Below are 72,089 nucleotides of genomic sequence, written 5' to 3'. Positions count from 1 at the left end.
GCCAGTACATGCAGAAACTAGAAAAAAAAGGTTTGCATCATAATAGGACTGCCCGGACATCCGGGAGCTTCTTATACATTGCCTTGTTAGAATCGCGTTAGAATCGCGAAAACGCAGCTTGTGAATATTGTCCAATTGCATGATATACAAATGGACGCGGAACGCGCAAAATTGAAATAACAAAAATGTGTATATATACTCTATAGGGTTGTGCAAATGAATAGATGTTTCATCGGCGGAGTAATCCCACCCACGCTTATTGCGCAAACGTGAGCTGCCATTTACTGAAATCCAAAATGTTATAGGTTTGATACCAATCACGGCAGACCCGGAAACACCCGAGCTATTGCGAACAAATCCGAGTGTCGGCGAAAACGTGCTTGTACATGTATTTGCGTCCTGCCTGGTTGGGTCACGTTTGGTCAGAATATTCAGAATCTGTAGGCCGGAATTTGGACTAATTGGTAACGTGTCTTTTCTTCGTTCACTACGATATGCCTTGAGTACAGTTGTTAGGAAATGGAACACAATGACCAAAGTCAAGTCATATTTATTATTATTATTACATTCCAAGTATTTTCTTCTCCTTTTGTGCTTCCTTTATTTTGGTCTGGCAGCTGTGTCTAATTCCTGTCTTTGTTTATACTGTGGCGCTTCTGCCTCCTGACTAAACCTTTGGTAAGCCTAGACGAGCGGTGATCTAGGTGACCTAGGGAATGCGTCCGTTCGGAAGGTCGTATGCCGCCAACACGTACAAAGTAGTCTCCTTAAGGGTGTTCACTTAAGGGAGGGACATCAACTGACAGATTGAACAAACGATGAAGGAACAGACACTGACACCTTTATTCATCAGACAACGACGACAATCAAGTTCTTTAATTCTCTATTGGGTTCAATTAGAATGTAAGAGTTAATCAACAATAATTACTGAATGAAACGGCACCTGCGTCAAGGGTGGACTATTCGCAGCGCTCCCCCACGCTCTTTTGCGACTTACTATCAGGCAACCCCAAGTTACCGGCGGCAGGACTCCCGAGGCCCCAGTGGATACAGCCCACGAGGTAGCAACACACGGACCAAGATTCAGATCCCCGGCGTGTCTCCGGCTACTAACCTCCTGTCCTCGCCCAGTCGTCAGCACGTCAGTGCAGCAACACGACAACGCACACACACGTTCGTTCTCCACGAGACGCCGCAATTCACGTCCGTTCTCAACGACGCGCTGTGATCAACTCCTCCCGCGCGAACGGACCCAACTACAGAGGGCGCTGCGCAAGCTCGCTGCTGCTCGCGTGCTCGCGCTATAAATAACTCGCTGCAAGCACACCGTTGCGCTACACAGCCTCACCCTCAAGTTCAGGCCGTCCTCGGTCTTAAAAACTGGTATAACTAAAAGCAAAGGATGTGCTTGCTCCTAGCATGAAACAATAATTGTCAAAATAATGTTCTCTTAAGGCAATAAACTTAAGGTGAAGGTGAAACTTAAGGTAAGTTAAGGTAAGGTCTGGTCACTTAAGGTAATAACCCTAAGGCGAGGTGAAACTTTGACATTTAACTCTGGTCACTTGAGGTAATGAACTTGAGGTAAACAGTTGCAGGCATACTTAAGTAAACATCTACTTCGCTGGCAATTTCAGTTCACTTTTTGACTCTAACCAAATGATTTAAATAAAGATCTCTCACCGTACCTCTGTACACTTTACATACACAATGTAAAACTGTTTTACATGCAAAAGGTTCTCATGAAAATAAACACAACTCTGACTTAAGAGTCTTAAAATACAAAAAGGGTTTCAGTAACTTTAAACTTTAAGTAACTTTAAACAACAGTTTAGTCAAGCAACAACTTTAAATAAATCACGGCCTTAAGGTCATGAAAACAAAACTTAAGTTGCAGTTCTTAAGGTTCTTAATCAAGATGAAACTTAAGATGACTTTCCTGGTCACTACCTTGGCTCACTTCACTTATCTCTTGTAGCTGAGTTTCGGGAGAAACTTGATTGTCTTCCTCCTGACTACTACTCCTCCTTTTGGCCCAAGGCTTCAACGGTTTTCCCTCATAGGGCTTGAGGCGGTCACTGTGGACAACCTTCATCTTTCCCCCACTCTTCTGTTGAATCCTATAAGTCACGTCGGATAGTTTGTCCAGTATCAGGTATGGACCTTCCCACCTGCACATCAGCTTTGGAGATACTCCTTTCTTTTTCGCTGGGTTAAACAACCAGCAGAACTTGCCCTCGACGAACTGTTCCTTGCAGACGTTCCTGTCTTAGTGGCGCTTCTGCCTCCTGGCACTCTTCGCAAGGCACTTACGGGCTCTGTCATGAGATCGCTGCATCCTCATCCGCATCTCTTGGGCATAGTCCAAGTCTTGCGTCTCCTCCTCTGCAGATGGTTCCTCAATTGTCAGATCAATTGGAAGGGAAACTTCCCTGCCAAGCATGACCATGTTGGGCGTTTCCCCCGTTGTTTCCTGTGGAGTACTACGGTACGCCGCTGTTGCAAAAGGCAACTCTCTATCCCAGTCCTTCTTGTTTCCCTGGTCCTTCATCATGATTGCTACGATGTTCACTAGTGTCCGATTAAAGCGCTCGACCATGCCGTCTGATTTAGGGTTGTATGGTGTTGTCCGAGTCTTTTCTACGCCAAGGATCTTACAAACTTCGGCAAGTAAGTTCGCCTCAAAGTTCCTTCCCTGGTCGGTGTGCAACGTCCTGGGAACTCCAAACCTGCACACGAACTCCTCGACAAATCGCACCGCAACGGTGACCGCCTTTTCGTCAGGGATGGGATACGCTTCAAACCATTTACTGAAGTAATCACCGATCACAAGGATGTATCGGTTTCCACTGGTTGTTACAGGGAAGGGCCCACAGATATCCATAGCCACTCGCTCGACAGGTACCCCGACTAAATGTTGCTGTAGAGGTGACTTCCGCTTCTTGCTCGGCGACTTTCTCCTTGCACACAAGTTGCACTGCCTAATGAAGGACCTGACATCAGCACTAAGGCCTGACCAATGGAACTTAAGGCGCACCTTAGTCATGGTCCGTTTTGTACCCAGGTGACCGCTTGTCCTTCCTGCATGCATCTCCCGCAGTATCTCCTCCAGATACTCTTGTGGCACTACAGTCTGCCAATGCAACTCCCGTCCATCGTGGGACTCCCACCGACGCTGCAAGATCCCTTGTCGGACTGTCAATTGTTCCCATTGCAGCCAGTAATTCTTTGCAGCCGTGGATTTTGGAGAAACTATCTCCCAGTCAGGGCGTGTGCCTGCCTCTTCCTTAGCCTGAATAAGCCAGTTCATCTGCTCGTCCTCGAGTTGAGCCCTTCTCCAACCTTCCTTTGAGATTTGGGGTTGCACCCCCACCACGCGTAAGTCTGCTCGAACCTCCGCGTCTTGATCCGTAGTGTCCATCACAACACTTCTTTCCACAGATTTCCCTTCATCTGCGTCACAGCTGATTTCGTCTCTTCCGCACCGTGAGCGGGGTGGGCGTGACAGGCTATCAGCATTCTGGTGTGACTCCCCAGCCCGATGTCTGTCAACACACTTGATCCACTCCCCATTTACAGTAAATGTCAAGGCCCTGAAATCCAGCCTCCCATTGGTCGGCAACAAGTAATCCATTCCCAGGATTCCTTCGACTTCCAGTTGTGCAAAAACAACACAAACTACTCTCACTGTCTTCCCAACCTGGACCTCTACACAGGCGCTTCCCATAGTCTTGATTAATGTTCCGTCTGCACCATGCACCCCAACTCCTTCAGTATTCAGCGTAGGTCTTCTTTCTGGTGACATATTGTGGTACGTCGACGCAGAAAGTAAGGTGTTTGTAGCTCCAGTATCGATCAACATGTTCACCCTAAGTCCCCTAACCACAGCAGGTACGAAAAGTCCACTTCCCTGTCGCGGCGTCTCACTTGAGGCTAGCACCTCAAGGGTGGGCAAGCCTCCTTGCCCGCAACTCAAGGGGGATTCCTTAAGGGTTTCCTCTCCTCACAGTTGTCTATCACTCTCAAGCGGTACCTGGAGGGTCTTCACCTCCTGATCTAATGATCCACTTCCACCTTGGTGGTGGCTTCCTTTGCACTTGTCTGACCCTTGACTTCTTCCAGCCGTTTCACGGGTCCCTGAGACGGCTGCATGTCGTTTCCCGACATCCTTGATCTCCTGGCCTTCGGCTTTTTGCAGTCTCGCGCAAAATGCCCTTTGCACCTGCAATTGTGGCACACGTCCTCAGTGTTTGCCTTCCTGCGTCCGAAAGGTCGTATCGTCTCCTTGCTCCCAGTAGGAACATTCTCCCGTAGCCTCCACGGTTGGTTCTGTTTCCACCATTCTTGCATACTTCTTGGTTTTGTCTGCAGCTCTCTGCTCCTCCACCTTGTGGTAGCTCTCAGCAGCCAGAGATGCCTTAATCGAGTCATCCAGGGATGTTGGTTTGGCCCTGAAAATTGCTTCTCTAATTGCCCTATTTCCAACTGAATCCATGAAATGTCCTCTCGCTAATCGATCCCTTCCTTCCTCTGAGAATTCGGGATACGCTAACGCAGAGAGTTCCCTGATACTCTGCCCTAACTCCTGTAATGTCTCTTTTTCTCCCTGACGACGATGTCGCAGCTCCATTAAATGGTACTCCGCCTGTTGACCTGGGCCGAACCTCTGGTCTAACGAGCTGATTAAATCCCTGAAGGAATATTTCTTACCCTCCGGCTGGCAACCCAACACACTTAAGGCTGGTCCCTGGAGGCTTGCAGCAAGAAACACCTTCGCTTGCCCATCGTTCCATCCATTGGCCACACGACAGGCCATGAAGTGTGCCTTGTAGTCCTTCCAAGGCACCTTACCGTTAAATCTATCCGGACAAATGTTCGGTTTCTTCAACTTAATCTCTGTTTCAGCCACGTCCTCCTTGACTGGCTCCGATGTGTTTTTCTCCTAAGGACTGTTCCTGCAGGTCCATCTTTCTTGGTTGTCTCCAAGGTACATTCCTCTCTCACAGAGGTCGCCATCGTATTGGCTGGTGTTGCTGGCACTGTTCCCAAGGGTGACAGTCTTGGTGTAAGCGAAAACAACTCAGGAGTTTTAATTCCTGGTGTCATTTCCAGACCACGCTGCGTAGACTCCAGCAACTCCCCTTTTATTTTCTCCAGTTCGTCCTTCAGACGCTGCCTTTCCTCAATGGCATCCTGAAGAAGTTCCTCTCCTCTCTGGACATCCATCCTAAGGATGGCCACTTCTTCCTCCATCATGTCTTTATTCATCAGTTCCATTCCCTTTATCCTCGATCCTCAAGGTTCCTGATGTACGCTTTTATCCCACTTCTGACACCAATGTGGCGCTTCTTCTCCTGACTAAACCTTTGGTAAGCCTAGACGAGCGGTGATCTAGGTGACCTAGGGAATGCGTCCGTTCGGAAGGCCGTATGCCGCCAACACGTACAAAGTAGTCTCCTTAAGGGTGTTCACTTAAGGGAGGGACATCAACTGACAGACTGAACAAACGATGAAGAAACAGACACTGACACCTTTATTCATCAGACAACGACGACAATCAAGTTCTTTAATTCTCTATTGGGTTCAATTAGAATGTAAGAGTTAATCAACAATAATTACTGAATGAAACGGCACCTGCGTCAAGGGTGGACTATTCGCAGCGCTCCCCCACGCTCTTTTGCGACTTACTATCAGGCAACCCCAAGTTACCGGCGGCAGGACTTCCGAGGCCCCAGTGGATACAGCCCACGAGGTAGCAACACACGGACCAAGATTCAGATCCCCGGCGTGTCTCCGGCTACTAACCTCCTGTCCTCGCCCAGTTGTCAGCACGTCAGTGCAGCAACACGACAACGCACACACACGTTCGTTCTCCACGAGACGCCGCAATTCACGTCCGTTCTCAACGACGCGCTGTGATCAACTCCTCTCGCGCGAACGGACCCAACTACAGAGGGCGCTGCGCAAGCTCGCTGCTGCTCGCGTGCTCGCGCTATAAATAACTCGCTGCAAGCACACCGTTGCGCTACAATACCTTAGGCTAATTGATGCTGTAAATGGAAGCAAATCAATGAGAGAACTTGCCGCAAAACTATTAGAATGGTCGGTTTTCATTTCAGGAGCATAATACTTGTGCAGAACATGCTAGAGTGACATCATGGGAATGGATGTCAGGAATTATAATGGACTATGTAAAAATATTAGCGGGACAATAATACTCAAAATCAAATATGTGTTTAAAAGGTCTCCACTTATTTTAAAGCCGTTCAGATTTTGATAGTGCAGTCGGTTTTTCTTTTTGTATTACAAGTGGCAGACTACCAACCGACTATTCGAGCTACTATGGCAGTTATTTTGTTGGTGTGGATGTCAAGTAAGGATCTTCTTGTTGTATATATTTTCAGGCATTGGCTTAGCTTTTATACAAGTTGCAGCTATTAAACCTACAATGGACTATTTCCCAGAGAGCTTTGCCACTGCCAATGGCGTAGCTCTGAGTGGAGGGACGATCGGCGTGATGGTACTTCCCCCGGTAATGGACCGCCTGGTTGAACTATATGGATGGCGAACCGCCTTTGCACTTTTGGGTGCATTTTCATTCAACTACGTGGTAAGTGGGGCTTTACTGAGACCTCTACATCGAATGCGAGCAAGCTACACTCGGTTGCCGGACAAGATGAATGACACCGATGCTAAAACCGAGAAGTCAGGAAACCAATCTGATCAATACCTGTCGCCGGATAGGAATACGAGTCGCGTGAATATCAAGAAAGTTTTCTCGATCATTCTGGAAGTTCTTCGCGAGCGATTCGACACTCAGGCCCTAGCTGATCCTATATTCATCATTTACCAAGTTGCCTGTGTATTGAATGGCATGGTTTACAGCATGTGGCATTTGTTCCTCATTCCCCAAAGCCTGGAGCTAGGCTTTGGCGACAAGCCTTCGGCGTTCTTGGCCACATACGGCGGCCTGGGTGCTCTAGTAGGACGAGTCGGTCACGGTAGCATTGTCGACAGTGGCCTCATCAAAGCTTCTACTCTCCTCGCCTTGTCGTCTTTGGTCTTTGCGGTGTGCTGCGGTCTCAATCCACTGGCCACATCATCTTACGATGCCATAGCGATCCTTGCCACAATCTCAGGGATCGCTATCGGGGCCATCTTTCCGCTGTGTTTTGTCGTGATGCGGGAAATCACCGGAGACCAGCAAACATCGGCCTTCAGCTGGCTGTTCTTGTCCCACGGTGGAGGGCAGCTACTAGGTGGATTCCTTGCAGGTGAGTATATTGGGTTGCAATATAAAATCCGAGACTTTGTAGTGCATTCTTCTAGTGCAGTCTAGAACGCACGATTTCAGAGCAAATAATCCAATATGAAAAAAAGAGACTGAATCACTGCCCGTGCCACGAAGCAGGTTAAGGCTATCCTTAACAGACAGTGGCACTAACATGTGAAACAAATATAACTGAAAACTAAAAGAGTCATGTTTTAAAACACGCAATTCCAAAACACATTCTAGAAATAGTATTTCAATTGTGTGTAATAAAATGTGAACTCTTCAATTCAATTGAATTAAATTCTGGTTTTATTTTTATACTGGATTAAAAAAAAACACACACACGAAAAAGGCAAAACTTTAATAATATAGTTTATCTAGGAATTACGATAAAAATTACACATTAATACAAATATTTAAACATAAGCATTTCAGAGTTCAAATTAAAGATACATCCGTTAAAAATCTAAAAAGAAAGAAGAACAATTGTTTATTCATCTTCTGATTTCTGAACCTCTTTTTTTGGTACTGATTGAATAGGTTTGATCCACGATGTAACGGGAATGTACGAATTCGCCTTCGTGGGCATGGGAGCTGTTGCTACTGTCTTGGTCGCTATCTTGGTTCTGACTCGATGCCTCATGTTGAAGCGGGCCAGTAAATAGGCTCCTTACTCTCTAAGCCGACAAAATTACGTTTTGTCAATTTCCCTCATATGAGAGTTTTGTGGTTTATCACTGGAGGGTTTGTATAATGCAATAGGCACAGTATAGAGACCGTGTCTATAGTCTGAGTATCACCCGTTAGCCACGGAGCCAAGTCTCCTGGTTAACGTCTGACATGTCTAAGCATGCAGATATATGCAAGCAGTGCGCCAGCCAATCGGAGTCGACTTTACTAAATCTTGACGTCATTTCATTCCCAAATTCGGACAAATGGTTTGAATGTTCAATTCAAATGCAGTGTTTTGTAATACAACATAAGCCGGGTGCATATCGCGTAACATGTTACAGAGCGCGTGACACAGATTTGTTTTATCCATGTGTATGACGCGTAACGGGTCAATGACCAAAGACCGATGTAGAAAGCGCCCGCTGCCGATTGGTCAAAATCTAGAGGTCAAGATGCAGTTGTCTTGCTTTATTAATCAGCGAATCTGGACTGGGACTTGGAGTCTGACTTGGAGTCGAAGTCCGAAGACACACTCATTTTTACCATGCTGTCACTACTTAAGGCCACGTTTGTGTGGAACGCGTGACCTCCGCAAGGCATTACCTTAGCGGTGTATGACGTAATCATTTAAACAGTGTATTGTTGATGTACCCTAACATGGCGCAATTTGATCTTCGCCCCTCGTGCCTTGCTAGAGCACTTTTTCCCCATCAAGTTGATTTGGGACCGAGTTGACTTGGGACCGAGTTGACCTGGGACCGAGTTGACATTTGACTGAGTTGACTCGAACCGACGTGACTTGGGACCGAGATAACTCAAAACCATTTTGGTCTAAGTCAATTCGGTCCCAGGTGCCATGCAAAAATCGATGGAGAAAAACAATGCTGCAATTTGATTCACGCTGCGTGATCTGTCTTTTTGTGTACGTATCTGCCGTGGTTACACTTTTCCATTTTGATGTAAATATTTGGTTTAACTCTTTATACCGGTTGTACCTCTTTATCGAGGGTTGCCCGCTGTACACAGTGCATACAGTCACGCGCGCTAATACCAAGCGATATATTGCCATCGTGACTAGCGTCGTGCGTACCTTAATTATCCGGTTTTTTTTTAAAGAATCATCGACCTGTAACACAGTTTACATTATTTAAGAAAAGGTTTTATCACTTTTGAGGGTCATTTTCGATAGCTTTCGTGACGCAAATTAAAATTATATAGACCTAAATAATACTACAGGTTTTCTATAGCAAGCGTGGTGCAGCGACCCCCACTCAATCCCACAACGCACTGCGGCAAACATTGTACGACGTCATTAGTACGCAGACATAGGAAGACCAAGCTCGTGCCCCGTGGGTACGATCTTGCAGCGCCATGTTGTTTCCCATCATGCCTTGCGCGATCGTAACCCCTTGAATTGTGTAATTTAAATATACCAAAATACGGTATATTATAATTAGGGCTGCAGTTTATCTGTTTTACGTGACGACGCCATCTTTAAAATGTTAAAAGTTGTGATTTTGAAGAATCAATCCTTTCAAACACAACGTTTGGACGTTGTGTTAATTAGCAAAGATTTGTATTAAATGTACGTACCCCTTTCGTGCCTTTACAACCACAGATACAGGTTTTTTTTTTTTGCGAAAAACGTAGCTGACATAATCCATATCGTACGGGCATCGCGACTTTTGAATCATAATTTTTTTTTCGTACGTGACGTTACGTGCAAAGCTAAGCACGCGAGCGCATATTATGGGCGCTCCCGGCGTGCAATCTTCGAAATGCCCGCGCAGTACGCTGTGAATAGCAATTCAGCGTCATTTACGTCATCATCACAGCCAGGGGTTAGTGTAAGGAACGAGCACGCGCCCCTGGAGTCGAGGCTGTAGGAAGACTAGATCGGCAGCACGTGCATACGCCCCCATTCACTGTGCGATAAATGTGCGCCAAGTCATACAACTATCATAGATATAGAATGTCATTTTACAAATATAACATGGTTTGAGGGTGGACAGTCGATATTCGCTCCCTAAGGTATTGGAAGTTGACAAACTAGTTCCCGAGGCGAAGCCGAGGAAACTAGTTTGTCAACTTCCAATACCGAGGGGAGCTAATATCGACTGTCCACCCGAAATAAACCATGTTATATTTGTTTTACTAGACCTCATACATATTCAGTTGCATAATTTTTTTTTATTATTATGCACCTAAAACAAAATTCGGGGAAAGTTGTACAGCTCACCAAAAGAATAATGTTGCTCAACTTCAATTACTAGCTCGGTTCGTTTGCAATATAATACAGTTACTACAGTTGTAAATACGGTTGTTTGCAATGTGTACAACTTTCTTTTGTACAGGAGACATCTTTACACGGTCTAAAAATTTTCCAGTACGGCATCATTGAGCTCTGGAAATTAACATTTACGCGAACCGTGCAACCATGCATCTCTCGATGGCGATGTTCGCGCGTGCGTACTGCACCCGTGCGACAGTTCCTCGATTGCTCTGTAAAGCGCATGCGTAGTAGACTGTCGCACGGGTAACCCATGCGATAGTCTACTACGCATGCGTATTTACAATGTGCATGAATCCTCGCGCGCGCGTTTGGTAAACGGCAAGAATAACATCTGGCACGTGATTGTGAATTGACCAGTGAAAGTTTGGCTCTCGATCATGAATATGTATGAGGTATAGTAATTTATTCTATATCTATGACAGCTATTTGTATGTACGCGCTGCGCACCGATTATGATCACGTTGCGCACATGTGCCGCTTGACACTGCGCACGGGCCTTTACTCAAGAGCAAATGGTTTTCAGTAAAAGCGTTTGCTTTATTTATTCATACAGATAGATGCGGGTAAATGCTAAAAAGAAATGGTAGTAAGTGCAAATGGATTCGTATATTCATAGGACTAAAACTAAGTCTATGGTATTTGTACTTTATGAAATTTGTTAATATTAATTTTCGCGATTAACATTAATATATACAGCAATTTTTGCGCGGAATTAAGTGTTTTTATATTTTCAAGGTAGACATAACCCTGCCTTACAGATGCGAGTAAATGCTTAAAAAATTGGTAGTAAAAGCAAATGCCATGTTTTAGTCATTTCTAGCTGATTATGAGAAATGAGGAATATTGTTATCATACAAAAAAAAAACACCTAAAATGGTCAATAAACTTATTAAAACCCTGTTCAGAGTTATGTATAAGTACTTGTCAGTGGAATGAAGGTCAGCATTAAGCCTGTGGAGATTGTCATTATGGCTTGCACTTGGGGAATACATAACTCCTGCAATTATGTCTCTTGGAACTAAGATTTCAACAAATAAAGACTCAAGTGTATCGTTAAAACAATTAAGGTCCTCCCGAATTTTAAAAGTCAACTCACAATCACAGTGCAACACCTCCTCCAGTTTTCCCATGTCTGTTGTTCGTTATAAATTGATAACACGGAGATTAAACAGAAAACCTATGGTTGACCGAGTCTAAAAATTTGTAAAAGAATTGTAAGCTTATCAAAATGTTTTGAAGACTTCTTATATTAAGGTGAATCAATTAAAAATCCATCTATGTTATGACTACATTTGTATTTAGGAACTTTTCGTTTAGTGAAGTAGTAGTTACGTCTTGTTTCACGCTTGTCCTGTGTGTCTATGGGTCTGTCTTACGTGTTTTGTTTGTCATTATATTCATATCACAGTTTTATGTTTTTCTGAACATAGGTTGGGGTTCAAAAGCATTAAGCTTAACCTTACACCTAAATGGTTTCATTTAGTTAGTACCTACTTTATTAATCAATGTGTATATATATTAAAAATCATATAATTGTATTCCTCATATCATTTAAACATGTTTGTACATATTTGTATAACAAATGGCATCATTGAAATGAATGTTACATAATTAAACTGCTCTTCTGAATAGTAACAAGAATTATTTTACGAACTAAAAGGAATATTAGGATCAACAAAACTTGGTGTAACGTCGGTTTAAATGAAAACACTTGTTTATTCTCTCTCTGGTAAACGACATACAACTACCCTTGAATGCCACAACAGTTGCCTAATGCCATGTCAACTATATTCAAAATACAGAAAAGAAGTAAACAATAAGTGTATAAGAACAGCCAAAATTAGTATAACACAGAGCAAGGAACAAGCTCCCAAAAGCAAGGAAGTATGGAAATCCACCACAAGAGGGCGCTGTTGCCTAAAACGGTTACGTACGTTACGAACTGAGTCCCATGATAATTTAAAACACGAAAATCTATCCAAAATTACTACAAATGTACTACAGATGTTCGGTCGATGAGTTGGAATATTAAGATAAAGTTGAGATAATGATTGTGCAAGGGAGTGAGGCCTGATGTGGGGAGAAATTATGCCACGATTAAGCATTTCACAATGAAATGTGACAAAACGTAGCTTGTTTTACCTCCCAAATTTCCCTTCTAAATCTACAACACTACAAAATGTCCACTATACAGAGCATTTAGAAAAACTAAGGAATCTTCACACCGCTGGTTTGGGATCCAGGGTCCTATTAACCTTGACAAACTAAGTGATTTCTTCTACGAAACTGGTATACGCGTTTTTTTTGCGATCCCTATAATTCCGCGTATCTGTAGCGCCCTCTGCCGAATGTTGCATACTGCGTAATCCATTCCAAAACATCCCGGCTCCCTAATTGCGGGACGAAAGGTCAGGATCAATTACCACAACTAAGACGCGCATACAAAACAAAACTAAGAAAACAAACACTACTTCAAGATGATGTGAGCTAGAGTCTGCTCGAAAGTCGAGCTGGCGACATTAGTCCGCTTCCAGCAAGGGACACAGCTTTGTGGTAGGTCTCCTCAACTCTGATGACCCAGTGCGTACTGTGACACTTCTCACCAAGCCGTCTTCACCTAGACTAGTCTCAGTGACTTGCCCCACCTATAGGCCAACTGTTCCGTACGAGGTTTCTGTCGGCAACACGAACCACGTCTCCAACCTTGAAGTTCCGAGTCTCCTTGTGCGACTTCTGTCGCTCCTGTAGTCCGACTATAGGTATTCGCGGCTCCATTTCCTCCAGAAGACGTTGGTCAGGTACTGAACCTGTCGCCATTTCATCTTCAGGTTCATAGGTCTTCCTTGACAAAGATGCCAGGTGGTAGGCTTTGGTCGGAGTCCGGGCGCAACAGATGGTTGGGTGTAAGTGCTGCTTCATCCTCATAGTCGTTGGAGATTCTGGTGATTGGTCCGCTGTTCGGAATGTCCTCTACCTCTCAGAATAGTGTTTGGAGGACTTCGTCATCGAGTTTGATCGGCTGCTCCCTCATAACACACAGCACCTTCCGCGTTGAATGGATGAGTCTTTCCCGGGCTCCACCATGGTGGGAGGCAAATGGCCAGTTAAACTCCCACTGTATACCCAACTGCTTCAGACTAGAGTCGATCTTGGCTTGGTTCCATTTCTCTATCTCCTCTCACATCTCTTGCTCGGCGCCTATACCGAGTTAGTTCCGTTGTCGGATCTCAGGCACTTGACGGTTCTTCGTGCTGCAAATCTTCGCACTGCATTGATCAGTCCTGAGTCAGCGGAGAGGTCTTGCGCAACTTTCAAATTAACTGCTTGGCTAGCCATGCAGGTAAAGATCAACCCCGTAGCGTTTTAGAACGCTACGACCTCGCTTGATGTCAAATGGCCCGAAGTAGTCAACACCAGACTTCATAAAAGCGTTGGTCTGGTTCCAAATGTTCTTCAGGTTAGTCGGTCATTTTCTGTACCTGGAGGCGTCTGCGATACCTACGACACAGCACACACTTGGCAATAATGCTGCAGTCCAACAGACTGGCCCTTGGAATCCAGTACTTGCTTCTTAATTCCGTGAGGGTGCTGTTGGTTCCCTGGTGTCCGACTTTCTGATATGCACTGATAAGTATCAGCCTTGACACGTTGGAATCTTTTGGGAGGATTATCGGATGCTTGACATCTACTGGCAACTTTGAGTGCCTGAGCCGCCCATAAACTTTGAGCAGTCCCACTTCGTCCATCACAGGGTCGAGTCTTTGCGCAGAATCGGCGTGGGCATACACTGTGAATGGCCTGGATGTGATTTCTCTACAAAAATGGAAATGTGATTTTGGTGGATGTGATATTGGAGCTGGGAATGTGATTTTGGCAGGGATTATCCAAAATCACATCCGAGCCAGAAATCACATCCCGGATTAAGTCGTTAAAGTCCAAGATCACATCCTATGTATGTTAGCATGCCTTTCCAAAATCACATCCACTGTCTGGCAACTCAACCAAAATCACATCCAGCGTATTGGGCCCTTCCCAAAATCACATCGTATTTTCACACCTCTCCAAAATCACATCCAGGATTAAGTCATAAACCCCAATATCACATCCTGGTTCAAGCTCTGGTTGCCCCACTAGTCCAAAATCACATTTGTCAAAGGAGATTGACAGCTCTGTTATTCAATATCACATCCTTGTGGTCAGGCGCACAAACATAAAGCATGATACGCCTAATCACCGACTGACCACAATGCTTACCTAATAATTAGGGGACAATGACCAGGATAATTTGTTTGCTTGTTGATAGATTGCTCTGGCAGTTTTATATCATGTGTGCTGGCTATACATTGCCATGTACATGAACAATACATGTACAGCATTATAGTTTGTTTTACCATGTTCTACCACCACTTCTCTGCATCTGAGCATGGCCAAACAGGCATGCACGACAGTTGACCACAGAGCTTGATAGACATTCAAGACAGGCAAGAGCAGTAGCTAGGAAGATGAAATACGTGTTGAAATAGGTTTCACTCATTGCTGTAAGTTTTTTTTTTTTTTTGGGGGGGGGGTTATAATTGATTTATTTCAATGTCGAAACTTAAAAATACTTGATCAATATCATTACGACAAACAAACTCCATTCATCAGATTCAAAGGCACATGCTTTTTGCCGTAAATTGTTTCCGGTTAGGCTATTTAATACTTTTACAAGAAAATGTTTAAAACGTACAACACAAAGTTAGCAACTGAATCCATGTTAAAATAAACACAATTTGATACATGTACATGTATTCAAGTTCGTTTACAGTAAAAGATTCAAGATGAACTGTAAAAACAATATTTAAATGACCAAATATTTAGCACAATTTAAATCAAATGTAAAGAAGGATTTAAATAGAATGTCATATCCAACTTCATTTACTGTCTATGATGCAAATGAACTGTAAAAACTAATCAATTTAATGACAAGATATTTAGCAGTATTTTAACAAATGTAAAAAATGATGCAAGCAAAAGAAAGGAAGAAAAAATACAACAATTACCTCACAACTTTGCACATCTACAAAGTTTAAATTACTGAGAACTTCACAGAAACACATTAAAATAGCATGAATGTAGACACATAAAATACTCAACTTAATACTATTTTTACACTGATTGAAAAACAAAAACAATGAGTTAAGAAAAAATGAAACGAGCAATAGAGTTACCCGAGATCAAAAGATGAGACGCCCGTTGAAGAGATGTCTGTATTGCATTTATTCAATGCACTAATATAAATGGTTTTGGAAGATATAGGCCTAGCTTTTTTAAAGAAATGTATTTGTTAATATTTCTCTAAATGTTTACTAAAACCTGTTATATTTTAAAATCCATTCTTGACCAGTAGCTGACCGATATTTTATTCGTACGTTGACCTATGCATTGCAGGGTTTCGTTTCCAATAACTGCATTTTGTGTTTACATCACCGGGGATTCTAACACCCCTTCCCAACAAAAGTTGCATTTTAAACAGCGTTTGTTTCAGTTGCAAACACGGAGTGTCTATGGATGTTGACCAAAAAGTCTCATAAATATTGATTAAATTATTAAATCAAAGTGGCAAGTGACCAGTACATTCTTTAGTGGTTAACTTCCAATTTTCATGACATCATGGCTTTCAAAAATGCATATAATATGAGTTTTCAAAATTGATTTAATTCAACAACTAAGTAGGCCTATGTGCATCAATTGAAATAAAATTTAACAATAGAAAACTTGTTAAGCATCCTGTTTTTGGTTTGTTTGTGTTTTTCAAATTGAACCGAGAGAAAGTATAGTTTTCTTTACTTATTTTTTTTTACATCCAGCCAGACAACTTAATCAATATGGCTTCTCCTTATTTTACGAGATGGCTTCCTCCTACAACGGAGTCCACTAAACCAACCACCACCACCAAGACACAATGAATTGACTGAATGGCATTGTTCTCTTCCTTTTGAAGGCAGAGTTGCGCCCTTAAAACATTTTTGTCCTATTCTATTCCATTTAAATGGAAAACAAACATTTTTTTCTACTTTTGGTGTCTGTCCTCCCAATAAGGCTCCTATTCTTTGTTGCTTTCACGCAAAAAGATACTTTCACGCAAAAAGATATGTCCTGCAAATTATCCGACATTTGCATAAGGTTATTCGCCAATTACAAAACGGCATTTTTAATTTTTGTTTTGTTTTGATGTCTCATTCAAAGTAAATAACTTTGGTATTGCTAGGACAATAGCAATTCGATAGACACAGTTATTTCTCGGCGTTGGAAAGAACTCGGACAGTATATGTGAATGGATTGATTTGAGGGGGATAATGAGTGCAGCTCCTTATAAAAAAAGCGGTTTGATCCTACTTTGCCCACGAGTATCAATTCAAACGTAGGCTTATATTTTCACATAACGTTTGATATGTGACATCATTGCTTTGTTTTTAGAATTAATGTAATTTTTCTATTGTCATCATTGCATCAGATATAAAGATTTCAACTTTTTACAGCAATATTGCAACCCTTACACGTAAGGGTTGCAATATTGCTGTTACAGCAATGCTGTAAGATAGAAAAAAATAAGAAAATGCATGTTACATGTTATAATTAATTTGACACAGAACATGCAAAATTAGGGCAGAAACGAATACCGCACAATGTTTTTCTCGGTCGGCGATTTTGACCAATTTTCATCGGAGTCGGTATCGAAATACATGTATATGTTTCCCTAATACAATTTTGATCTTCACGATATGCATTAGATCGCAAGGAGCTGAACTTGCCAAAGTGAAGTGCAATTCATTTTCATGCAACGGTAGATCCGTGCCTTACTTGGAGCCTATCCGGGTATAATCCGTCAGAAATGATGCCAAGTAATCGACGCCCACCTGTGATGAGCAGCAATCAGGTCCACAAGCTGGCTGCGGTCGGCGCTTGTTTACATAAGACGGGAGGTCCCATAGGGGTGCAGACCAGTAAATCGGTCCGAAATTGCCTGCGCCGGCCAAATCACGATTTGCATGCCCTCAAAATCTTCGGTATTTGGGCATGCTGTGGGCCATGAACTTGAGGGTTTGTAAAAAATATGGGTGGAAGCCGTGCACAGGACTGGGAGCTTGCAGTTCTGTGTAATTTTGATGTAATTTGGACCCTAAAAGCGCTCTATTTTGCAATGGAGTGTAGGCATCATTTTTCAAAATGGCGATGGGCTTCAGGACTATTTTCAGGGGTGATCATCTTCAGATGGAAATTTCTCCTAAAAGTCATCAGTTGACCCCCCAAAAATTGAAAAGAAAATGAAAGATGATGAAATAAGCTTTAATTTGATGTGCGTCTCGAACCCCTTGGAGAGTTGTGAGTATTTTTCCCGAATTTTTGAAGTGGGAGCATTTACCATTGGGGTCTATGGAAGTTTATTTACTGGTCTGCTACCTACAGTGTAGTTTCAAAATGGCGCCTTCCATCGTTTGTTGACAAATGTTTGCGGAGTGTTTTTTTTTCAGGGGGGCGGAATCTGGGGGGGGGGGGGGGGGGGCAGCGTTTCAAAAGGGGTCACCAATGGCGGTTCCGCAAAAAATGCGCCCCAAATCTGAATAGGGCCGATGGACTGTCGTCCGATCACAGCAATTTCGAGAGAACAAGGGGGGGGGGGGAATTTGGGGTCGGAAGGAGCAAAAACTCAATTAACGCCCGTTGGGGGCGCCCTACAGTAAGGTAGCCGCAAACAGAGGGCTTGTTTTCAGGCCAGAAATCGCATTCAGAGATTTTTTTCTAGCAATTTTTTGATGAAATATGAGTCATCCATCCTTCCTCGTGCCGTACAAGTGGTTTGGGGAAATTTTTCAGAACCTCGCTTCTCTATAGGGTGCAGACCAGTAAATCGGTCCGAAATTGCCTGCGCCGGCCAAATCACGATTTGCATGCCCTCAAAATCTTCGGTATTTGGGCATGCTGTGGGCCATGAACTTGAGGGTTTGTAAAAAATATGGGTGGAAGCCGTGCACAGGACTGGGAGCTTGCAGTTCTGTGTAATTTTGATGTAATTTGGACCCTAAAAGCGCTCTATTTTGCAATGGAGTGTAGGCATCGTTTTTCAAAATGGCGATGGGCTTCAGGACTATTTTCAGGGGTGATCATCTTCAGATGGAAATTTCTCCTAAAAGTCATCAGTTGACCCCCCGAAAATTGAAAAGAAAATGAAAGATGATGAAATAAGCTTTAATTTGATGTGCGTCTCGAACCCCTTGGAGAGTTGTGAGTATTTTTCCCAAATTTTTGAAGTGGGAGCATTTACCATTGGGGTCTATGGAAGTTTATTTACTGGTCTGCTACCATAGAATTTCTACACGGCCGGGGATGGTGATAATTGTTTATTGGGATGTATTATGTAACTTAGGGCATCAGATTTGGGGAAGTTGTAACACTTTTTTCTGTTCCTACAGCTCTATGGTCATGGCTCATTACAAAAAACAAACAAACCCAAAACCCACACACACGCACCCATCACACATTTCTTGCATCATGCCCATTCCCATCAATAAAAGGCCAAATATTAACCAAAATAACATAATACTGCTTATAAATATGTAATTAACTTTCAATATTAATGTTAGACAGCAAAAAAAAAACTCTTCATCACGTGAAATGGCACGTTTCCAACAGCGGAGGCGGAACAAATTAGGTCACCAAAAAGGGGCACTAGCTCAGCACGAAATTAAGGCACCTTTCGTCGGTGCAAGGGGGGGGGGGGGTTGCGGCCCCGCCCCCTCTGCGCTTTTCCAGACGCTCTTACGCCTAATAATTGTCTGACCTAAAATCACTATTAAGTTATATTTTCATGTTCCACAAGTACCTTATAGCCTGCATCTGTAGTGAGACGTCTCTTACGAGGCACCGTACAATTGGCACACAGCCCAGAAAAATGTATACAAACGCGCACTCAGTCTCGTGAACGCGCGGATATCAGCCCTTTTCTGCCTGCACAACAAAGTGTGAGTATCGTCACTATCGTGTACAAAACTTGTGCTTGAAAACCAACATTTTAGTTTCAAATGAGCAAAATTTGTATTATCTTTACATTCTAATGTCATCATGCAAGTTCTCTGCTACCGCTGGGCTAAGTTTTAGATTATTTCATGTAGACAAAAGGAGTAATTTTGGGGTGAATTAGTCTTCACAATCTCAAAGTTTTAAGCACCGTGTGTCACATGTTGATTTATTGCAATACGACTGTTTCATGTCAGGTGCAATATGGAGGCCTAGTTCACAACACAGCCGTACACTTGCCAGGCGTTCGGGGAACTTCGGGGAACCTGATTAAAATATTAGAACCGGTGAAATCTTAGGAACCTCACTTTGAATCGGGGAACTTTAGAAATACAACCTTTGTGATTAAACTTATCAGTATCTTATCTTATCAGTACTTTTGGTAACAGTTGTTTTTGTGAGTTCAAATTGAGATCATGTGTTAATTTAAACTATTGTAATCGATTTGTGTGAACAAGTTCATGAGACCAAGCATAATTTGACTCCTGCTTTGATTTGTTTCCGTTTGTCTTGATTTGTCCTTAGCGTCCTTAAATCTAATCATTTGAGCGGACCTCCTTACTGGCGTACCGCTACACATCAATACAAAGTGGTTTCATTCTCTCCTCTCGCGCCCTTGCGTTGCAACGGTGTGAGCCAAAAGGAAAAAGGGGGTGAGGCCACGCCCCACTCCGCTCCTTTTTGCACCGTTCTTAATAAGTTAATTTGTCTGATCTAAAATCGTTGTTAATTTATGTTTCCCAAAATCTACTAGTTCAAAGCAATCAAATGATACTGGTGTCGTTCATGTTCTCAATATTTTGTTTGAATGCATTTGTATGGCGCCAATTATATAAGAGCAGTCTGATAGAGCATTATAGGGTCTGATCATAGAGCTATCATAGCTCCATGGGCTGATCTAGCAATCTTAAGAATTGCCATTCCGAGATCAGGGTCTATGTAACTTTGCTTCACGACAGTCCTAATCAATCATTAAACCCTAACTCTAACAGCCTAAATTTATAGTCATGTTGCCTATGGCGCTGGCGCACTTCGACCGTCCCGGCATGCTGTTTGTAGTCGGTTGTCAAACTTCTTTGTAAACAACTTTGAAATTAATCCAATAAAATACTGGTACTTTTACCTTATCAATGCTCACTATTTAACTACTACATCATGTAGTTCCGAGAACAATTTCAGTGTCAGTGAAATTTAATCCGAATTTAAAAAACGGTGGCGTCCGGAAATTGGGCACGAAATTTGCCGAGTGTTCCCTAGTGTGGCACACTTGAATAAATCTCGAAAATGTCCACATTAACATTAAAACATTTCTGTAAAGTTGATAAATTCTGATAAACCATCTCTACTTACATGTACATAGTAGAATTTTGTCAGTAAATTATTTTCATAGTTTTGGGGAACATTTCCATAAAGCGTTCACTGTGCGTTTCAAAATAAAATCAGAAAATCGAGCCGAAAAAAAACCACATTTTCTTCTAACTTTGTAAAGCGAAGATAAACTCGTAGTTTGTAAACGGGAGTGTTTGGAACTCGATGAAATTTGACTTTCTGTGAAATCTCAGTTGAGACTTGTTCTAGCTAGCTATCGGATAGGCGCTACAGGTGAAAAATCAAAGTGCACCTCGTTAAGGGCCGCGCGGCCACGTATGGGGTACATCAACAATACTGGCAAGAGTGGTCAGAGATAACTAGCTTTTTAGCGCGATCATAATTGTAAAGGCTATCATGGCACGTTTGAGGGGCAGTTTTGTTTTGAGGGGGCACATTTATAACCGCGAGAGGGGACTTTTGTTGGCCTGGAAAATCTGGGAGTGTGTACCCCCCCCCCCCGCCTCCGCCGCCTATATTTTTCAAGTTCCCGACGGTGCGTCGTCTGCACTGTGGTCGACTGGTCGTAAACCTTAGGCATTAGCAGTTACAAATGTATGTATAGCCAGGCAAAGGAAGGGCGCCCTCCATAAAGGAAGGGCGCCCTCCATAGTTCAGTTACAAACTAATTTGAATCTACAAAAAACAGCTTGAAAAAAAAACCAAGCAAACACCTTTATTTCCACTGTTAAGAACAATCAGATTAAAACATGCTCTTTGAGTAATTATTTGAAGTTGATTAACACTTCAATGGTTTTAATTGCATTTTTTTTACAATACAGTAAACTTGAATTGACCAATATGCTTTGGTTCTGGTGATGGACACAATTAAGAACATGTACTATTATTGCCAATTTTTTGCTTTAAAATTTGAAATTCCCAACCGACCACTTTTTTGGAGACATATGTGGTTTGGGGTCATGTCACGACCTCTTGCGTCAAGTTTCGTGAAATTTGATGCATCTGTCCTCATTTTAGGGCGAAAAAAGCACACAAATTCAATATCGTGCTTGGTGATGGACGCAAGTACCAAAAATTGCCATTTTTTGCCATAAAATCTGAAATTTCAAACCAACAATTTTTTTGTAGACATATGTGGTTTTGGGTCATGTTGCGACCTCTAGTGTCAAGTTTTATGAAATTTGACGCATCGGTTCTCATTTTAGGGTGAAAAAGCAAAATTTTAGTATCGTACGTGCTTGGTGATGGAGGCATATACCCTAAATTGCAATTTTTTGCCATTATATTTGAAATTTCCAACCCACTATATTTTTTGTAGACATATGCGGTTTGGGGTCATGTCGCGACCTCTAGCGTCAAGTTTCGTGAAATTTGACGCATCGGTCCACATTTTAGGGCGAAAAAGAAAAATTTTAATATCATGATTGGTGATGGACGCAAGTACCCAAAATTGTCATTTTTTGCCATAAATTTGAAATTTCCAATGAACTATTTATTTTATGGTAGAGCCAGAGCAATACAGTGCAATTGTTTGGGTTATCAGTCTTGTCATTGAAACTGTAATTTTGATTATTAATCTCATCAAAATTGACAAGACACATGCAGAGCTCATTTACCGTGGCCACAGTAAATGAGCGCTGTCGTGTCAATTAATACAGGTTGTACTGTGCATCTTTGACGCAAAAGCAGGACAGAGTTAGGTTTTCATGAGGCACATCCGAAAATGGATGTCACTATACCAATATTATGAGAGCGTAACTAATGTCCACATTTGCTATCTCCATGTGGGGAGCATTGGTGCATGGTAAATTCCTCGTCTTCCACCTCTGTGGCTCGGGTTCGATACCCACCCAAACCCCATGTGGATTACATTTTCTTGTTTGCTTGATTTGGTAACGTGGGTCCCCTGAAGTAATTATCCTTCTCTGAGAGTTTTTCGTCAAATCTGCCTGCCACGCGGCTTCGAAGTTCAGAATGTAATGTTTGTTTTTGCTAATAAGGCAATCATAGTATGGATTGGGTAATTTTCAAGTGAAAAACAATCCAATCTTGATTTGATTTCCTGCTTCCCTGGCAATGGACCTTTCCACACATTTATGTAACATGGCGGTATATAGAGGAAGTACAGTATTTAAACCACGTTTATGGGGCATGGAGTTGTTGCGCCCCCACTAAACTGAAGATTATATTGAGGAATTTAAGGTGTGGGCGCTTCGAATCGTTGCACAAATCCTTTGTGTCAGTGTTAGCAGGCAGATTCAGTCACACTCCACTGCGCCCTACAGTGCTGTTTCTTGTGCAGTGACTCTCTCCATGGTGTGACACAGTTACTTTCACTTGAAACTGGCCTGCAGGGTTTTTAAGGGTTTTCATGTTGCTCTGAATAGTGACTTCCCACTATAGGAGTGTTAATAAGACCTAACCTTATCTCGTTCCAGATACTCGGACATTGAGAAGGACGAGGAGATCCAATTTTGTTCAACTTGCAATGACCGGGAACAAAACACTTCCTCGTGCGTACAACACACGACTTTAAAAGATGGCGGTAATACCCACAATGCTAAAGGAAGTCTGCAATGTCACTAGAGGGCGCACTTCAATAATGACAGTGCAAGCCCTTTTTTCAGCTTAAGATCCAATTGAGGTTTTTAGTCAATATTACTTATATGTCTTTGCTTGTCAGAAGTAAGGAAAATGTAAACAAAGAACGAGAAATACAGAAATATACTTGCTTTTCTTTTTGTGACAAATTTTTTTAGGAGGGGACCAGTATCGTAGCGCGCCCTCTGTTGACAAAAAACCAACAAATTAAAGTAAACTCATATTTGGAACAAACAACACACTTAGTTTCCAGACAATAACTCAAGAAATAATTCCTTTGTTGACGCAGAATTTCATAAATTGATTTAGTGTGAAATGTACTAACACAATTCTGTTGAAAATTGGGAGAAGTAGTGAAATTACCAAAAATAATACAACCAAAAGAAAATAGTGTTTTAAGCGCGAAAAGCGCACCCCCGAATTGAAGTCAACTTTCATTGAATGAAAACAATGTACTTGGTTTTCGGACGATAACTCGAGAAATACCTGTTGTAACAAATTAAAATTTCACCCAGTTATCGCCCGCCATATATGTAACATAAGTCTGTTGAATATCAAGAGAAAAATTGTCAAATAATTGAAACGGTGTAACCAAAACATTGTAGTATGCACGAAAAATACAATTAGCTCATTAAAAACATTTGTGAGAAAAGTTTCTCAATGGTGTACTACTATGTACTGACACAACGAATCTTTAACGGAATGAAAATCGTCGTGTGCACGGCAAAAGGGCATATGTACATATGCCCTGATGCAATAGCGCGCAAAATGTTCCAAGCAGAAGGTCATATGCCAAAAAACTGCCCCTATTTTAATGAAATTTAAACATTTTTGGAACCTTTCAATGCAATTTTCTTGAAAATTATTTGTTGTGTCAGAACGCTCATAAGCCCTTCTGCCGGGCACACGACGAAATTTAGGAAAGCGAAATATCAACAATTTTTGCAACTTTTGGTGCTGAAACTAGTTGGACTTAGAGTTTCTGCCTGAAAGACATCACACTTTTGCTCATGAATATTGAAATTTGCATTAGCATAACAACCCAAAAGGCACCAAAATACCCTTGTAAAAGGTGTATTTTTTTTACTGATTGCATTAAAAGATTACGTTGCATGAGCCCTTTAAGTCAATGCAACATAACAGAATACAACTGACACAAAATGATCGATCACACTACAATCGTGAGATACAAACATGATATTTGGATTAATGGAACAAGAATGCAATCTACTCCATTCCTGCCAAAAATTGTCCAGTATTTTTAAGTATTAATGTGTGATAAGAGATAAAAGCGGAAAATGCTTTAAAACATAATCTGCTCATGAGAATTGTGTCAAAAGTGTCTTTATCCACATTTTGGTAGTTCAGTGAGAACCTCATCCCCCTTCAACAGTTACTGCTTCAATTGTATAGTACTTAAAAGGGGATCTTCACACAAATCTTAGCACCAACGTTTTTACACAAAATATAATCAGTATATAAAATAAACATGTTTCTTTAAAATATAAAAAAATAAAATCTTATTTACACTATTGACGGTGTTATTACATTATTCTATAGTTGGTGGATGGTTTTCAACGTTTTTACACTAATACAATCATTTTCAGGCCAACCAGTCTTAAAAAATATAATTGTATTCACAAAAATGTACATATAACATCAGTTGTTGGATTAACACCCCCCACCCCACCCCTAAGTAACGCATTGATTGTTATAACATTATACGTAAACACAATTGTTGTCGAGACAACAAGTTTGAACTTGTGAAGGAAACGGACCAAACCACCCATACAGCCTCAGTGTTTGATAAGAAATCTAAGAGTACCATACATCACCTGTGTATCGACTTACTTCCTTGCACACGCGTACAGATTCGAAGCCTAGCATAATTTCGTTTGCAGACAATGTTTGCTTAAAATGTTTGCAGATGCACGATCGGCAAATCATATAAAAAAAAAGTCCCGGATCCGATTCGACCCGAATCCGGGTCCGATTTGACATGATACGCCTCCGGCTCAAAATGACACTTCTATGGGTCACCTTTGCAGTTATGTGACGCAGATAATTGTCATTTTGACACAGACGATGGTAGCTTGATCAGGAAAGTGTTTGACCCAAAAGAGTGTCAGGTCTAATTTGACCCGAATTTTTTTTTGGGGGGGGTCAAATCTGACCCTTGGACTTTTATGAGAGCAACTCTAACTTGGATAACAAACTATAGGGTGAACAGATGAATGAGCTAATACACGCTGCGTGACTTTGCTGACGATCTGAATCGAGAATGTGTTACGGCGTTTATGTTTGAATTTACAAACAGGCATCCTAGAATGACATATTTTTAAAATAATCTGTTTTTTTTGGGATTTTGCACAAGTCCTTGATTTCCTACACAAGTTTAAGATTTTGAAAGTTTTGCCGAATTTCTCAGCCTATAAAACAGGTTGGTGTGTAAATATCAACTTCACTTTTTTTCTGGTGAGTATTACCCAACCGCATATTAGAAGGTATCTTTTACCAAAAAAACTGGGGGAAAGGCGTACACCATTTTGTAACAATATGTCTGCCCATCACGCTGCAGGTGAATATATTAACCTGTTGTCTTCCGAAGACTTCAAACTAGGACCAGACATCCGAAATGGAAATTGGTTCCAGTTTAAAGCAAAACTGACAACATGTTTCAAATACATGCCGAACAATCGAAGGTGGAGCTGAAAAGATTAGACCTAGCGGTTCCATACACTCTAAAAACGCCTGGGTCAGATTATAAACCCAGAATTAGAATCTATAGCTGCCCCGTTCTTTTCCGGGTCAAAAATGACAAATTTCTAGGTCAAAATGACACTTTTCCGGGTCAAAAATGACATTTGTCTACAGTTCATTTTGACCCGGAAAAGTGTCATTTTTGACCCGGAAAAGGACGGGGCAGATATGGATTTAGATTCTGGGTCAATCTGACCCAGGAGTTTTTGAGAAAGTAGATGGATGTACATCTTGGACTGAGTCCTACGTGTAGTGCTTTGTCATGTGCGTGACACCACGCGCGAAATGTGTATACATTTACAAAGAAGTAGGACCAACAACTTCTGCACAAAGAAGCTGGAGGAAGGGCGTTGACCATTTTGTAACAATCTGTTTGCCCAACATGCTGCAGGTGAATATATTAACCTGTGGTGTTCCGAAGACTTAAAACTAGGACCAATCATCCAAAATAGAAATTGATTCCAGTGACGCCACGCGCTCAATGTGTATACATTTACAAAGAAGTAGGACCAACAACTTCTTCACTGAGAAGTTGGAGGAAGGGCGTTGACCATTTTGTTACAATCTGTTTGCCCAACACGCTGCTGGTGAATATATTAACCTGTGGTCTTCCGAAGACTTAAAACTAGGACCAGACATCCAAAATAGAAATTGATTCCAGTTTAAAGCAAAACTGACAACCTGTTTCAAATACATGCCGAAGGTGGAGCTGAAAAGATTAGACCTAGCGGTTCCATACACTCTAAAAACGCCTGGGTCAGATTGACCCCGGATCAGAATCTATAGCTGCCCCGTCCTTTTCTGGGTCAAAAATGACACATTTCTAGGTCAAAATAACACTTTTCCGGGTCAAAAATGACATTTGTCTACAGTTCATATTGACCCGGAAAAGTGTCATTTTTGACCTTGAAAAGGACTGGGCAGATATAGATTCAGATTCTGGGTCAATCTGACATTAAAGTTTGCCCATTTTTCGCTTTTCTGTCGGCAATCAAATTGATGGCCTTTTGATGAGCAGTTCAAAGCCAGAAGACAAGCTTATCTTAATTGGGTAACTACAGTATTTTGTTCTAATGTGGTGCCAATCCTTTTGCCCCAATCCTTATTCACCAATTTAAAACAGTGTCCGGTGCTAAAAAACATAAATTAAACAATAATATGCTATCAGAAATGACCTACTTCAACGAATCATACGCTGCGCAACCTGTATAGGTTTGTGTCCTGATGGGCCTGCATATGTGCCCAACCATGAACCCGTAACCAACTTAGTTGGTGATTACAATCCCATCGTAAATTATCACCCAATCTTTGGCTGACTAGCATCAACAGCTTTGAGCATTTCGTCAGAATTGATTCAATTTACAAGGAATTGACTAAAGATTTCACAAACTATGACCAATTTCCGGGTCATTCCCGTTTTCCAAATGTTTCACTATTTACGTTGCACTGATCGGATTACATGCCCTTAAATTAACTTTGTACGTGACCCCGGAGCGACGGATAGCGGGACAATAACACATCCAAATCAGTATCTTCCCTACTGCCGCCAAGAATCAAGTCTGTCAGTCTGGGCATGTCACGTACAGCCACGGCAATGTGTTTTATGTCTGAATTGTTCAAAAAGCAAAATGTGAGGTCTAGCCTATTTAAGTGCTTCATTTTTGGCAATTCCTTTTCCCACAACTTATCCGATTCACTCAATTGGAAGTTATTAGCAAGGATCAAGCTAGTCAATTTGGGCATGTCACTTACAGCTGAGACAATGTGTTCAAAGTCTTTCCATGTCAAACTGCAACGGCTCAGGTCTAGCCTATTTAAGTAATTCATTTTCGGCAATCCCTTGGTAGAGCGAGCCAATCCGTCCCATGAACTGTTATTAGCAAGGATCAAGTTAGTCAGGTTGGGCATGTTACCTACAGCGGAGGCAATGTATTCAAAGTCTGTCCATGTTAAATTACAATTGCTCAGGTCCAGCTCCCTTAAGTGCGTCATTTTCGGAAATTTTTTGGGAAAGCCAGCCGATACGCCCGATGCTCTGTTGTTAGCAAGGATCAAGTCAGTCAGGTTGGGCATATTACCTACAGCTGAGACAATGTATTCAAAGTCTTTTCGTGTAAAATTGCATTTGCTGAGGTCCAGCTTATTTAAGTGCGTCATTTTCGACAATGTCTTGGCTGAGCCAGCCGATCCGCCCAATGCCTCGTTGTTAGCAAGGATCAAGTCAGTCAGGTTGGGCATGTCACCTACAGCCGAGGCAATGTATTCACAGTCTTTCCATGTCAAATTGCAATCCCTGAGGTCGAGCTTATTTAAGTGCGTCATTTTCGACAATATATTTTCAGAGCCAGCCGATCCGCCCAATGCCTTGTTGTTAGCAAGGATCAAGTCAGCCAGGTTAGGCATGTCACCTACAGCCGAGGCAGTGTATTCACAGTCTTTCCATGTCAAATTGCAATTGCTGAGGTCCAGCTTATTTAAGTGCGTCATTTTCGACAATATCTTGGCAGAGCCAGCCGATCCGCCCAATGCCTTGTTGTTAGCAAGGATCAAGTCAGTCAGGTTGGGCATGTCACCCACAGCCGAGGCAACGCATTCACAGTCTTTCCATGTCAAATTGCATTTGCTGAGGTCCAGCTTATTTAAGTGCGTCATTTTCGACAATGTCTTGGCTGAGCCAGCCGATCCGCCCAATGCCTCGTTGTTAGCAAGGATCAAGTCAGCCAGGTTGGGCATGTCACCTACAGCCGAGGCAACGCATTCACAGTCTTTCCATGTCAAATTGCAATCGCGGAGGTCCAGCTTATGTAAGCGCGTCATTTTCGACAATGTCTTGGCTGAGCCAGCCGATCCGCCCAATGTCCTGTTGCCAGCAAGGATCAAGTCAGTCAGGTTGGGCATGTCACCTACAGCCGAGGCAATGTATTCAAAGTCTCTCCATGTCAAATTGCAATTGCTAAGGTCCAGCCAATTTAAGTGCGTCATTTTCCGAGTCGGCATTTCCTTGGCCCACAAGTCAGCCGATCTGCTCAATGTCTGGTTTTCATCAAGGATCAAGTCAGTCAGGTTTGGCATGTCACGCACAGCCAAAGCAATGTGTTCAATATCTGTTCCCTGTAGTGCGCAGCTTTTTATATGAAGTTGTTTCAGGCTTGCCAAGTGTTTGATATGAGGGGCCCACTCTACAGCTCTACCTCCGAGTGTATTGCAACCCTCTATGTCAAGACTGGTCAAGCGTTGGCTGCATATCGACGACATGGTTTTCCCAAGATCGCCCTTCTCTGAAAGGCATTGCTCAAGCCTCAGATGCTTGAGGTTTTCCATGTAACCCAGGGCGAAGGCTAAATCACTGACCGGATATTGAGACACGCGAGAAACCCGAATATCTTTAACGTGTACCAGTTGTGCCGTGGGGTTGTCGGACTTACAGATGATTTCTAGAAGGTACGTGAGACTGCGGAAATCAATATTGCAACTCACAGTAAAATGTGATGGGATGTGCGAGTCGCTGGTGAGACACCGTGGGGCCTTGCTTGACTGGCTTTCAAAAAAGCAGTTCCGACTTACCGCTTGTATTATATCTGATGGGAACCTGGACACATGGACACTAAACCTAGGCTCTTTGTACTGACTGTAAAGCAAATTTACGATGTCGGTCATGCACTTCTCGCTATCACCGCAACATAAACGAAAGAGAAACTCATTTGAAACGATGGCCTTATGTGTTTCACACAGTTGCCTGAACGTGTTTTCAAATTCTCGAGATGGTACAAGTTTGAACCACGTACGCTTTACTAGTCCCTGGTTTGACATATGTATACTCTGTAAGTGTTTTGCAGCACAGTATTCCTGCATAGTCTTATGCATGAATTGTATATTGTTATGGGAGTCAAGGTTTTTGATAACTCTCTGCTGGGTTAGTATGCCTGCTTTTAGTGCTAAGTCGAGTGCCTTAGTTTCAAACTCAGTTTTTTGAAATGAGAAATTCTGGTTGGCACTCATGAGTCCACGCAGCGCAGTTTTTCCTATCGCGTTCACTGTTTTTGATACGTTTGGTACGCTTTTCTTAACTTTGTCTTTTCTTGTGAACATGTAATTAACTGCCTTAGTGAAGAGGCGTGAAGCTGTTTTGGGGAGTTGTTTATTCTCCCTCCACAACAAGCACATAAGAAGTAGCAACATAGGGTTTGTAGCAAAATCACGCAGCGTGTTGGACTTTTCAATGGTTTGGATTAGTGTTTTGCCACTATCAGGATCTGTTTTTTCATAGAATTTCCGAACGTATTCTTTAACATCGTCGTCGGTAAACCCCAGAACCTCTACGTGTGTGCAAGGATTTTGGACAAGTGATGTTGACATCAGTGTCTCAAGACGAGAGGGGCGCGTTGATACACAGATGCAACATTGACGGTACTTTTTTCTATTGAGTGCTTTTAGGACAGAACCGAAACAGGCTGCATTGAGTGTTTTGGCCTTCATTTCATCAAACCCATCCAAAAGAACCAAGACCTCATTTTGGTTGGCTAGGATGAATTTACCAAGCTGATCTTTTGCTATTCCCGAGTCTTCGTCTATAAGTTGATCTAAAATGGAATCAACAAGATCGGATTCTTGGAACAGAGCACACATCTTTAAAAGAAAGACAAGCTTGAATCTTTGAAGGAATTCGTTTTCCCCCTCAGCCCAATCAAATGCAATCTTATCAAAAATGGTTGACTTCCCTACTCCTCCCATGCCAAAGAAAATGAGGCGTTTGATGAGTTCCCCAGTTTTTGTCCTTAATCTGAATATTTTTGCATACTCTGTTGAGTTTACAGATTCTCCTTTCCGGCCAGTGACAACTGCTACCCCTTCCAGCGTTTCTAACTGTACTTTAGTGTATATACCAGCTATGTGCATTTGGTCATTATCAACCGCAGGCAACAACTGCACGTAACTGCCTGTCGTTGTATAAACTCCCTTCAAAATGTCCCTAGTCTTGTTACCGACTTCTTGGTAGATAGGAGCCCCCAGCCTTGGTTTTTGGTCTGGTCTCTGACTATGCTGAGGTCTAGGTGCAGGCACTCCTATTCAGATCAAAACAAGCAACACGTACTTTTCAATAAAACAGTATTTCTGAAAAGGACTGGAAAGTCTTCATTTACGGAGAAAAGCATGTATAGGAAGTGAATACTTGGAATTTACAGTGCGTTAGCAAGGCAGTGCACGAATAAATGTGCAAAAAATAGATAAAAGAATATTTTGCATTTTGTAATGTATAAGACAAAAAGCTGGTAACTGCAGGTGTACAAAAATATTGATTGGAAATCTCTCTCCCAAGATTGATTAACAGCATTAATCTTTGTGGTAATCACTACGCTCAGAATCACACATATCTGTTTCCTTCAATTCTGACTTAAAACACGTTGAAGTCCATCGCAATGTTCGAATCTATAAAAAAAAATTCCCTTTGTACTGCAGGCTCACGTTACCAACCATGACTATTCAATTTTGTCTGCAACAGTCCCGTTTTATTCCATTCATTTATGCAAAATGAACGTGGGACTTCAATAAAGCTTTATTAGTCTTGATTTTCAAATGTGACACACACACACACACACAATAAGGGTGCTATTTGGCGTGGGTGCATAGGAGTGCACTCAAGTACATGTATACAAATTCCCATAGACACCAGTGATAGATCCCAGTGATAGATTTGTAAAAATTATTTTACAAATACACAGGAAAATGATGATCAACATGTCACCTGTCAGTTTTTTTCCCTAAATTTTTGGTGATTTGACCGAGAATTTTCACACAAAGACCACCCATATAACGAATGACGTTTCCCAAACTGGACAAGTTGCCATTTTGAAAAAGGATCCCTCCACAACATGGCTAACTATTTAGTGCCACTTTCGGACCTCATTGCATCCAAAATGCTCAGAAGTGGAAGCCACAAGTCCAGGCAAGAGTTTCAGTGCCATATGTCTTCAATTCCCCAATTACATGGCTCTCAGAACTCTCCAATATAGAATTATTTGAGTGTAAAACTTTTATTCATGAGCTCGGCGGACAGATTTTTGGTCCATTTACTGTAGTGTACCCATAGAGGAACAAATTACAAGACTTTACCTACCAGAAATAGCGCCCTTTTATTATGTCCACCACGAACTTGCTTATGCTTATAAATACATGTAGATGCATCAAATAATCGGCAGAATACCCATCTGCCTTTTGTATCTACGTTTATGTACTATACCACCCACCCCTCAAAATATTAATATTTGATCTAAGACATCAAACTACTTTTAGTATAACAGACAAGATCATAATTACCTGGTCCCTCCAACGGGAAGTTGTAAGTGATATTAACTCCACTCAGGCTTGAATCAACAATGATTGGGTTGTGGTTACCGCTAACTGTGCCGCTGTTTCCGATGTTTCCAGTTCGTTGTGGGGAATCTAAAAACAAAGGCAAAAATTACAAAACGATTTCAAAGGACTGATCAAAAAGATGTATTACTCGAAATGTCGTCTCTAGTTGTCGTCTGTGCTTGAAAAGCTGTGACTTCTCGAAGATTAAAAACTGTGAAATTAAATTGAAACCACGCCAAAAAAAGTCTCCGGTTTCTGGTATGCGAGCGCGTCGCCGTAGCCATGCGCGTCGGCAAAATGAAAACGTTTTTTTTTTCAATGAAAGATGATGTCTCAAAACCGCTAAACTCACTGGTTTGACTGGAATCCTGCTGCTGCATAATTTTAACGTGTTTTTAGATGAGGTTATGATCGAGAATAAGCTATATGTGGCTTCTCTGGACTCCCATTTATTTGCACTAAGTTTAGTCTGGCACCATTTGCAGTCATCAGCTGACTTTGAAGCAAAAAAAACAGGTAAAAAAAAAAAGCCGCGTCGCCGCACCACTTTTTGGGCAAGCTCCATACCAGAAACCGAAGACTTTTTTTTGGGCCTAATACATTGGGTTAGGTAGGTGGGTGGCTGGGTCTTTGGGTGGGTGGGTGAGTTGGAGGTGCAGTGTATGCCCCTCCCCTCCCTAAAATTGACCCCAAGTGGTCTAGCTACTACTCACCTGTTGCAGCTGAGGTGCCGGGTACCTGAGCCTCCTGTTGCATCGTGGTACGGACATCAGTCTGTTGGCAGGCTGCTTCAGATTGTTGCATCGTGGTAGGGACATCAGTCTGGCAGGCTGCATCACATTGTTGCATCGTGGTAGGGACATCAGTCCGTTGGCAAGCTGCTGCAGATTGTTGCATCGTGGTAGGGACATCAGTCCAATGGCAGGCTGCTTCAGATTGTTGCATCGTGGTAGGGACATCAGTCCGTTGGCAGGCTGCTTCAGATTGTTGCATCGTGGTAGGGACATCAGTCCGTTGGCAGGCTGCTTCATATTGTTGTATCAGGGTAAGGACATCAGTCCGTTGGCAGGCTGCTTCAGATTGTTGCATCGTGGTAGGGACATCAGTCCACTGGTAGGCTGCTTCAGATTGTTGCATCGTGGTAGGGACATCAGTCTGGCAGGCTGCTTCAGATTGTTGCATCGTGGTAGGGACATCAGTCCGTTGGCAAGCTGCTGCAGATTGTTGCATCGTGGTAGGGACATCAGTCCGTTGGCAGGCTGCTTCAGATTGTTGCATCGTGGTAGGGACATCAGTCTGTTGGCAGGCTGCTTCATATTGTTGTATCAGGGTAAGGACATCAGTCCGTTGGCAGGCTGCTTCAGATTGTTGCATCGTGGTAGGGACATCAGTCATTGGTAGGCTGCTTCAGATTGTTGCATCATGGTAAGGACATCATCTACTTTGGATCATTGTCGATAAACGGAAGAGCCCTGTGTGCCAATGATAAAAATGCCACATTTTGGTCTTCGGGTCGGTATAAAGTAAATGTTTTAACATATGTTTTAATCACACCCACGACCACTCACAGGGCAAAAGGCAAGGAAGCCTCTTCTGAAATTTTGGGACTCTCCATAAACCTGATTGAATAGTCACTTTGCATCATGGGTATGGATGACAAACACTCAATCCTTTTTGTGCACAAACGTACGCGGCAGTGAACAAGTCATGTTTTAAATTAATTTGGTTTCTTTAACCTTTTTTCCAAAATAAGCTGATCACCAATTCACCTATAGAAGTGTTAAGTATTAAAAGAAACACAAATTGTATAAATTAAGTTTTTAATCTTGAAAGACGTATAAAAGAAGAAATGATCATGAAATTTACTTCCAGGTACCAGTCATTAGGCCCAGTGGAACAATTGTGATTGGTCAGTGTAGAGGCGTGAACTGGTCATCTTGATTATAGGTGGTTGATATTGGCGGGTCATCATATAGGTTTTACCGGCATTTCTTGAACATTTTTTTCTTTCAAATTCACCATCGCTAACAATCCATTTCGTCCGACAACAAAATTGAGTATGAGCGCATGTAATTGTTTGGTAAGGTGCAAGAAGTCGATTAATTTCTTTCATTGAGTTAGTTTACTTTTTTGGTTAGGTTTTACAAAATATCACACTTAATATAAAACAAAAATAACGATTTCCCAAAATGTATGGAAACAAATTGTCGATGTGCAACGAAATGTTTCTGGGGCTTACGATTTCAATCAAACTATCAATCAATTAATAGTTTCAAGTTTCAGATGATAGCATCAGGCTACAGCATTCGGGTCTGTACTATGAGATCGCAATAAGCAAATCATGTCAATAATTATTTTCTCAATCAAAACTCAATCTCCAATTACCCAGGCAGAGACTCGGATATGGCACACAGACTCGTACTTGGTATACTCGGACCTTCACATTGACTTTAGGACTGGGACTCAACGAAGTTGATTTCAATTAATCAATAAAAAAGAAGAAAATACTGGTTCATGGTTCAAACATGATCCTTGCAAGCTACCTGCAGTATAGCTATGAACTAGAGCTCTGCCTGTGGCCTTGGATTTGAGGCTTTGATAGCGCACCTTTATGGAACACAAACGCACATATTATATGCAAATGGTCATAAGAAAAGATCACCGTCACAAGCTTGCCATAGATCATAGGTCGCTGCACAAGCATAATGCACCTATAGTCGGTGTCGAGTTAGCGCTCTAAATATAGATATTGTATTGTCAAAAGTCAAAAAACAAGTTTTGCAAACGACGTGTCTGCTTCACATTTCACCTGGAGTGGATATAGCAACGTTACATGTAAAATATAATGGAGTTAAATGGCGGATGTTTGAGTACGGTGTATACACAGTACCTGTGATACCTGCGCCCGTTCCGGGTGCACACCAGTAAATAGGCATGATCCATCCGCCGAGCTCATGAATAAAACTTACCTCAAAATATTCTATATAACAGAGTTCTAGTGAGCCATAAAATTGGAGAATTGAAGAGAAATGGCAATGAGCCTCTGGCCAGGACTTGGGCTTCAAATTCTGAGCATTTCGGATGCAACTGGGCTCGAAACTGGCGCTATTTCACCATGTTGTGGAGAAATCGTTTTTCAAGATGAATACTTTTTCGCTTTGGGAAAAGTAGTCTTTTTGGGGTGAGAATATCTCGAAAAGTAAATTGTCAACGTACCAAGAAATGATATGAAAATGAAAGATGACGTGTTGATCATCTTTTTTCTTTGCAGCTTAAATACCTGTGAGAGTTTATTTTTAAGAGAATTTTGAAGTATGGACATTTAGCACTAGTGTCTATGGGAATTTTAATAATGGGTTGCACCCTTCCATTCACTGCATGGAAGCCATTTTGTAAAATATAGTACATTTTGATACATTGCAATGACGCTGGTATAAATTAGTTTCATGTGCTACAGCAGGGGCGGAGCTAGAAATCAAATGGAGGGGCTGACGTTTTAGTCATTGTGGCTTCTGATCTTTTTTGAAAGAGTGCATCAAGGGGCAGACATCTTAGTGTAAAAATAACTCCAAGTTTAGATTGAGATACTTAAAGGAAAAGAAAAGAATTACTCCTGCAAATGATGGTAATTATTTTCTTACATATGGTAGATTCTTTTAAAGAAATAAAACCACGGGATTTTGACATAAAATCATGAGTTTTTGCCGAATGTGTTCTAGATTTGTCGACTCTGCTACCTTCCGCCAGGTTTTAATACTGCATCAATAAACACTGTGTCATAAAAAAACCAAGTAGTTCCCAATCTCTGTGGCAGATTTTCTCCGTAAGTCATGCCACCAGATTACTGAAGAGGTCAGTCTCTTTAAACAGTTGGACATGTACCAGTCTAGTCTTAGGCTTCAAATCTAATCATTTTCAAAAGTCAATGGTGAACCCACCAAGAAATGACGAAAAAAAAGACATGTAGATCATCATTTTTCTGTGCGGCATATATACCTATGAGAGTATATTTTTAACAACATTTTGAAGTATGGACATTTTAGCACCGGTGTCTATGGGAATTTTAATAAAGGGTTGCACCCTTCCATTCACTGCATGGAAGCCATTTTGTAAAACAAAATACATTTTAATACATTGCAATAATGATAGTAATTAGTTTTATGTGCTAAAGCAGGGGCGGAGCTAGAAATCAAATGGAGGGGGCTGACGTTTTAGTCATTGTGGCTTCTGATTTTTTTGAAAGAGAGCATCAAGGGGCAGACATCTTAGTGTAAAATTCACTCCCAGTTTAGATTGAGAAACTCAGAGGGAAGGAAAAGAATTACTCCTGCAAATGATGGTAATTATTTTCTTACATATGGTAGATTCTTTTAAAGAAATAAAACCACGGGTTTTTGACATAAAATAATTTTGCCGTATGTGTTCTAGATTTGTCGACTATGCTACCTTCAGCCAGGTTTTAATACTGCATCAATCAACTGTGTCAAAAGAAACATGTAGTTCCTAATCTCTGTGGCACATTTTCTTCATCAGTCATGCCACCAGACTACTGATGGGGTCAGTCTCTTTAAACAGTTGGACATGTACCAGTGTAGTCTTAGGCTTCAAATCTAATCATTTTGCTTTTCAGGTGCAAAATTTTAAAGGAGAGTGTCCTTTAAAAATTGAATTGTGACCTAAAACTTAAATGCATCAATCAACTGTGTCAAAAGAAACATGTAGTTGCCAATCTCAGTGGCACATTTTCTCTATCAATCATGCCACCAGATTACTGTATGAAGATACTGGCGACCTTTCATTTGCCTCATGAAATGTTTAGAGAATTTTGTCAGCTATCATAGAGTGTGTCAAGCTGGCCTAACTTTAGTTTTGCATGTTTTTTCTGCACTCAAGGTCCCAGTCTGGGCCCATCCTATCTAAAGTGTCTCAACTGAAATGGAACACACGGTTAGGACGATCCCAGCCAAAGTTGGGAGCGTGGTGAATTAAGTTGGGGCGTAACACTAAGAGCTATGTTTAGTGTTAAGTTATACACATGCAATTATGTACGAACATGATGAAAAGATGATCGCTCAATTCGTTATGCAGTGAGAAGGAATCAATATGGTTGTTTCAACTGGTGCACAGCCCCATCGGTTTGTGCACAAATTGCCTGGTTTGTTATCCACATCCACGTACGATGCAATATTGTGTAGACCTTTGCATGGGCGGATCCAGAACACAATGTTTGCTGGGGGAAACATATTTTCCCCAAAAATACGTGAGTCCAAAATTGTACTCCGTGGGTTTGGGACCCGCTTAAGAACCCCAATTTTTTTTAAATGTATTTTAGATGCTCTGTGGTGCCATCTGAGACAATTTGTGACCAAAAGAGCAAAAGATGGTGGTGCACGAAGTGGTTCAGTTTTGCGACGTCACGTAAATATATAATGTGGGGCTCGTGTTTTTTTTTGGGGGGGGGATGGGGTGGGGGAGGGGGGGGGGGCGAAAGGTCCCCGTTGCTCTCCCCTGGATCCGCCCTTGGGCCTATGGCTATGACTCATAGGCATAGGTCTACTCATAGCCCAACGTCAACTTGTGCAAACTATCATGACTGAAAGTTGGCAAAAACCTTTGTGGCGGAAAAAGAAATAATTGTATGTCAGCTTTTATACTCACTATTGTTTGCTGAAAAACAGTCAAACTTCTGTCTTGCCGAGCTGTTGTTGTGAGCACTGCACCTTCAAAAGTGTAACTTTTAGTTACATTTTTTCAAGAGAGTTGAAGTCCAAACAATGAATGCAAGTTATTTCCTGTTTTGCAATGCCTGTTTCGCAATGCATTATGGAAATAACCTTATTTTCATTCAAGTCGTGTAGATGAAACAGCGCCCTCTTTTTGTCACATTTATTTATTCCGACTCCAACTTCGTCCTCAGGGTCTCCAGGCAGTACGTGTACGCTCTCACCACTACCTGCTCTCTCTTGGAATCCAGGTTGGCAATCAACGAGAACCCTGCGGACGAGGTTATTTTGATATGCTATAGGGTTCCCATGGACATTCCCTTGGACACCATAAATGTCCATACTTCAAAATACTTTAAAAGATACTCAGAACGCTCACATGTGTTCAGGCTGCAGAGAAAAATTATTGTCAACATGTCATCTTTCATTTTCTTTTGAATCTTTGGTGCGTTAACCATTGCCTTTTCGAGAAATTCTCACCCAAAGAAATGTGAGTGTAGACCTATGTATGTCAACTAGGTTGTTCGTTTTTATGGTTTGCATTTTTCTTTCTGGGGAATGGGATTGCTTTTGTTTCTCGGTTTGGTTTTGTTTTGTTGTAATAATCTTTTTAGCCCGTTTGTCATTCATTCCCGTTATTGAGTCTGGTTGTTTGTTTTGCTTGTTTGTTTGTTTGTTTGTTGGGTTGTAAGAGTATTTATTTATTAGTTCGTTTTTATATTTTTGTATCTGTCTGGTTTGTCTTATGTTTCACTCTGTGATTTTTTTGCCGAGTCTTGTCTCATCTCCCCGTCTTGTCTCGTCTCGTCATGTCTCGTCATGTCTCGTTTCGTGTGGTTTCGTATGATTTGTACAATTTACTTTTCAATAGTACTTTAATTTTTATGAATGGAATTTTAAATCTCTTTTATTGGCAAGGGTTTGGATAATCGTCTGATGACAATTATTTTTTTTTACTTTTACATATCCGTGGCAGCCTGTCCAACATCCCAGGTAGCAAGCCCATATGGGGCCCATATGGGAAGTATCTGGGCAACCTGGGTATGGGCAAACCTCTATGTATCCCATATGGGACCCATATGGGTTATCCCATATGGGGGTCTACCTGGGCTTTCCTATATGGGTGTCATATGAGGGAAAACTGGGCAAACCCATATGGACTAGGAAATGGGTTGACCCATATGGGTGTCATATGGGAAGAAACTGGGCAAGCCCATTCGGGCAGAATATGGGCTGGCCCATATGGGTGTTATTAGGGAAAAAGCTGGGCTGGCCCATGTGGGGAAAATACGGGCTGACCCATGTGGGCGTCATATGGGATAAATCTGTGCGCGCTCATATGGGCAAAATACGGGCTGGCCCATATGGGTGTCATTAGGAAAAAAGCTGGGCAAGCCCATATGGGGAAAATACGGGCTGACCCATGTGGGCGTCAAATGGGATAAACCTGGGCACGCTCATATGGGCACAATACGGGCTTGCCCATACGGGTGTGATTAGGGAAAAAGCTGGGCAAGCCCATGTGGGAAAAATACGGGCTGACACATGTGGGCGTCATATGGGATAAATCTGGGTACGCTCATATGGGCAAAATACGGGCTGGCCCATATGGGTGTCATTAGGGAAACAGCTGGGCAAGCCCATGTGGGGAAAATACGGGCTGACCCATGTGGGCGTCAAATGCGATAAACCTGGGCACGCTCATATGGGCACAATACGGGCCTGCCCATATGGGTATGATTAGGGAAAAAGCTGGGCAAGCCCATGTGGGAAAAATACGGGCTGACCCATGTGGGCGTCATATGGGATAAACCTGGGCACGCTCTTATGGGCAAAATATGGGCTGGCCCATATGGGTGTCATCAGGGGAAAAGCTGGGCAAGCCCATGTGGGGAAAATACGGGCTGACCCATTTGGGCGTCATATGGGATAAACCTAGGCACGCTCATTATGGGCAAAATACAGGCTGGCCGATATGGGTGTCTTTGGGGAAAAACCTGTGCAAACCCATGTGGGAAAAATACAGGCTGACCCATGAGGGCGTCATATGGGATAAACCTGGGCACGCTCATAATGGGCAAAATACAGGCTGGCCCATACGGGTGTCATTGGGGAAAACCTGGGCAAACCCATGTAGGCGGAATACTAGTGCTTGCTGGCCCATGTGGGTGTCATAATGGAAAGAAAACCTGGGCGAGCACGTGTGGGCAATACGGGATGGCCCGTATGGGTGTCATAATACTGGGTAACTCCATGTAGGCAGAATACAGACTGACCCATATGGGGGTAAATGGTAAAAACCGGGTGTGTGGGCAAAATACGGGCTGGCCCACCGGGGTGTCATTATGGAAAAAGCTGGGCAAACCCATGTTCGCGGAATACTGGCTGGCCTATAAGGGTATCACATGGGAAAACCGTGGGCAAAACCAAGTGGGCAGAACACCGCCTGGCCCATTACGGATGTCATATGGGGAAAAGCGGCAATCCAATGTGGGTTGAATACGGATGGGCTCATGTGGGTGTCACATGGGAACAACCTTGGCAAACTTATGTGGGCAGAATATGGGCCGGCCCATATGGGTGTTACATGGGGAAAAGCTGATCTAAGTTTGAACTTCCGGTCGAGCCGGAAGTAAGTGTCGAAGGAGGTCATGTACAGTTCGCAAATGTTGATCTATGAATGTAGCATCGCATTGCAAAGTATGAACACGATTGGTGATATTGTTGAACAGTTATAAGAGAAATAATTGATCATATTTCGAACATCCGGTAGAGCCGGAAATTAAGGTCAAACGAGGTTGTGCACACTGCCAAGTTGTTGTTCAGTGAATTGTCTATGGAAAGGGAAAGTATTCACAAGATCGACGGTGTTAGTCAAGAGTTATAAGCTAAAGAAGTTGTTTAGAAAATGACTTGTTGATCATTAAGAGTTGGTATGCAAAAAAGTCATGAATATGTATTACGTAACTGATCATGCTCACTTGTGAAACAAAGCTGTGGGCGGAGCTTGACAATTTGCTAACTGTGATTTAGAAAATGGAAATTATTGGGCATATATATAGGAAGTGTGCACACAAAAGATATAATTAGAAAGTATAGAGAAGGAGGGATGATTATGGGGAATATTATTACGGGCATAGGGGATGTGATTACGGGGTATATTATGGTTGTAGATGCTATTTGGGAGGATTAAGGGATTAATTAGAAGAAGTAAAGTTGGAAAGTTGGATGGAGCATTGTGAGATGTATTAGCGAGGAATGTGACTAGGGTATATAAATTTAAATGGAAATATAATGTGATTTGGACATTACGGTGGATGAGAACGTAATAAGGTAAGATTCAGGATTGAAATTCAGGATTGAGATTAGGATTAATATACTTTGGACAACCCACATTTTACCCAGATGGGCCCCACAGGTAACCCATATGGGTTATCTGGGCTGGCCCATATGGGTCCCATAAGGATCTTGGGTGCAAAATTATCTGGGGCCCATTTGGGTCCGCCCATATGGGACCCATATCTTGGCCCAGATGGGGCCCATTAAAGCTTCCCCATATTTTACCCAGATGTTTGCCCAGATGGGCCCCAGACATAACCCATATGGGTTTATCTGGGCTGGCCCATATGGGTCCCATAAGAATCTTGGGTGCAAAATTATCTGGGGCCCATATGGGTCCTCCCATATGGGACCCATATGGGTCCTCCCATATGGGACCCATATATTGGCCCTGGTGGGGCCCATATGCCACCCATATGGGCTTGCTACCTGGGATAGAGCTTTTATTTTATGTTTTAAGATTTATAATAAAATAATTGAATCAAATAAATCAAATAAAGTTTCTTCAAGTCTTTATTTCGCTGGAGATTTCCCGATCGCAGTACATATGAGAGGCAGCTCAAATAGGCGCGACCTAATCCAGCCAAATTACGATTTGTATACAAGTTTATCTGTAATAATAAAGAATTTTGGCCCCTGTAGAAGTGAAGGGTCAAGGATCTGAAGGGTCTGAACAAAACATTTGAATGGAATCTGGAAGAAATCTGTTTTTTTTTTCAAAATGGCAATGGGGTGATCATCGTTGGAGGGAAAAATCACCCAAAAGTCATAGGTCAACCCCCCCAAAAAAAAGATTTCAAAAAAGGTAAAGAGGATTAATTCAGCTTTCATTTGATGTATGTTTTGATCACCTGTGAGGGTTAAGAGTATGTTCCCCGATTTGTTTAAATTGGGGTATTTATCTTTGGTGCCTATGGGAATTTATGTATTGGTGTTTAAACGGAGTGCTGTAAATTCAGGGATCGCATCAACAACTGCTTTTGAATCACACAGTCATGTTTGTGTACCATACTTTCCCACACATAAATTATGTTGAAAATAACATCTTCATGGATTCCCAGCACAACTCCTCACAATAAGCCCAGTGTTAACAATATTTCTCGTTGTGGGTCTAAAAATGAAAATTGTCGGTTTGTGTATTATGAATATGATCAAGTGATATTATTATATGCAGTATTTTGCCCATTTCCCTCAAAATTGCATATTGTAATATTGTACATTTTTATCCTTTTGCTAGAATATGTGATACCTCACCAACAAGTATCTTTTAACGAAATTCAATCAGAATATTTATCAATTTTTAAACATTTTTTTTAGTTGTTTTGTTACTTGTTGGTGTCCCTGCCACACTGTACGATGGTGTAGCCGTGCGGTACGGTGGTTTTCTTTGAATAAAAGTCAATCGTTCATTCATGTGCACTTGTTATGCAAAGCAGGGGCAGTGGTTCAAGGATATCTATGTCGACTTGCAGAAAGTGTGCAAGAACGCCGCGACTTGAATGCTTTTATGTGTTCACAATACAACGACGCTGTTTAGTTATTTCACTGTGTGACACAGTGAGACATTTTGGAATCATTATGGCGTCAGTGATACTTGCTGGGGAGCTAGCTCTTGCGTACGACTTTCTGTACTTTGGTACTGTTGTCTCCAGGACAATTTTGTGTACGGTAACCCGACGTACCCAGATTTTTAAAGACGAAATTGCCGACCTCAAACTTGTTAGTGCCATATTTGGCAACTATATGTGCTTTATTAGTTTAATTAAACAAATGAACAGGTTAATAAAACATAGTACCATTGAAGGTACCTAAAAGTAAACATAACAGCATAGAAGACCGACAGACGAACATAACATGTTACAAAATAAACATATTTGTCTAGATAAGGCGAAGTAAAAAACAACAACAGTTTCTCGTCCGGGGTTTTTGAAAAAATGGAGGAAGCGGGGCCTTTTATTTTTATTTTTTTTCAAGATGGCCGCCATTTTAAAATTTCCTGCAACCGTTGGTTGTGTCAACTGTTCAAGGAGACTTTTAAAATGAAAAACAAGTTGGACAAGAGAACTGAACATATTTACAGTTTCGGAAAAAATTCGGTAGTGGGCCACACCTTTTTTTCAATTAATTTTCAAGCGCCAAAAGTAAAGTAAGTCAAATCAGATTAAAAGCTCTGAAGTTTGTCACCTTCACTAGTAGAAGGTCGTGTGCTTTGCTCACTACGCATGCCCCACGTACGTACCCCTACATACAGAGGAATTTTAAGCTTGTCTTTGATTGAAATATCTTTTCTTTGAAAATAGGAATATCAATGAAAGTCTCTTAAAGATAATTATCAACCCACTAACAAGTACAATGTGCCTTTGCGCTATACTTCTTTTGTTACATTTGCCTTCTGTAATTACTTGTATTTTTTTGGACATAACCCCTATTTAGTTGTACCATGTTCAACCCACAACCCAACCATGCCCGCCTCTTTTAGGTTGACCTTAAACCCCAAGGTATCCTCCAGGGTATTCCAGAAGACTCCCAAATGCCCGCTCTGATTGTGGCTTGTCAATGCTCTCAATGGTCAGCTGCTGTGACTTTGGTCTCTCCTCTGAATGAATGGAGTCATTCACTGCCTTGTTAATTGTTACTAACTCACTTGTGCAGGTTGAACCTTCCACGACTGCACACGGTACCTAGCTCCCTGACAATTCTCCTGGGTTTTAAAAGCTTCCTTGGCATCAAAACATGCACTGACATCGACGTAGAAACTTCCTTGGGATCTCATGATGCTGGTTGTCTGCTGCACATTTACACAGAGCTACTAAAGCGCAAGATGACGATGATACAGCACCAAAGGGTGCGACTGCAGACGGTAGACCTTTGATGGTCGGGATGTGTCTCCATCTGGAAACCACAGTAACACAGACAGTCTGTGTGTTGTTCAGAGACCCTGGATTGGAAGAACATGCCCTCGATGTCTCCCATGAGCCCAACTGGTTGCTGCCTGAAGCGAAGCAGCACTTCTACAACTGTGTCCGTGAGAAAAGGTCCTTGGAGGAGTGCATCATTGAGCAAAACTCCTCTGGTCTTCGCCGAGCAATCATCAAAAACTACCCTTTTCTTGCCCAGTCAGCCAGAGGTGGGGTTGTTGATGCCATGATGAGGCATGTACCACCGGTTCACTATATCGCTGCTGACATAGAGGCTTCAGTGACTTTCTCTGCATACCCTCTTTCGATTAGCGAGTTCATGAAGGTCACATAGTCTTGGTGGAAGAATGGATTGTTTCTTAGTTTCTTCTTTAGGGACATCAAACGGTCCATGGCAACACACCTTTTTTTTTCTTCTAATATGGTTGCCACGCCCCTAAAAGGGTGTCAGGTTCGAGATGGCTCCACATCTGGACTTTTTCACTCATGAATATAAACGTCTGTCGGAAGGTTCATTCGTTCATGAAATGTGGGCAAAATTATCAAAATTATTCCCAAGCTGCATGGGCAAATATAATTACCCCCTTTTTAAATGGCTACCACGCCCCCAAAAAGGTGTTTTTGGTGGCTCCACCACATCTGGAAAACACTTATAATCTTTATAATTATGTCTTTGTGAAGTTTCCTGCTTTTTGAGACAAGTGGGAGCAACGTACCGTGTCACTGTGGGCATGATGATGATGAGTACCCCCCTTTTATTAAATGGCTGCCACGCCCCTAAAAGGGTAAACGCACGAATATAAACATCTGTGCCGAGTTTTGGCACGCTTTTATGAAAAAAAAATGCACAATTTTGTCACAAATCCGCTGGACTAGTACCGGAAAGACATCCAGTACGTTTAAAACTGCGCGCACACTTCTAGCTCTGTCATATCGGAAGCTACTCGAGGGAATTCAATATCTAGGGAGGTTTGAGAGGAACTAAAGTCTCTAAGTAAACAAAAAAGGTAAAGAGTACGGCTCTATAAAGGCCTAATTATATACAAAAATTATTATACTCGAAGATGATAGATCCATGAGGATTAAAAAGACATTTTCGTCGGACACAAAAAAGGAGATTATTATGATGACGCGAGGCCGGAAACACTAGCGGAATTATGAACGCCGCGTGCGCTGTCTTGTGAAGAGAATAAAGCGCCCTCAGTCGACGGTAAACAATAACATTGACAGACGGCCGAGTGCGAGGCTCCTGTGATCCTGGTGAATGAAGTTCTGGGTAAATTTCACATTTTTGTTTGACATTCAAGTGATTTCGACCCTACGTAGAGGTACCTATTCACATCAAGATAATACTTTTGAAATACTGAGGCTGAACATTTCTTGACAGGAGAGTTTAGACTATTGGTAGCCCCATAAATGTGGCCTATTTACTGGACTGCCTCCGTAAACATAGGCCACACGTCCACATGTACAAAAATCGTGTCGACTTTGCCAAATTTTGATTTTCACATTTAGGCTTAGTTTGTAGGATTTTTTTGCTTTAGAAGCATACTCACCCACTTTATAGGCTAGTCAGAAAGTGCTGCCTTTTTCAGATGTCTAATTTTTGTGAAATTTCATGTTGAAATTTTGATACGCAAACGTGTAAAAATGAATCTGGAAATTTCACGAAAAGTATACATCTGAAAAAGGCAGCACTTTCTGATTAGCCTATAAAGTGGGTGAGTATGCTTCTAAAGCAAAAAACCCCTACAAACTAAGCCTTAATGTGAAAATCAAAATTTGGCAAAGTCGACACGATTTTTGTACATGTGGACGTGTGGCCTATGTTTACGGAGGCAGTCCAGTAAATAGGCCACATTTATGGGGCTAGACTATTGGAGGGTCGAAAAAATTGAAAATGTCCTGCTACAGAATAGCTAGCCAGCCCTAGACCTAGCTGGAGTTACCCAGCCCTGAGTTTTATCATTGGGTTGTCTATTAGGGCTGGAGCGTATTTTTCTCGTAACTACATGTAGTAGTATTTGCAAAAAATTTTGAAAAAATGTTCAATTTTGTCCCCGCTACACACTAATTGCAACTGCAACTCACCCCAAACTTGCCTGGAATAACCATTACACAGGTCCTTGAAGTAAAAAACGATCCACGATGAAGATTCAGCCTACAATTGCAGTGAAAACAGGAGGAATAACCGCTAACTTGACAACCTTGCTGGATTGGCCAGGACTGCTATTGGTTTGTGCACTAAAAAAAAATTGTGTACAATGAATGGCGGCGGTCGATTACCATCCACGTACAGCTCGCTGGTACTACGCATTTTTGCGGTCGGTGCATGACGTGACGCGGAAGCGTAATACCCGATGACTGTTTCATGCATTAAGAAGAGGTTCACTCGCATCACAGTGCGGTACTGGAACGGCAACCGTTGAGTAACACTGCACTATGAATGCACGATAGCCGGCCAACTCGACGGTTGCCGTTCCAGTACCGCACTGTGATGCGAGTGAACCTCTTCTTAATGCATGAAACAGTCATCGGGTATTACGCTTCCGCGTCACGTCATGCACCGACCGCAAAAACGCGTAGTACCAGCGAGCTGTACGTGGATGGTAATCGACCGCCGCCATTCATTGTACACAATTTTTTTTTAGTGCACAAACCAATAGCAGTCCTGGCCAATCCAGCAAGGTTGTCAAGTTAACGGTTATTCCTCCTGTTTTCACTGCAATTGTAGGCTGAATCTTCATCGTGGATCGTTTTTTACTTCAAGGACCTGTGTAATGGTTATTCCAGGCAAGTTTGGGGTGAGTTGCAGTTGCAATTAGTGTGTAGCGGGGACAAAATTGAACATTTTTTCAAATTTTTTTGCAAATACTACTAGTTACGAGAAAAATACGCTCCAGCCCTAATAGACAACCCAATGATAAAACTCAGGGCTGGGTAACTCCAGCTACCCTAGACCCGTGAATGTGGCGTTGTATACAACGCCACGCTGTTGTGACAGTGTCATTTCGAGAAATCGATCCGCCTCACATACATTGTAATTTCGTATGCATGTTGAGTACTCGCCTAGAAATCTAAATTTGCCTTCCCGCGTGAGTTTGTCTTACATACGCAGTGTGGACTTCCGAACAAAAGACGTCCACATAATGTAGGTAGCACCGACGTTGTGTGGACTTACCCCACGTCCACACAGTGTTTCCCCATTTCTGGAAAACAGGTTTAGAGGCATTTTTGGGTTAGGTTTATCTGTAGCAGAATGAAGAGAAACACTAAAGGGAATCATAGAAAAAAAATTGGGTTGAAAGAGTTTTCACAGTGTGAGAAAAATGATTTTTTTCACTGGTTTTTCTTAACTACACGAAAGCAATGGAAAGTCCACACTAGTCATGTGAAACAAGTATGGGTGTTCAGGATGTGTCATTTCGACGAAATTTGCCGTCAATGAAGACCCATACGAACGTGTAAAAATTAGATTTTAACATTAACTGGACAAGTACCCAGGGTCACTTGCGTGCCAAATTATTAAAGCCCTCCGAGCTACCCGTCTGCTTCATGTGACGCATATGATCGGGCGGCGTCAGATTGGCCAATCACGAGACCACGTGATAAACGCAGCTAATAATTTGGAATCACACTTATGTTTCAGACATAAGGAGAGCCCAGAGCATCAGTGCGATACCAAATTATCCGCAGCATTTATCACGTGGTAAATCACATGCATCAGGAGGAGGTTGCAGGACGTCGCGATCTTGCTAGAGTTTACCTCGAATTTTGATTAAAATGCAAGATTTGGCCTTAAAGGCAGATTTCAACATGTTCAAGAAAGCTTGATATGTGAGTACTTATCACAAGGTAAAGCAATGTTAAGTTTTTGTCACGGAAGGACGATTTCGCTTGGTTCGAAATGGTACAAGAGCGTGGCGTAGTTCACAAGCCACATTCACGGATCTAAGCTAGCCCTAGTCTAGCTCTACTGAGTGGAGCGTTGAATTACGGGTACCCCTCCCCATACAAACGCTGCACCGATGTGCCATACTTTGGTGACACCGTCACAGTAGCATAGTCACAAACCCACGCGAGGACAAAAAGACCCCCAAAAAAAAACGGTAAAGAGAATACAAATGAGAGAGACAGTTATCCTGGATTGATCTATACATTCTTGACATTCCATGAGACCCCATATATTGTTCCCAAACAGCGAACCGTCGTTGTTCGATTGAAGAAAACCAAGTCGCGCTTTATCCACGACTGTTTTGTGTAATGATACATGCTCCTTGGGTGTGTTCAAAGCCCATACTGTTGTACGGCGCGGCGCAGATCAGAGCACGTATTATTACACGAAACAGTAGTTGATAAAGCACAACTTTTTTTTCTTCGCGATCGAACAACGACGGTGACGTCACGTCAGACGCCCTCATTCGACAAGTCGATTCGAGAACTGAGCCTCCCTGCAAACACATTGAGCTGTAAGTTTTCAGACTATTTTGCTGGTTTTTTTCAAATTTTCACTGTTTGGGAACAATATAAGGGGTCTCATGGAATGTCAAGAATGTATAGATCAATCCAGGATAACTGTCTCTCTCATTTGTATTCTCTTTACCGTTTTTTGGGGGGTCTTTTTGTCCTCGCGTGGGTTTGTGACTATGCTACTGTGACGGTGTCACCAAAGTATGGCAAATCAGTGGAGCGTTTGTATGGAGGGGTACCCGTAATTCAACGCTCCACTCAGTAGAGCTAGCCCTAATCTATGGCCCGCGCGCACTGAGTATCTAGACTCTACAACACAATTTTGTCCTTGACCCAAAAACCAAACATTTCCCAACAAAAACATCAGATTTCACCCTCAAAATGGCCTACAAATTACTAGATATGCCACCTGAGGTACAGGTTTTTTTGACAAAAACAACACCGTAGATCTGGCCCAAAACCTTGACCAAGTGCATCCTACGAAATCAGTAACGCACTTTTGCCATGTAACCTCAATCCTTCAAATTCTTCCACTTTGGCAAAGAGGATTTTGAAGGAATCAGGGCGGTAAAGGTTGATACTAAAATTGTTTATATTCAAATTCACAGGAAGATCTGAGCAGTGATCATCATGTCCTTGAGAGCACACCTCCGCAGCCGGTTCCACAAACAAACTCCACCCACCGAGGGAGCCCTTCAGAAGCGCAGCTCCAACACGTCCGACATTCAGGCCTCCTCTGGATCAGACGATGTGAACTCTAGCGCTGACGAGCTGTCGTTGAGTGATCATGTGATGGAAGGAGGGTCACCGTCGTCCGGTCGAAAGAAGTACGACAAAGGAGGAGCATCTGGGGACTCTTCATCGCCAGGCACCAGAAGAAAGGTACATAGTACTCAGGCTGATTTCAAGTCTTGTGCCTTACATTCTAGACCTGCTGAAATCGACATTTCATCGGGCGACCTACATTGTACATTTTTTTCCAGACACTCACAGAGAGAAGCCCTACTCTATTCCTCTCTGGCTGGCAAAGTCAGCTATGCCATCACAGCAGTCACAGTCAATTAAGTGACTGCTGTTATAATACATGTAGTTAGGAATTCCCCTGTTAATTCTAGCTATCCTTTGACTTGACTTAAGGTGATTGCTACCAGTTGCCTCTTCCGTTTAGCCAATCATGCCAATAACAGTTTGTTAAATACAAACACGGGGTCTGTGACCAGACCGTTTGGTGCCAAGTCGTTCACATAAAAAGTGAACGTGGACTGGCGAGACTTGCACGCTCTATAGTCATGGAATAATTACGTCTTAAATTTCGAAAACATGTAATTTGTGGCCCCAGTTCTTGATGGATAGACTTGTTCCAGCCCCTACCAGAGTTGATAACGTAGGGCCCAGAAACCAGTCTACTCACAGTTCAGATGTGTTTTTGTGCATAAAGTCCTACCCTCCCCCACCTATTTATTTCATTACAATGGAACATAAAGTTGATAATTTGTTCAGGGAATAAATTTGAATTGATGAAGAGCATGGACAATCTTTATTAAGTGTCATTGACATCCATCTTCATTTCTGAAGGAGCAGGGTCGGTTGTCCAATGAGGAGTCTCGCAAGAGGTCAGGGTCGACAACCTCCCAAAGGAGCCAATGGGAAGACAGTGAGAAGAATATTTACGAGACACAGTTGAGAACACTGCAGGAGCAGCTAGTGGACAGCATGATACAGAATCAGACATTGCGTAAGAATCTGCTCCAGTTTTTTATACTGACAATCACTATTTAGACTATTTACCATGGCATACATGTAGGTGGCCTGTGGCCCGCCCCTTCCTAAAAATACAATTGGATCGGCATGCAATGTTTTGCTGTTGTCAAATGGTGTTTATTTTTTATTTCAAATAAATTTAGTACATTGTAAATACTAAAATGCATGAACAATTTTGAGAAACGTTTTGACAATTATATTAAAAACAAATTTCGTCAACATTATTCAGTTCTGTCATTGAGCCTAAGCAAAAAATCTCTTTTTCACAAACTGGAACTGTATATTTGCTTCTGAAAATTTCCACAAACGTCAATTTTTAGGTATCAAGTTTGTTAAGGTCTTAAGTTTTTCAGTTTTAGTTCAATCATACATTTGCAAGTTTGTCACTATTCCTTAAAATAATTTTTTTTCCCCAAGAAATGAACCTGTTTGTTATGGCGTCAGTTACAACCACCAACCTTGACATAAAGTGAATTTTCTATTTGTGTCGTGTTGACCTTTGACATTTTGTTTGACCCACAGAGTCAGAGGTCACCAAGTTTAGGGAGAACTCTGACATGACGAAGTTGCTGCAAATGCTTGATCATGAGAAGGACAACAGTGCTAAGCTATCTCAAGAATGTGAGGAGTTGCAGCAGCAGCTGGAAAACATAGAGAGGTATATTGAGAAACCAGAAAAATTTACCACTGTTATGCGATTGCCACATCCCTTGGCCTGCAGAATTAACGTCATGATCTTGTGGATAGGCATGTCTGACTAGTGCGACTGGTCAACTAGTCACCAATGCTATAAAGCATTGGTAGTCACAACTATCAATGTCTAAATAGTCGAGTAGTTGTTATGCCGTGACCAGTCATTCAGCTATGCTGCGACCAGAGGCGGTTGAGCTGCGACTACCGATCTTTGCCCAACCACTAAGTAGTCGTACCGCTATGCACTGTAAGTCTGAAGGGACAACACATTCCATGAAAACATTTAAACGTGAGGTCTCGGTCTCTGTCTCGAACCTTAAGGTCCTGGTCTCGGTCTCAGTCTGGGACCGCCAGGTCTCTGTCTTGGTCTCGGTCTCAGACTTGCATGTCTCTGGGAAAGACATACGGTACATAAAAATATGTATACCATGTGCACACATTGTTCATATGCATGTATGTGAATGGCGGGGAGTGTGCAACCAATTTCAAATGATTTTTTTAAGTTGAACAAAGAAATTGACTGGAGCAGGGTTTGAACCTGCAACCTCTGGATTGCCGTTCTGGTGCTCTACCAACTGAGCTATCCAGCCCTATGTTGGCGGATCCGCATTTGTCAAGGTCTTTGTTCAAGAAGCTAAAGTCATGATGCCAGCAACATTGCCAATGCTGCAAACCTGGGAAGTAGCAAATTGGGGATCACTCGATTAGGTTTGCAGCATTGCTAATGTCGCTACAAGTAGCATCACGAGTGACTTTTTAATCCCTGGCTACATGACATATACAGGTATATGCTTCTGACTATAATGCCCCTTGAACAAAGACATTGACAAATAGGGATCCTTATGTTTGGTGTCTACTAATGATATTCCACCAAATGATTATTATTTTTTGTTTTGTTTTCTGCGTGCGCAGCACATGCAGAATGCTAAATGAGTTGACACTGCAAAATCTGAGACGGTCAGCAAAAAAAGGCCTGTAACGCCTATCCCTAATTAATGGTGTTAAGTGTGCACGACTAGTCACCTGAATGTGAAGAGATGGTACCTGTGAAAGGAATTCATAGGGGATACATCTCCACTTTGCACACAATGTTAACAGATAATGCCTCCCTCCATTCCACAGGAGAAGTTACAGCATGGAAGAGCGTCCATCATCAGTTGATACAGCTGAGGAAGCTGATTCTGTAGACCTGGCGCCATCAGAAACTGAACCACGTAGGTTACTCGAGCTCGTACAATTTTGTCAGGAGTAGCGTCACAAGGGGAGTGACATTACAAGGCAGTGGGATTGTTCAGTGCATTTGATGTGTTGGCTAATTAGCCTCCTCATAGTTGCAGAAAAGCCTAGTTGTTTTTGTGCTTGTCTTTTTCGCCTGATTTCTTTTAGTTCTATCTCCAATCCCATAGATTTTGTACATATTTTATTCTGGCCGGACTTTTTGACATAAAACAAGGTCCTATCTTCACCCTAACAGTACTCAACCCATCATACCCCAACAGCATGTTTTGTTGGAATCTGTCAGGATGGGTACAGTACCCCTAAACTGACAGTCAAATTAGGTTTTGCCCTGCACCGACGTTTAAACACTGTATACTCAGTGTGTTACCTCCCGAGTGAAAGTTGGAAAGAAATCACTCGGGTGGGACTCGAACCCTCGACCTCCTGCTTTCTAGTGCAGATGTCTTACCACTCGACCACCAAGCTAACGGGATCGGTTGGCTGGTTCGAATCTGATGTACATAGCAGCAGGTACGGCGTAAACTATTATAAGATTGAACATGTCAGTGCAGGGCAAAACCTAATTTGATTTATATCACCCCGACGCAAAAAAAAAATTCAAAAATTTTATAAACTAACAGTCTTTTACATTGGGTTAGCACACCTCCAGAATCAGAAATATGTATGTGCAGTTTCCCATATGGTGTTAGAATTTGCCAGGATGGGTATGGTTCCTAGTAACTCATACTAGGTACAGTAGTTAGGATTAATAAACCTCAACATAGATGAAGACCATAGCAAAGATGGTGCCGTGAAGATGGACCTTGTGATGATGGGTCACGTGATATATCTTGAAGGTGCATATTTAAAAGTCCTATATCTAGAGAAGCGCAAGTTCAATTGAGGTGAAACTTGATATGTATGTAGACACAGACATGTTATACAAGTAGGTAAAAATATACATAGATGTGGACATTTGAAACTGAGGTGACGTCATGATGTCATCATGGGTAATGTGACGGCATCTTTAAAGTGCGTATATCTACATGAAGAAACTACAAACTTGCTGAAACAGCAAATAAGTCGTGGAACTTAGTTCTCTCATTTAGCTGCATATGGACTAAATAAGCATGAATGTTCTATGTTCTGTTCATCAAGCAGACAAACCTCTAGTGTATGTATTTCTAATTTTTCTTTAAGGAGAAAGGGTTTTCATATTTGTCTGTTGATGTTTGCAACACCGTCTATTAAGGTGAGTCTTCTCAGTGATAAATATTTAAAATGAAATTTAAGTAATAATGAAAGCCATGCAGTTTTCTGTTTGTTTTTTTTAAATAAAAGACAGTGAGCAGCAATTTGTCAATTTTTTTTTCCAGAACCACCAAGAAAACCTACCTTGAAGACTCAAATGCAGGAATGGCTGATGAATACAGTGTATGAAGTGATAGCAGACTTCACCGAGGATCCCGATGATGAGAAGACGACTGAGAATGATGAAGGAGAAGAGCTGGCTGTCAAAAAGTGAGTGCATTCCAACCTTACAGCTATGTCCAATTGTGATGTACAGAATGCAATAATAAATAATTATGCAGTCATCAGCTGACATTTCAAGAAAAAAAAGTAACCCAAAACCCCACCCAAAAAACAAGCCGCGTCGCCAAACCACTTTTTTGGCAAGCTCCATACCAGAAACCGGAGACTTTTTTTCTTGGCCTAAGCTTACATTAGCTGGTATTTTGTCACAATTCCATGTAGAAGTGATTTTCTTGTGGAAAAATCATACTAAATAATAATTAAAATGGATGGCTTTTTTTCTTCGGGGGAAGAAGATATTGCACTTGCTATAACACAATTATTCTAATTTTGTGTATTCCCTCAAAGCCGTCCAATACACAGTGGAGCCTGTAAAGCTCTAAAGTTCTCGAAATCTCTGGAACTCTGAACATTTTCACAGCTTTTCTATGTGTTTGTTATTTTTCTGCAATTGTATTCCAAACCAAAATATGTCTCCTGCTTGAAACTGAAATGTTTATGAGTGTATCATGTCACTTTCCAAGCATAACATGCCTCTCTGACTATAACAACTTGCCTTTTTTCACTGTTTCTTAACAAAATGCAAACTATAAAAGCAATTTGCTATAACTGTGTAGACTGGTATTCACGCTATCATGTATTATTATTTATTATTTCTTTTTCACAGATTGAAAGCAAACATCAAGCGGTTTAGTAAGTAAAGTAGAATTTCATTCCTTAAATTAAAGCTCTATGACCATTTGCATGTCATATTTTATGTTCAGTTACAAAAAGAGTGTATTAAAAAACGGGTGTACAGTGTACCTGCCAAAATGTCATTATGTTGTTAAATTGCTAGGGACAGGGCCCAATTTCAGAAAGCTGATCAGTATAAGCAAACAAGTTGTGCAAGTTCTCGTGTAGTAGTCTAAGGGCTAAATAAAGTCTTTATAGGTTCTGATCAGATGACGTCAAATGGACTTTTCTGTCTCCCTGTGATAGGCCACCATAGTAGAAGGCAAATGTTTGGTTAGCAACCACTAGACAGGAGGGGTTCATCATCATTAGCCTAATTCAATCCACTGCTGGATGAAGGCCTCTCCACTAACTTTCCATGCTTTTCGATCCCTTGCCAAGTCTCAGCGCCATATGTTAAAACTGGGATGATGCACTGGTCGAAGAGTTAACGCTTCATCTTTTACAGTATTTTTCTGTCCTTGAATACGTAACTCAACTTGCCAAATTTTGCCCATGCAAGTTGTATTCTCCTCTGAATCTCCTCTGAATTCCCAACCTTAAATGTGATCTTCTGTCCCTGTACTCATCTACTGTGTCCAGTGTTTCATTCCCCACTAGTAGGGCTTATCTTCGTGTAAAATAACCGCAAATTTTGTATCAAATGGCGTAATGGTCACTACCTGTGCCGTGTACGGTTGTCATAATCAAGCCGACCAGCACTAGGTGTTGGCTCCGCATTTTTCTCACAGTTTTTGCCATCTATCGCAGCTTTGCCTACTACCTACTGCGTGCTGTGCTATACGATCTTAGCCTACTACAATGGCAATGCTTACTTACTGGTACCCGGGACATAGGCTGGGTCACCTGGGCAAGTCAGAGCCCTCTACTGTGAGCAACCTATCCGTGATGTGTATGTGTTTGTTTTTTCATTAACAGAGGCAGGCTACCAGCCAATCATCCAATGGCTCAAGGCGGTTGGTAACTTATTTGGTTGGAAATCAGCACCAGCTTCCTTCCTCGCCTTCATTGTAAGTCGGTGAAATAATAGATAAACAACAGTACTTGCTACATCATTTCTTATGTGTCGAGTCTTTAAAGGAAAATTAATGAATTACATCTTTTTATGTCATTAGAGCATGGCTGACAAATCTTTTGCATTGCAAAGGTGCATTAGTCAAAATTGCTTATGGCACACTGACTAAAACCTGGAGGATGCTGATCCTGAATCACATGACAATGTTATATACTGTCCTGTATGCCGTATTTTCATTGTTCTACAGCGGTCACATATGTGAGTGCAAAGCGCTAGCGCCTGACTACTGACTATTTTAGCACTTGACCATCTATCATCTAACACTGTCGTCGAAAGCCTTGACCAAAGCTAGGACAATGCAGGATGTTACGAAAAAAAAAGACATTTTGAGTCTGCTTTATTTGTACAAAATAAATGAGGAAACATTTAAAATTATTTCCATTAAGGTAAAAAAAAAAAGTCTCCGGTTTCTGGTATGGAGCTTGCCCAAAAAGTGGTGCGGCGACGCGGCTTTTTTTTTTTTTTCCTGATTTTTTTTGCTTCAAATGTCGGCTGATGCCTGCAAGTGGTGCCCGACTAAACTTAGTGCAAATATATGGGAGTCCAGAGAGGCCACATAAAGCTTATTCTCGACCATAACCCAGTCTAAAAACATGTTAAAATTGTGCAGCAGCAGGATTCTAGTTCAACTAGTGAGTTTGGCGGTTTTGAGACATCATCTTTCATTGAAAAAAAACTTTTTCATTTTGCCGACGCGCATGGCTACGGCGACGCGTGCGCATACCAGAAACCGGAGACTTTTTTTTTTGGCCTTAGGGGTGCTTTTTAACACCCAAAATGCTGATTTGCGAAAAAGTATTGCTCTTAACTGTAGTGTCATCAGAATGATAGTGTATGCCTGATCAGCATATTTTATGATGCCAGGGATAGGAGGAAAAAAATGAAACAGATTTCCAAATTTCTCCACAGATCTACATGTATGCGGTAGCAAAAGGCTGGCTGATATCGTTGATGTTGGGCCTGGCACTTTGGCATCTTACCAAGACATATCTGATTTCCAAGTAAGTCTGCTAAATTTGCAAACCATTTAGCTTGGTGGTCGAGTGGTTAGACGTCTGCACTAGAAAGCAGGAGGTCATGGGTTCGAGTCCCACTCGAGTGAATTCACTCGGGATGTAACACACTGAGTATACATTGTTTATAAGTCGGTGAAGAGCCCCTTATTTGATGAAATAGCACACAAGTGTTTTTTCAAGTTGAAATATACCATGGTACAGAAGAGAATTGTACATGTAAGTTAAAGGGAAGTTACAACATTGGCAAACATCAAAAAACGAGATGACCAAATTATCACAAAATACCTTACTGAATTGTAAGGGATTGACAGTCTAAAGCATCCTGTAAAATCATGGCTCCTGGTGTGCTGACATTTTCAAGAAAAACTGTATTTTTCCAATGCTGGTCGGCCGACCAGCGTTGGAAAAAAACTGGCTTTTTTCAAAAACTGCTCCTATTTTTTCATATATTTAGCTATGCCACATTTTCTTTGCAATAGATTACACACCTGTGAAGGGGTACAAACCTGCTAGAGTGATTCTTTGACCTTACAATTCCCCAAAGTCTTCTTTGTTTCGACAACAATGAATTTCTATATCAAATAAGATAAGATACAAAGATGGGTAATACATTTGTACCGTCAATTTTATGTGAAAGTGAGGCAAAAACATGATTTATCATAAATGATGAAAGGTTTGCGGAAACACCATGTGCGAATAATTTCTCAACTAAGAGAAATATCTGAAAAGAACCAGAGGTATAAACTCGTCGTTCCGGTCAGTATGCTTTGACCGTCTTCAGGAGAGTGCCTAATAACTCTAAGAAAGTCAATACTTAAGTAGCAAAAACGAAATCGATGAAGTGTGAAGTTGCATCCTGTGTGGATGCCAAGTAGCTGGGATCCTAGCTACTGAATTTAATGATTTATCATTAAATTGAAATGTCAGATTGCTTTGATGTTCTTTTTGGTGTTTATTTTTTCTTTTTCTTTTTTCCCCCTTGCTCCTTCTTTTTTATGGTTGGGAGTTGGGTTGGGTCAGATCATACTATACCAGCATAATATTTCATTTCAATTATCCGGGTAATATCTGAGTCATTTGCAAAAGAATCAGGATACTGCTGCAAACATCCTCTAGCATAGTACAATCTGTATGGTTGTGCAACAGTACGAATGTTATTTTCCCCTATTTTTGTTGTGTTTGCTTTATATAGGGGCTTTGTTATCAAGTTTTCACTGTTGCCCTACTGTGAAGAAGAAGAGGTGAGGAAAACAGAGTAATTAAATTGCCAACACTTACCATTGGATCATGTGGATAATTTTCATCAAAATAAGATTTTGAGTAAAAGCTTGTTTGTATTTATTAAAATTTTTTTTGGGGGGGGGGTTGGGGTTTGTAAAATATTTTTTTTGTAAACATATTTTGAGATGAAACTGTGAAAAATGTTTTTTATGCTTTTCAACAGTAATTTTGGCAGTCACTTTTTGGTTAGCTGCAAATAATACTCTTTGATATACCGGTACTCTATTCTTAAATCAAGGATTACTTTTTTTTTACATTATTAAAAAACAAATCAGTTTTAGATACAAAATTTGACATATGAAACAGAAATTGTGCTGTGACAATATACAAATAATAAATGTTTATGAGTGCAAGGGTGAGAATATTTTCATGAGTTGAAAGATGGAATGTTCCATTCAACGAGGCAAAAACGAATGCAAAACATTCATTATTTGTTATTTATAACATCCAAGTAGATATTTGTCATTTGATTGGAAGATAAAACTGTAAGAATAAACAACATACAAAATGGCATCCATTTTTTCCCCAGCTTGTTCAAAGTTCAAGTTAGCAATTTTTTAAAGTCAAAGCATTAACAATATGAAAGTAAATACTGCAAGTTCTTAAAACAGTGCAAACAAATCTGCATGGCAAGTTTAGTTTGTAACTGCATCGACTTCTAAGGCATGTTTTGTAAAATGCATAATGTGGTCTATAGTGCAAAGATCGATAGCCCCACTGCGCGCCTATGCCGGGCGCTATACGATCTTTGGTCTAGCGTTTGCGTGCAATATATCAAAAGGGATGGCTTGATAATGCACAGTGAATGGAACCAAAAATGCACGGTTTATGAGGTAGGCCATGCAGTGGTTTGATTAATGAATCTCGCGCAACCTACAATCCTCCAATCACATGACAAGGATTTACTTGGGTGTTATAGAATAAAGAAATACATAATCACCGTATGGATTCATTCTATTACTAAATGGGTTTTGATGATAAATTGTTATTTTCCCATTGTAGAACAGCGACATGGACAAACAACTCGGGCTCTCTGACAAGTTTCAACTTGTTTTGTTGGTTGCCAGACGGGTCCAGAATTACATGGGCTTGTTGGCAGATGGCCTAGAAAAGATACAAAAGTGAGTCATGGAAAAAAGTACTTTTAGTGTGGTAACCTCTCATTACCAGATGAATTTGATGAATTCTGGGGCTTTCAACGTTGTGCTTCTACTAAATCCTGTTCGTCTATCTACCATCTATACATCATTGGACAGCTTAATTCAATGTCCTTTTCCAAAGAGACCAAATTCCCAGTTTTCAAAACTTGGTGCAAGTGACTGGTTTTGTGCTAGAGGGTCATTATATGGTGCTGTAATATATCTGGTTAACCACTTAGGGCACACATGTACACTCTTGTTTTACTATACTCCTGAGGACAATGCTTTGTTTTTCCTTTGTCCCTGTAATATAACACTCTTGCACAATACACCCCTTTGTACAATACACCCACATATGTGCAGCACTCAATTCAGGATTTCCAGTTTTTGTGCACCAGTTTAAATGATCAAAAAAAGAGGAAAGATAGTTTCGTTTCTGGACAAAAACAATGTTACACTAGACACTATATTTATTGACAATATGTGTGCGTTTAGGCCTCATGGGAAGGGTTATCGGGCAAATCTAACAAATCATTCAGTCTGTTGATATTATTACTAATATCTTCCTGCTGGTTGTGGGCATTCAACCATGTAATAAACTCCCCCAGGGGGACTTAAGTTTGAGATGAGGGAGAGTTGAAATCCTGGTACAGGCTTGGACCAAAACCCGAATATAAGCTCTGTACTCGGGTTTTGTCTTAAAAGGAGGTGCTTGCATGTTTCCCTTTTTTTGGTCATTCGCAGCCTTGTCATGTGGGGTAACCCTGAGGCTACACAGAAACTCTACACAGGCCTGCTCTGTGCTTTCATTGCCTCTGTAGTCTTGCCGGGGGAGTGGTTCTTCATCTGTGGAGGTGGGTTTTCTATTTCAACCAAAACAAAATGACTGTAGGGAGACTGGGACCTGCAACCTCCAGAATACGGCTCCAGTGTCCTCTACTAACTAAACTACTGTTCTCCCCCAGTTTGTCAGATCCCCTTGTGGGTTGGGCATTCCCCCCTCCCCTTCTGATCTCAGAAATGCAATGACCTCTTTATTAAAAAGAATTGAAAGGTATTCGAGACATTCATGCACATCGAAAATAGACACGTGGAATTTGGCTTTAGGGTTGAAGCATTATTTACTCTAGTTCCAAAAGGTCTGAGGCCTGAGGGATTTCAATGGGTTTGTATTTTCTTGTAAAAAGACTTACATTTTGCCATTTACAATGCATTCTGATCCAGGAATATACCTTGGGGTGAAGGTGTTCATCACAGGCAACATCTTCAGCAGGTTCCCGCGTGTGAAAGCCAAGTACGATAGCAGTTACATCATGTGGCAGTCACTGCCAACTCATGCACAGAAACAAAGGAGAAATACCCTAGAAAGACGAAGGAAGGTAAGAGCTTCCTTTGTCAGGAAGATGCATTGTCACTTTTGATGATACCTTGTAGCATGGAGAAATACACATATAGACTGGCAATGAGGTCACTAGTGCACTAGTGCACTAGTGCGTCCTGAGGGACTGTGATTGACCAGAAGAGGGTCCTATTTCCCAAGGCCGAAGGCCAAGGGATATAGGAACCTCCACTTAAAATATCAAAACATGCAAAACCTGACGTAAACTTCCATTACTAAAAAGTATGTCCCAAGCCAATATGGCCCATCAGGCTGGCATTTATCCCCAGTTTCAGTGGGATGAAACGACTCAGAACATTTCTATTCCTTCTGGATGGGATGCCAGTCTATTGCAGGTTACTCCCCAGCTAATGCTGATACCCATTTAAACTTCTGGTTGGAGAGAGGCAAGTAGGGATGAAGTGGCTTGCCCAAGAACACAACATATGACCAGCAGCTGGATTCGAAACCCCTGACCCTCTGATCATGAGTCAAGAACCTTAACCCCTAGGCCAAACTTCCCCAGCAACACTTCCATGACTACTCACTGAATTTAATTTACAAAACTTGAAAAATGAAAACATGGATTGTGTTTTCTGATTTTCCTCCAGTACATCATACCGGCTGTAGTCACAGAAAGGACACCTGCTGACGAGGGTCAGGGAAACTTCCTGGAGATGTTCTCCTTGCCATCAGAGGAGCTGCCATTGCCAGGTAAGCATCTTGGCTTTCGCTGACAAATTGTGAAAGTTGGAGTCAATAAAAAAAGAGCATTATGGGATATAAGGCTTGCTTCTGTGTTTTTAAATGTTGGTCAGCTCACCCCTTAGCTTAAAATATTTAGTGAATGGGGTAATTTTGGCTGAAAATATATCGGACCAACAGTCTGTGCGCTTTCTTTCTTAGAAATTACGGGTACTTAAAACCAGTGTTTAAAAAGTAGAAACATATGTCTTTCTACTGTCTTTGAAGGAAATATTTAACTTCTCTGTAATCCCGGATCACCAATCTTTTGAAACGTGTACTGCATTACTCAAAATTTCCCCCAAAAAATATTAGTAAAAGAAAAAAAAATCAAGGTCATATTAAAAATTCCACCATAATATTATAACAATATCGGTATACATGTACTGGTATATGCCTATGCGGGGTTGGACAGTATACATGTAATGCATCACAACCTTGCGTCATGCATGCTGTATTAATTAATTATGGTGTGTACATTATTCATAGCTTGCTGTTCATTTAGTGGCAAGTATTTTTTGTATTAGGTTCTATATGAATTTCTCTTCCAATTAAAATGGTTTTGGACTGCTAATCCCATTGAAGTCACCAGCTATAATTAAGTTCTAGGTTGGCATGGTAATGCCATCTCAGTAATAGATAAGAGAAATGATGGCTCTATCCCATTCAGAGACGCCTCTCCTATAGATTGGCTTGTGCATAAAAAATGTGCGTAAGAACAACACATCGAATTATTCGATGGTGTGATATTGTGTAGTTTATTTCTTCAATTGAGACACATTAAAGGGGTCTTGAAAATTGGGGAGAAATAAGAAGGAGAAATCAATGGAAGTTTTGACCGTAGCCAAGTTTATACTGCTGCATGACGGAAGAATTAACCTGATACATAATGATGCTGCATTTTGTTCCCAATGGAAGCTTTGTGCTCTTGTCCCCATTTGGCTCTGTGATTTCTCTTCCATTTAAAAATGGTTTTGGTTTACTATTGAATTCTCCCTCAGTCCTATAACTCTTGGTTGGCATGGCTACCGTATATACATTATCTTCAAGCAAACTTGAATCCTGGTATATGGTGTGGTATAATCCCATATACCATGGTCCATATCGCGCTCTGCGCATCGCGAACTGTGGATTCGTACTATTCTAAGATGCACATGCCATTCCTGCTGCAGGCATTTGTGATATGATAGCCACTGAAAAGTTTGTAAGTCAAGTTTGCTTCAAGATAAATCTGTTAACCCTCACGCACTCGTGGAACACGGAATAATCATGTAGTGTGTCTGTGTCCCATATACCACTCGGCCTACTAGCAAATGTATGGGACACAGACGCACTATATTAAGGGAATAAATGTGTGCTCCGGAGGTTTTTATCACTCGTTTAATACCGCTTAGAGTCTGGGTGCTGATAATTACCCGAGCCGGAGGCGAGGGTACGGTAATTATCAGCGCCCAGACTCTAAGCGGTATTAAACAGAGTGATAAATACCGACCAAGCACATATTTATTCCCATTCATAAATACCTTATCCGTAAAAAAATATCAAATAATTCGTTCAAAAAATCCCGATTTTGTTCAACAAGTTCACTTCATGCTTTTTGAAACATCCCTCTAGCAAAATAATGGAGTGTTCAGTTGGCGAGTAAGATGTAAACAACCCTTTTATGGAGATTGACGCGCGCGTAACATGTTCTGCGCGATGTCACGCAGAACGCACCTGGGGCGTTGCGTTTTGAATTTAGAACAATAAAATTCTGACTCGCTTGTAGTGTTGCGCATGCCTACGTGAGGATTGTGAGCGTTCAACCAATGAAACGGTAAGAGGCACTGGATTTTTAGGAGTCCACATTTTATTGTGACACTGGAAAAGTGTTTAAGACCAGCTAACCATGTCTTTATCATCCGTTTAAGACCGGCCACGTGACGGGCTCTCGACCAATAGGAATAGCTAAACTGTCTGAGGTATTTATGAATATTAGTTATCCCGGGAACACGGAATAATGTAGTGCGTCTATTCGGCCTTGTGGTATGTGGGACAGAGATGCACTACATTTTCCACGTTCCGTGTGCGTGATAACGAATTTATACTCAAACAAACTGGACACGCAGTAAAGTTGGAACTAGCGTGCTTTGCATGAACCTTTAGTGGTTAGGTGCATGCAACTGGAATGTCACTAGCATCTTGGAATAGCGTAATACGCAGGGTGAGAAATGGACCGTGCGATGCAGTATAATGTTCCACTCGCACTCGTGGAATAAAAAAATCTCATTAATGCTTGCTTACTAATCCTTCATGATTAACAAAGAGAATAGACGTGTGTTTTAAAGATGTTGCACTTTGTTTGCACGTATGGTTCCCAATCTGAATTGGTGGCTTTTGTCCCTACACTGTACCTGTCTCCCTTGAAGACAAAACGTGACGTCATTATATATCAGGGCTATCAAATTGTAGCTTTCACAAGTTCTGCATTATATTGTATATGTTCTGGTTTTAGTAACTTGTTTCAAAAGTCTTTTACGTGTGTTACCTCTTTTTTTTTTCTTGGGTCAGGTTGGCAAACTGGAAAACGCTGCACACAGATTGTCCGAGATAAAAGTGTCTCGTTCAAAAACGGCAGGATTTATCTTACACGAAGGTATGCATTCATGACAGTTACATGTTACATTTATATATCCAATTCGATTCTGTGAATATGTTATCATAGTGTACATGTATTGTTTTATTCCATCGTACTACGGCAATTAATTTTATCAGAGAAATTTCTATATACGTACGTGAAGTCTGCGGAGTTGTTTTTAAAAGGTCGTCTTTGGCTGTGGCTTTGGAGATCTTAGGTTCAGAACTTTGGAGATCTTGCTCAAAAATGGGTGCATGTTCTGCCAAGATACGAACATCACATTCTATATGTGATGGGATCCAGCTAACTGATTCGTTTGTCGGGATCCGGACTTTTTATGTGGAGATACAGGCCAAAATAGGGCCACTTCATCACATCGCTTCATCACGTCTCTCGGTGTTCCGACTTCCATAATTTCTTTTAACTAAAGATGGTATGGGCATGCAGTGTTCACAGCAGTAATGCTGAGATTGTGCTCTTTTGAAATCTGTAATAATTTTTTTTTTACCAGGGTTGACATATGCCTCATGTAGCTTGATCGCATCACTATGTGACCTGTCACCACAAAATGAGCAGAGACTCATAAATTGCTGCTTTGCAGTACAGTGGGCAGAAGTAAAATTTAAAGGGATGGTCAACTTTATTTTGTTTTCAGGTGAACCTCAATCTGTAGTGTGTTTTGTTGTGTGTTTTCTTATTCCAGCTTCCTGTGTTTTGAGCGGTCAAGGTTAAAGAATCGAGTGGACAAGCACATTGTCATTCCGTTAGCTGATATTGTCACCATTGAAAAGGTGAAATGTTATGTAAAAAAGTACCCCATAATACCAAACTTGTATTTGCAGGAGTGAAAACGTTTCCCTCAATTGTTTCCTTCAACAAATAGGGAATAATGGCATTGCACCGATGACCTAAATTATGTTCCTAACACTTCTCATTGGTTTTGTACACAATTTCCATCATGGACTATCCGTCAATCGTTGACCCTTTGTTTGTGCCCTAATTCTTTTGTCCCTAGTCCGCGATTGCTGGCATTTCCATACTCTAGGTTACCCCTTTCTGGAAAACACGGATAGAGGCATTATGGGGTTAGCTTTGTCCATCACAAAATGAAGAGGAACTCTCAAGGAAATCATGAACAAAAATTGGGTTGAAAGAGTTTTCTCAGTGCGAGTAAAATGAGTTTTTCTGCGGTTTTCTACACGAATACAAAGGAATGGCCACAGTAGGTATGTAAGGTAAGGGTCTGTATCTTTACCTGTGTGTCAGGCGTTGTCAGCAATGTGTTCTAAAGTCCCCGTCCAGTGGTCTCCCCCAACTCTTTCTTTGTAACCATTGAGGGGGTACTTGTGCACGGAGTCCATTCTCTGGTTTAAACCTCAAACTTGAAATCTGCTTCTCCCATCTAGGCCAAGCCTTTCTTCCTCATGCCCGGCTCAGGTATGTCCATCGAGATCCGCGTTGTCTCGGAGGAGAAGCCTTACATCTTTGGAGCCATCCTGAATCGCGACGAGGTCCACGCTGTCATCTTGAGGCAAGTCTGCTCCGTCAGGGATGTGCGGTTGAAAGACAAGACCAAACACAAGGAAACCTCTGTGAAGGACGGCAGGGCAGCAGGCACCAGCGCTAGCAGTAATCAGTAGCCGTGAATATTCCCAATGCCTTCATTTGCATGTTGGTCACATGACTAATTAGCATTAATATTGATATGCCTTATTTGCCTTTCGGTCACAAAGCCAGCTGTATATTTGTAAATTAATTCAAATGAATTGGCCCATGATTGAATATTGTGGTTTGACTTAAAACTTACTTAAAACTTACATGTCACATGTATCTTATGGTTTCGATATTAAGCAATATCATGGCTGTTTCTTTTTGTGCCAATACAATAAGCAATAACCAATCAGCGTAGTCAGTGGGCATATGTCCTGCGTTTTGTCACTGAAATCTGGTCTTTTAGAAAAAACCTGCCAAAATGTGCAGGAGAAAAGGAACCCAGGCAAGCTTTGCTCACCTTTCAGCAAGAAAATTATCCCAAGACTTCACATGGCCAAGATAAGTTCTTGAACATTTCATAAGTAATGAGGTCTTGGACCTTCATATGTGTAAAACAATTTACTCCACTTCTATAAGTTGTCAAACAGGTATTTGAAAGTGATTTGAATTTTACCACAAGACCCCACTGGAACATAGTTTATGTAATAGCCCCTTGCACAGCAAGGGTCAATGATATGCGAGCAGATTTGCTGATTAATTATGCAACTAGACTGCATCTTGACTTTGACATTCTGACCATTCTGCGGGTGCCTTTTATATCGAGTCTTTTGTTATCCATTGTCATAGATATCTATAAATGACCTACACACAACATTTATTATGCTTTTACGTTGTGAATTGAGCACAAATAGGCTACGTCACTTGGTCTGTAATGCTATCTATATATTATGCGATGCGCTAACGTCCTACTGCTTCGAATGATCATCACATATTTTGAGTAATGCGCGTATAATGCGAAGGCCCTCCTGCACGTCATGCGTAGCATTTTGATAACAGTTTTGAGAGCCAATGTCATGTCTATGTTTTATTCAATGGCTTTGTTATCTCTCTATGCCCGTTGTTGTATAAGAAAAACATGGCATCCCTGCCACATTGACCAATAAGCAACTGAGTCCAGATTTCGGAATAATCACATCACGATTTTGGTAAAGTCGACTCCAATTGGCCGGTGCTGGGGTTGCATAAATTTGAATTCTTAGCTATATTAAACAGACGTTGGACCGGAGCCAGAGCTCCGTGGCAAGGGGTGATACTCAAACTAACTGGCACATGGTCCATCGATAAAAAAAAATGGACAACTCAAATAGTCTGGCAAAGAGAAGTGCTCTTGTAGAGAGTAGTAGAGATTGGGTACCAGATATCTTCAAGACATTGTGCAATTTGTCTAATGATCCAGTTTTTTCTTACATTGACCTTGTTTCAATCTTTTTTATGGAGCTGTTTATTGACAGTATTGGACATTCCAAATATTACTGATTGTGCTCTTGACATTCCCAATATCATGGATTTTGCTGTATATGTTGTTCTCTTCTTTATGTTTACTGTGTACAACTAGCACATGCAAACTTCTCAGTACTAATGTACATATCAGGCGGGGCATTAAGTTTTATCTTCAATAAAGCTAACTTCAATCCTAGATCCTGATTGGTTGATCCATCATTCCGTTGTATATTATCCCACCCTGCGTATCACACTTTAGATGCATGGGCTATTCCTGTTGCACACATGTGTAATAGTATAACTCAAATGATGGTGTACAGCATTTGTGTTCCTTATTGTGCGTCAGGTTTGATTGAAGGTAAATGTATTCTCCCACAGTTTGCATTTGTGGAACACAGCCTATGTAGCAGGTCAGACGCAGTACATTATTCCGTGTTCCACTCACACTCTTGGGATAGCTAATACAGTTGACATATTATATGAATTCTCAAAGATGTCTGCGCTCACAAGTCTACATTTTTAACTGAGTTGACTTGCATTGTTGAATTGTCTAATTTGTTTGATTTGTCAACTCTAGTGTCTTCAAGAGTTGACCAATCGTGTGGCCTCATCAAATTGAGTTAACCTTTCATTAGGTCTTTCCTAATTGAGTTATTAACCAATCAAGTGGACTTGCCTAATTGAGTTGACCAATAAAGTGGACTGTCCTTATTGATTTGGCCAATCAAGTGGACTTCCCTAATAGAGTTGACAATTCAAGTGGACTGGCCTATATGTGTACGTGAGTTGACCAATCAAGTCGCTTGTCTTATACAGGGTGTATAAAAAAAAAGGTTATCCAAAATAATGGGTTAATATGTAAAAGTTATGAACTTGAACACTGTCAATGTGGATCCATCTTTTAATAAAGGGTAGTTCGTTAGTTTTTCTTTGATATCTTATTTGCATCTCTTCAGTCAGGAAGACCGAGCACCAATGATTTCAAAGCGAAGGCCAACAAAGCCTGCTCCCAATTTTGCTGAATAATTGGCCAGTTAAGCCCGGTTCATACGGGAAAGCAGAAGCGAAGTGAGATTTATGACATCAACAACAAATTCACAGCACGTCCACCATTGTTGATGACATGAATTTCGCTTCGCACTTGCTTTCGTTTGAACTTAGTTGAAGTATGAACTGACCTTTTAGCTGGTGAATGAATTCGCTGTTGCTGTGCAAGGGCGGATCCGGGGGGGGGGGCAATGGGGGACATGCCCCCCCCCCCCCAAAAAAAACCAAGCCTTTTTTTATTAAAAAAATTTTTTTTAAGGGAAGCCGCAATAAAGGGAGGCGCTGTGTACACCGCCAGCTTTTCCTCAAAAAGATTTAGTTAAAGTGGTCAGAAATTGCCTCAGATCACACCACAGACCATCTAGAATCCAACAATTTTCCGGGGTCCCCAAACACTTCTTGGGGTCCCCCAATTTTTTTTTTTGGGCCCCCAAAAACATTGTGTTCTGGATCTGCCCTTGTTGCTGTGGACAGTGCGTTGGTCCCTGACAGATGTTGCTTAAAGTGGTACATAATGTTGTCCACCTACCTTTTCAAAGTTTGCCTGATTCAGTGGTGAATTGAGCTGTCCGAAAAAAAGTGCGCAGTTGCAGTGGATTATGTTTTGAATAAGGGAGGGAGAAAGACATCTGAAAAGTGTATGAGTATGAATGGAATATCATGTTTCATGATTAAATCAATCATTTCAAAGATTTGTTTACTCATTAAAATAATAACTACCTAATGTAAATATGTACTTAAAACATAGCTTGGGCATTGGCCCAGCTTGGCATAGCTTTGGCTATGCCCATTGCAAGCTGTTTTAAAGAATTTTGAAATTGGATTGCTAGTTTGTGATGAAAAACAAAATTTTTGGAAAGATTCTTTGTTATGGACAGCATGATGCACCATTTTGAGTAACAACATCTCTTAACGCTTAACGGACTGTAAACAGCGACAGTGCCGACAGCTTAATTCATCATGTATATTCAGTAAACTGGGAAACAGAGGTTTGATGGCCTTTGTTTTAAAATCAAGGGTGCTTGGTCATCCATGACTGAATATATATTAAGATATCAATGAATAGCTAATGAACAACATGTACATCATTTTATTTTACACATCTTTTTTTTTTTACATTTATAAAAAACTCTTACATTATTAACCCATGATTTTTGGATTACCTTTTTTTTCATACACCCTGTATATATTGATGCGAATAGGGAACCCTGATTTTTTTACTTCTTTAAGAAATGACATATTTTGCTATAGGTTTTATAAACAGTGATTTTATAAAAGTCATGTCTAAATGTAGTTTTAATGTAATTCACTCAAGTAAGATGTGATAATCAAAATCACAATAAAAAGAATTGTGTGTATGTTTAGAAGCATGTTGTACAGTATATGAATTAAGATTATCCAATATATTACATGTATTTCTTTTTCAAAAGTAACATAATTATGTACTTATCTTAATGTAAACAAAAGTGATTCAAAAGTACTATGCGTACGCAAAACAATATTTTTATTATTATAAAAACAGTTTTATTTTGTAATCTGATTTCGTTTGAACAAGAAGCAAGTATTTGACTCTTTTTAGTAGTTTTGGCACTGCAGATAAGTTTAAGCTGTAATGATTAAAAAATAATCCATTTTCAGTACCACTTTGAATGCAAATTTCAATGCAGTAGGCGTTCGCATCTGTCGTTTCAGTGTCAGAATGTAACATACACTTATTGGTTGATAAATTCGATTATGTCAGCACTTTGCAGGCAAGCGTATCGGAACTCTGCAAACATTCTGTATCGAAATGAGATTAAATGGATACTGCTGATTTCCTGTGGGTTTTCACCTTGTCCTATGTGTGTCTGATCTCTTAGAAGCTTGCAACAAACAGCCACCCACACAAGACGCAGTCCCTTTCCAACGACCCAATAAATACAACTACTTCACCCAAGCAAACTGAATTTACAGGGGAGCCTAAATCAGGTTGACCGGATGAAAATCGCAAATTTCTGCTGGAGGCATTTCACAATTCTGCTAGATTCAATGTAAATCTGCTAAATCACCTAGAATTACACAAAATACACCCCAAACGAGCAATAAGCGTGTCACATTTTAGATACAGCACGCACAGTACAGGGTGAGTACAAAAAAATGAAAAAAAACAAATGGGTTGTAAACTCGTAAACGCAATTCTAAACTTGCTATCAGTTTGTTACCTAATAGTGTACCAATGCTCTCCTCACAATTATTTTGTTGGGGGGGGGGGGGTTAGACAATTTGCATGTCATGTCAACTTCTGCATTTTGCTTCTGCCATTTCTTTATGGATATTGTTTTTTTTGGGGGGGGGGTAGAGCTGCGCCTGACGGGACTAATGAAAAGACTATGACTAAGTGCAACTGCAGTTTTCTGTGTTCGGGGTTTATTTTCCGTGACGTAGATTGTCGTCCGGAATTGCACTGAAACCCTTTTTGCGGTTGAAATTAATCATATTCGCTCTGTGAGCAGAGGCCGGATGTATATATATATATATTGAAAACAAGAGAGAACAAAAAGAGATAATCCAATAAAAGGTGTCTACGTGGTAAAACTATGAACTTCGTTGTACGTTTGCAAATGACGTTGACATGTTGGAAATGCATTACAGTGCATTCAATGGTGGCTGTTGCTTCAAATGTATTTTAATTCATGATTTGAAATTCAAAGACATCGTTGGGCGTACGGTTAACTGTGCGAAAGCAGGTTTTAGCTGATGCCCAGTCTTTGTTTTGAATGCATTTTAGCATGGTACGGCGCATGTGAAATTGCCTGTAAATATACTTTATTAAAACAACATTAATTCTATTTTTCGTAGACACGACACTCAACATGGCCAACTGACTGTCATTTCAACACGCACCGCAGGGCTTTCGTATTGATTGTACAACTTATCTCATAACTTAATCTGCTTAATATCTTTTGGCAACATAAAGCTTTTACCTGGTCTTTTGTATCGGTCCGGTCGTGCTCTATCCTGTACAAAGCACAGGGACGCAAGTAATACAATAATGTAAAGCAAGCTGATAAACAATGTTTCCTACCGACATGGTGTCAGTAACTGTCAGTGACTTTTACCCATTCCCTTTTTTTGCTACACCCTGTACATTGTTGTACGGTTATGTAAGTTTCATTTATTTTTTTAATCCTGGCTAGCTTAATCCACGGGAGTTCCAGGCCTTGAAAAAAACCCCAACAAAACAACACTATCACTTCTTTGACTTTCTTGGTTTGGACCGAAGCCGCCACAATGCCAAACACAAGGTCGTACTTTGTTTTGTATTGCATCTTAATTGAAGGGAAGAAAACACATTTCGTAATATGCATTAAATCTATAAGGTACTGGAATTGGAATTACAAAAAATATTTTAAATTATACGTACTCGAATAAAAAACAAACAAAAACCACACAGTTGTGTTTCAAAAACTTTATTTAATCGATATACACAAACAATTTCATTGCAGCAACCCTTTAATGAAAGGCCAACATTACCCTTTTAAAATGCAATGCCAAGCAAATTTGTGTCTGCTTGTTATTGATTGCCCCAAATTCTTTGATTTCCCCTTATTAATTCAATGTTGTAAACAGAACTTGATCTACAAGGCACCCCCCCAAAAAAAACCCCAATTTTATTTCCGTTTTAGATTGGTGTTCCAGTGTTGCGCCAAACCAAAAATTATGATGAAGGAATAGTCGATACTTCTACTTGAGTGCATATTATGTAGCCGAACCATTTTATAGGGCCTACCCTACCTGTCAAACGTCGAAGTCAATTCAAATCTTACGAATAATCGATTCTGCTTTGGCGCGACACTGAAACGCCATTCATAAACGGGTGTAAAGAGGAATTTGCCGTTACTAGATTTTCATTAGGGCATCCCTATGTTGTTTTTTGTTTCTCATTTCCGACCGACCCTTTTTTTGGACTCCCGACCCAAGTATTCATGGACGGTGCTCCACGGTACTTTCTGTGGTTGTACCTCCGAACCGTCCCTTAATTGGGCGCACTACACTCTTTTCAAACCGTTCGCATACACCATTTAGATTG

The 72,089-nt window shown here is 41.3% G+C and overlaps 2 protein-coding genes across 6 annotated transcripts in view; both read left to right on the top strand.

Annotated features, from left to right (window-relative positions):
- The window catches only part of LOC119726604 (monocarboxylate transporter 13-like), a 13,226-nt gene extending 4,929 nt beyond the window's left edge, over positions 1-8,297 (top strand). For all 3 annotated transcript variants that reach the window (XM_038198344.1, XM_038198345.1, XM_038198346.1), the window contains exons 3-4: positions 6,405-7,274; positions 7,814-8,297. In XM_038198344.1, the coding sequence (XP_038054272.1) occupies positions 6,405-7,274; positions 7,814-7,938 (995 nt within the window). In that variant the 3' untranslated portion in view covers positions 7,939-8,297. The remainder of the gene's footprint in view (positions 1-6,404; positions 7,275-7,813) is intronic.
- A 37,225-nt stretch (positions 8,298-45,522) lies between these two features.
- Positions 45,523-67,907, top strand: LOC119726601 (GRAM domain-containing protein 4-like). Of its 3 annotated transcripts, none has more exons than XM_038198343.1 (17): positions 45,523-45,595; positions 49,398-49,671; positions 50,371-50,524; positions 51,073-51,208; positions 52,366-52,457; positions 53,838-53,982; positions 54,662-54,687; positions 55,648-55,739; positions 56,714-56,805; positions 58,013-58,061; positions 59,104-59,222; positions 59,985-60,094; positions 60,465-60,619; positions 61,230-61,332; positions 63,913-63,997; positions 64,683-64,770; positions 65,386-67,907. In XM_038198343.1, exons 2-17 carry the CDS (start codon positions 49,420-49,422, stop codon positions 65,617-65,619), a joined length of 1,932 nt encoding a protein of 643 aa, XP_038054271.1. In that variant the 5' UTR covers positions 45,523-45,595; positions 49,398-49,419; the 3' UTR covers positions 65,620-67,907. The 3 variants fall into 3 exon arrangements, with proteins under 3 accessions (XP_038054271.1, XP_038054269.1, XP_038054270.1); XM_038198341.1 differs by having other exon boundaries at positions 50,365-50,524; XM_038198342.1 differs by having other exon boundaries at positions 45,534-45,647; positions 50,365-50,524.
- The last annotated feature ends 4,182 nt before the right edge of the window (positions 67,908-72,089 follow it).

Source organism: Patiria miniata, unplaced genomic scaffold (assembly GCF_015706575.1).
Source record: "Patiria miniata isolate m_02_andy unplaced genomic scaffold, ASM1570657v1 HiC_scaffold_2, whole genome shotgun sequence".
Taxonomy (NCBI): domain Eukaryota; kingdom Metazoa; phylum Echinodermata; class Asteroidea; order Valvatida; family Asterinidae; genus Patiria; species Patiria miniata.
This window is presented reverse-complemented; position numbering and strand designations above follow the sequence as displayed.

Coding starts and splice junctions, on each gene's coding strand:
- LOC119726601 (XM_038198341.1), top strand. CDS start 49,420: ATGTCCTTGAGAGCACACCTCCGCAGCCGGTTCCACAAACAAACTCCA. Junction 63,998..64,682: donor AGGATTTATCTTACACGAAG/GTATGCATTCAT, acceptor TTCTTATTCCAG/CTTCCTGTGTTTTGAGCGGT. Junction 64,771..65,385: donor ATATTGTCACCATTGAAAAG/GTGAAATGTTAT, acceptor TCTCCCATCTAG/GCCAAGCCTTTCTTCCTCAT.